Genomic DNA, 70,954 nt, shown 5'->3' with positions numbered 1-70,954 from the left:
TCCTTTTCATATTCTTTTTCATTAGAGGCTATTATGACATACTGAATATAGTTCCCTGTGCTGTACAGTAGGACTTTGTTGTTTATCTATTTTATTTGTAGTAGTTGTATCTGCAAATCCTGAACTCCAGTTTATCCCTCTCCACCCTCTTTCCTCCCTGTTAACCATAAGTTTGTTTTCTATGTCTGTTGGCCTGTTTCTGTTTTGTAAGTAAGTTCATTTGTGTCATTTTCATGTCCACATTTAAGTAATATCTTATACTATTTGTCTTTCTCTGTCTGGCTTACTTCACTTAGTATGATCATCTCCAGGTCTATCCATGTTGTTGCAAATGGCAATTTTCACTCTTTTTTATGGCTGAGTAGTATTCCACTGTGTATATATACCACAGCTTCTTTATCCAGTCTTCTGCTGATGGACATTTAGGTTGTTTCCATGTCTTGGCTACTGTAAACAGTGCTGCTGTGAACACTGAGGTGCATGTATCTTTCTGAATTAAGAGTTCCCTCTGGATATAAGTTTTCATGTATTTGTAATGCAGTTAGAATGCCTTGTCACATTCTGCAATCCATCCTCATTCCTGTGATCTCCTAAATGATTTTTAAAATTTTCCTAATTCAGGTTCACTTATTATGCTGTCAATATGTGTAAGTTTTCATGAATGCACAATGTCCCATCCACCATTACATTATTACAGAGAATAGTTTCGCCACCCTAAAAAAAACCCCTCGTGCTTCATTTATTTTATACCCCACTTCTCTCTTACTTCCCCAAACTTCTAACAATCACTGATTATTTCCTGTCTTTGGTTTTGATCCTTTAATGACATTTAATTGGAATCAGGTACCATGAAGTTTTTCAGATTGTCTTCCTCGATCTTTAGGATTCATCCAGGTCTTTTTACTACTCAATAGCTCATTTCTCTTCTTTCACTGAATGACATTCCACAGAGTGGATGTGCCACCATATTTTTATCCATTCACCAGCTGAAGGACATCTTGATTGCTTCCAGTTTTTTGATTATAAATAAAATTGCTATAAACAGCCTTGAGCGAGTTTTTTGCATGGACATAAATATTTAAATCAGTTGGATTAAAAACCTGGGGTATGATTGCGGGCTTATAGGGTAGGCCCACACTGAGCCTTGTAAGAAACTGCCAGACAGTCTTGCAAAGCAGTGGTACCGCCTGCATTTCCGCCAGAAATGAATGAGAGTTCCTGCTGATTCATAACTTGAGTAGCATTTGGTATCGTCGGATTTTTGGATGATAGGCAGTGGTAGGATCACATTGTTGTTTTAATTGGCAATTCTCTCCTGACAAATGACAGCGAGCAGACCTTCGTGTGCTGATTTGCCATCTGTGTGTTGTATTTGATGAGGTGTTCAGATCTTTTATTCGTTAATTGGGCAGTTTGATTTGTTATTGTTGAGTTTTAAGGATTTCTTTCTTTTTTTGATATTTTGGATACAAGACATTATCAGACATGTGTTTGGCAAATATTTTCTCCCAATATATAATTTGTCTTTTAATTCTGTTAATAGTGGCCTTCATGGAATAGGAGTTTTTAATTTTAATAACATCCGACTAAGCCATATTTTCTGCATGGATGGGCTTTGCATGTTACATCAAAATATTCACCACCCAACCTGTGTTTTCTTCTAAATACTTCATGGGTTTGTATTTTACATTTAAGTCCATGATCCACTTTAAGTTAATTTTTGTGAAGGGTCTAAAGTCTGTGTCTTGAGTTACCTTCTTGCACAGGGATGTCCCGTTGCCCAGCACCATTTGTTAAAGGGACTGTCTTGGCTCCTTTGTCAAACATCGGTTGACTAGATTGGTTCTGGTCCATTTTAGGGCTCTTGGTTCTGTTCCACTGGCCTCTTTGTCCACACTTCCGTCAACACCACACTGCCCTAGATGTCATTGCATTATAGAAGGTCTTTAAGTCAAGCGGTGTGAGATTTTGTGCTCCATTCTTAATCTGTACAACTTGGTTGCATTTTCCGATGAACTTTAGAATCAGTTTGTCAATGTCTCCAGAGTAGCTTGCTAGAATTTTGATTAGGGTTGCATTCAATCTACAGATCAACTTGGAAATCATTGGCCTGGTAATACTGAGTCACCCAATCCATGAACATCAGATACCCATCCACTTGAACTGAGATCTTGCTTGACTTCTGTCTTCAGAGAGTTTCAGCTTTCTGCGAATAGATCCTATGCAGATTTTGTTAGATCTAGACTTAAATATTTCATTTTGGGGCTCTATTGTCTTTTTTTAATTTCCAATCCCAATTGTTCATTGCCAGTATATAGAAAATTGGCTTTTATATATTAATCTTATATCCTGCAACCTTGACATAATCACTTACAATTCCAAGAAATTTTTGTCAACTCTATGTAGACAATCATGTCATCTAAGAATAAAGATTTTTATTTCTTTCTTTCCAATCTGTGTGTTCTTTTAATTTCTATTCTTGTCTTCTGGTATGTAAGGGCTTCTGGTATAATGTCAAATATGAGCAGTGCTCTTTGAGCTTTTTATACTCTTAACTGCATCACTTCCATTCTAGGACAGAGGTAGACGTATGCTAATGACAGTCCACCAAGTTATCCAAGAATCACACTTTTGAAATTCATCTCCCCAGCCCCTTCATTGGCCCCACTGTCTTTCTATTTGCCGTGTTAAATCCTGGATTGAGTATCGCTGATCAACTTGAACTTACCCTATGCAAAGGCAAATTGCATTTTCTAATAGTCACTTCAGAGAAGGAAAGAGTTCACTGGCAGTGATTGATAAACAAGAAAGAAGGGGAAATAGTCTTGGATTCTGGGTGTCTGAATGAGAGCCAGAGTAATCCGTATGTAAGAGAGAGGACCTGGTTGGGATGAACTTGGGAACGAAGAAATGAGAGACAGTAGATAGAGAAAAACGAAGTAACAGCAGAGACAAGGTGCACATTCCTTAAATTTCACTTGGGGAGGATGGATGAGGAACCCAGGCTTGCTTTTCTCTCTTTCTTTCTTATGAAAGGAGTGTTCTAACTTGAGGCAGCAATAAATTGTCTTCCTGCCTGCATCCCCCACTCTGTGACCTTGAACGTATTCTAAGGCTGTCGTTGAGAATTCCTCTGAATGAAAACATCGGCGATCAAGATGGCCATGTACACATTCACACGAAGATACTGAATCCAAAGAAAACAAGGCTTAACTGAGATGTTACCAAATTTAGAGGCAGAAAGATATTCATAAGAAAACAGGTGTGTTAACAATGAAGGTGTTAGAAACAGAAGACGAGGACGGCAAACTTCGCAGAACTCACACCTCTTTCTCTGTAGGTGGCAGTACCTGGCCATGGAGTTGAGCTCAGCCTGGTCCTGGAAGAATATTTACACCTCCTAATAACGTGAAAGCATCAGGAGAGCCCAGCCACTGAAACCACCTCGGTCACGGGAAGCAGCCTCCTGACTGCGCAGACTTCCGCGTGCTGCCCACTGTCTCCAGAATCAAGGTACCAAAAATATACCCCGAGGAAAATTCAATCCCCTGGGCGTTTCAGATGAATAAACCAGTATCTGTTGTATAAAATTCCTTTTCTTGGGAGTTTAGTTAACACTAGTCGGCATCTTTCAGTCTTGGTCAGTTTTAGGATTCTGAGCATATTGAGTGACCAATGGGCAGAGCTTAGAAGCCAATCCGTGGGCTCAGTGGACACCCCAAGTGATGTGTGACATCTTGTACACAATATGGCCATTTCAGCCAGCCTTCCTTGTTGAGGGCCAGCCACATCACCTTCCCTAAGGATCAATAATCCCACCAACTGAATTCTCTTGCAAAAAAGATGGAGATGGTAACGTAAGAGATATAAGAGGTCACTCCAGACCATTTCCTCCTGGGGAACAAGCCTTCCCCTGGTGGAGTGACCAGGTCTTTTCCAGGAGCAATGGTCCTGCATCCTTTCCCTCTGAGGCTGAGCAGAACACTCACCCATCTCCTGGCCTGAATCTCAGACAAGAACCCTTGGTAAGGCACGAATTGCATCAGAAGTGAATACGGGAGGAGGGTATAGCTCAAAGGGGTAGAGCACATGCTTAGCACGCATGAGGTCCTGGGTTCAATCCCCAGTCCCTCCACTAAAATATAAATAAATAAACCTAATTACCTCCCTCCCTCCACCAAAAAAAAAAAAAAGAAAGAAAAAAAACTAAAAAAAAGAAAGAAAAATAAGTGAGTGTAGGATGGTGCAATCAAAAGAGATCCTTGAGTTCCTTCTTAAAGAGGTCAATGCTCATAAAGGTGGAGTTAGAAAATGGCCTAAATGAGTAATGACTGATGGGACAGGAACAAGACTTAAAATCAGTGCTAGAGAAGGAAGTTGACTTCAGTCACACCCACTGCAGGAGCAGCAAACATCCAGGAATCTGATGTTTCTCCGACTCCAGCTCAACAACACCTGCGTCCTGCAGGTTAGTCATGATGTTTGCCTGCGGATCTGGGAAGGCTGGCTTTACATAACGGAAGCAGTCACGACATCGCGTCTTGCAAGAAGAAAAAGAAAGAAAAATCACGTGGAGGTGATTCATGGGCTAGGAGTGTAGGTGGGTGAACTGCATTCCATCTGAAACCAAATGCACATTCAGCAGTGCTTCTGTCCTCCTTCTCAGGAGGGATCTGTGATAAAGTTGGGTGTGGTTTGGAGGCTTAAAAAAGTCTGGTGTCCTTGGAAAGGAAACTCTCCTGATACCCCAAGAGTGTGTGGAAGGAACAGCCTCCATAAAGGCCCCCGAGGCTCAGAGTCACAGCTGGACAGAGACCTTACTTGATCGTGTGCCTTTGGTGAGGATGCCCGTTGTGGGGCTACTGGGCTTCTCTGAACACTTCCTCCTGCTTTCCTTTGGGTTTTCTTCTGATAATACTGACAACATTCAAAAGTGAGGCAATCTCGTCAGACCCTAAGCAAAATACTCAACTGGGAGATCATTACCCTAAAGTGTAGGAATAGCCAAATAGTGGGGACTCACAACCAGAGGAGACCCGAGCAGGTCCACTCAAAACGAAGTGAGAGCCACCACAAACGAGATACAAGTTCGCGTAACTCCAACAAGAGGGGGCAGGAGTCCTAGTCAAGACTGAGCAAGTGTCACACAGAAACCTAGAGAGTTTTGCTCCAGAGACATGGAAAGGGAAGCCTGCTCGGAAGGACCCTAAGTGGAGACTACAACCCAGAGCCCATCCATGGGACACCTGGGTCTTCATGTCAGCAGAGTGGATCGTTCTTGACTTTATGACATTAACAGTCAAAGATGCGATTTACTTTTAGCAACCCGGAAAAGCCATAATCTATCACAATACAGCCTAACACTCACCACAGCCCTAAGGAGGAGAAAAAGGAATCATGGCCAGAAAGCACTTGAAACACACCCGAATTATGCAGACGAGTGAGCTTAGCAGATCACGCAACGTGAGTGTTTTGGTCTGAGGTTTTGTTTTTCACTTTTGCTTTGTTTGTTGTTGGTTTGGTTTTTTTTTTTTTAAATTGAAATGTAGTTGATTTACAACGCTGTGTTAGTTTTTGCTGTACAGCAATAGTAATTCAGTTATACATACATATATCTGTATATATATATACACATATTTTTTTTCATTATAGGTTATTACAAGATATTGAATATAGTTCCCGGTGCTGCACAGTAGGAGCTTGTTGTTTATCTGTTTTATACATAGTGATGTGTATCTATTAATCCAAAACTCCTAATTTACACCCCCCGCCCTTGTTTAGTGTGGTTTATTTTTTTTAAATTGAAAAGCAGTTCATGTTTACTTGCATTCCTTGTGAATGGGAAAATCAATTTTCTCTCCAACTGCCAATGCGCAGGGAATGCCAAGTGTGCTCCTTGGCTTGTCTTTCACTGGTCTGGCGCCTGGACAAGGGTCAGCCTGCAGCAGAAGGGCCTCACTAGGGACACCTGGGGCAGCGAGGGGTTGTCTCAGATAGACGGGGCTCCACCAAGTTTGAGTAAGGGCTTCAGGAGAACTGAAGACGCTCAGACAAGTCATCAGTGGCTGCCACCCTGGAGCTGGTACCCTAGGAGAGGTGAACGGTCAGCCTCAGCTTCCATAAGAGCAGGAGGAGGGTGGACAGGAGATCCAGGCACAATGCCCACCAGGGCAAGATGGGAAGGGCGTAGCTCAGTGGTAGAGGGTGTGCTTGGCAAGCACAAGGTCTGGGGTTCAATCCCCGGGACTTCTGTTAAAATAAAAAATAAAAAAAGGAGTAAACCTAATTACCTCTCCTCCCAAAGAAAACAAACAAAAAAAATTCAAAAATTAAAACCAACATTTTTTGTAAATTACAGGGAAGAGACAAACAGGAGGGTGACATCCTAGAACTGAGATCAGCAAACTTTTCCCTGCGAAGGTCCAGATAACGGGTACTTCAGCCTTTCTCAATCGCTGTTGCATCTGCTCCACTTTGCAGCTGTGGAATAAAAAGCTCCTGACGACACATAACACGGGGGTGTAGCTGGGCTCCAGTCAGATTTTACTTGTAAATTCAGGTTGCCAGCTGAGCTGAATTTGGCTGTGGTTGGCCAATGCCCGCCTTCGGGAGAGTCTCCACATTTTTAAATAAAATTGCTCTTCTTTGCCCTGATAATTATATATATATACATATAATCATTGTTTAAAATTTAGGAAAAATAGAAAAGCATAAAAAGTATTTTAGGGAAGGGATAAATTGGGAGTTTGGGATTAGCAGATACAAACTACTATATACAGAATATTTTTTAAAAATTTATATATATATTTTGTAGATAGGATGGATGGATAGATTGGATGGATGGATGGATGGATGGATAGATAGATAGATAGATAGATAGATAGATAGATAGATAGATAGATAGAAGGATGGATGGATGGATAGATAGATAGATAGATAGATGTACAACATGGCCCTACTGTACAGCACTAGGAACTGTATTCAATAGCTTGTAATAACCTATAATGAAAAAGAATATATGTAAATACGTGTAACTGAACTGCCACACTGCACACCAGGAGCTAACACAACACAGCAAATCAACGATCCTTCGATTAAAAAAATATCTTAAAGCATTTGCACATCACCGCTCCGAGAAACACTGAAACATTTTTATACGTACCCCATCCAGCGCATTCGCCAAACTGTTATGTGGCATTTATATGAAATTTTACATGAAATCTTGATGTATGAATGGGAAGTTACACCATGTACATAATCCCATAAAAATTCTTCATAAATATTAAGACCTCTATGTAATATCCCACCATATGGACAGGTCAACTTGTACTTAAGCCACGTAAGCTGGATGAAAGTTTGCTTTGCATGTTTTGCTGTTACGGGTACTTTTGTGACACACAAACTTGCTGTAGACTTGGGAGCACAAGCAGGAATCAGAGGAAAGACTGATTTTTCAGTATTTCCTAGAGCCCGACTTTTCTTGGGACAGAGCAGAGAATAACGAAAGAATTTTTCTGCACTTGAAAATAACAATTACTGCTCTAAGTCATCATTGTATTACCATGAATATTTGAACCCCCCCCAAAAAAACTATTTTTTAGGTCTGTGTGTTGTGATAAATGTTAACTAGACCTCATTGTGGTGATCGCGTCTCAATATACACAAAAACGGAACCACTGCATTTGTACCCCGGAAACTAATACAATGTCATGTGCCATTTCTATGTACTTCTTAAAAAAATTAAGCACTGTTGTTACAAATGATAATTCTACTAACGTGAACATTTGAACCAAACAAGTGTGCTGTGGTCCATGATCAGAAAACATAACAAAGTTGAAGCATTCAGTTCCAACAGTTGAGTTTTAAATTCGACTATTAGGAAAAAGCATCTTGAAGATGGAGTTCAGGAACCACACAAAAAAATTAGTAGTAACTAGTTATAATAATAATAATTTACACTTGTATCATGACTTACTGGTTTTAAAATCACTTTCACATATATTATTTGTAGAATTAGCACTTCCTCCAGGAACCTATTTTATTTTATTTATTCTTAAGAGGAGTTACTTTTCATTATTATTACTCTTAAAATTTTTTTTAGTTTTTATTTTTACTGGAGGCACTGAGGCTTGAACCCAGGACCTCGTGCATGCTGAGCACACGCTCTACCCCTGAGCTACACCCTCCCAGCTAGGTACCAACTTTTAGACAATAGATGGATGATCTCAATTAAGCAAATCAGCCTCTGGATGATACACTCAAGCTTCAGCTGAAGCACATGTGTACCCTGTACGGCACGATCACAAACTGAACGCTGAAATCTCCTTCTAGGAGAGGAATTTGCAGTTAAGCATCCCCTAACTCCGCTTCCCGCACCTGCTGTGCCCCCAGAGGGCCCGGTTGCTCGCCTTTCCTTTCCTTTCGGGCGGCGGCAGGCATGTGGTGTGGCTAAAGCAGTTAACAGCAGGCTTGATAAAAAGGCCAAGTTAGTTTCGGAATTAAATAAAACCTAACATTTCCTTCAACACCACAATTCACAAAGACCCAAACGAATGCTAGAAAGTGGATTTTCTAACTCTAGATTACTCTCTCATTCTTAAAAATAGTTCTTTCTTAATTGTAGAATAGATAAACAATATTACACTGCAGAGCACAGGGAAATATACACAAGATCTTATGGTGGCTCACAGAGAAAAAAATGTGACAATGAATATATACATGTTCCTGTGTAACTGAAAGATTGTGCTCTATGCTGGAATTTGACACAACATTGTAAAATGATTATAAATCATTAAAAAAAAAAGAACAGACAGAAAAAAATAGTTCTTTCTTTTCATGATTCTTTACCATAAGAATCACTGTCCATCTGTCCATCTTATGGGCTCGTGTTCAAAAAAAAATCATTCTGAAGCATGATGATCCTGCGTTCTGTAAAGAGCCTTTCCCTTGGTTCAATTCACAGAAAACCAAAAGGCAACTCAGACGGTTAAGTTCTGTTTCAATCAATCCAACAGTTGCTGCTTGGTTTTTCCATTTGTTAGTCGTTGAACATAAAGGGTTAAAGAAAAGCAATGTCTCTCAAAGTATTTTGGTTGGTTTCATTACAGACAGAAACAACAGAAATGGTACACTCTAAAAAACCCTATAAAATTTGCAACAGGTTACTGGATTGGAGCACAAACTCAAAGACAAGAGAGAGAATTAAAATCTACATGAAAGAAATTCTGCAAATGTCCTCTCCATCTGTCTTAGGTTGATAAACAGAATCTCAGGTTACATTAAGGCGGGGAGCGCAAATTAAAATAGCTACGAAACCAAATTTACCGCAAACTTCTCAGCAAGGGCAGAAGGGCTGATGTCCTAGCAACGTGAAGAATTTCAATTAACCAGTCTTATTAAAAACGCTTCTGTGACTGAGCAGGTGTTGAAATTCAGGGGCGGGCCCCGTGTCGGGAGTCTAAATGGCGACCTGTGATGGGGGAGGGACGTGGGCATGACACCTTCAAATTGATTAAAAAAAAAAATCCTGGAAACCAGAAGGAAACATAGTTGTTTATAGTGAAAATATGGTCGAAGAATCTTTCTGATTCCCTTCTCCAAGCCTAACGAGAGCCGTGGACAGAATTGGTGTTACCAGCGTTGCCTGAAAAGCCTCAAATGAAGACTTTAACTGAACGGGTCTCGGGTTGGTGGCACTGGGAGTGATTGACAGAAGCAAATCTCTGAAGGAATATTGTTTCCAATCACAGATACAATTCCAAAAGTTTTTTTTTTCCAACTATAAGACATTAAGAGAAAAAAAAAAAATCATAGACTATGCAAAGAGACAAGGCGTGTTGAATACAAGCAAACGAACAAAACACACCATGTAGGTGTTAGAATGGAGCAGAGTGTAAACTGTTTAACACATGTCTCAAAATAAACGTGGTGCTTTGAAAAGTCTGCAGCAAGGACCAAGCCGATCTGAAGGAAATAAACAAACCAACAAACTCAAAATTGAGAAAAAAAGGATTAAAACTGGGGATTCACTGGATAGATGAAACAGAAGATTAGATACTGGTAAAAGTAAAATTTTAGCAAGCGTGACCATAGATCATGAAAAATTGTTCCGAAGACTGCACAGAGAGAATAAGGGAAAAAAACGTTTAAAATATAAAGATGAGGTTAACATACATAGAACATTATTAGTAAGAATTCAAGAAAAAGATTGTGGAAGGATTGGGCAAAAGGGAATATTTGTTACAATAATAGTTGAGAATTTTTCAGAATGTTTAAATAAAAAACCAGTCCCCTGAATCAAAAATCACAGTGAATCGTAAAATCTACTACAGAAATAACGATATTTTACTGAAAAAAAAGGGAAAGTTTTTCCCGTTGACAAATAGTTATTTTTACAGAGTGTCTTTTCAGTAAAGATTAATAATCTGAACTGAAAAGTCATCAAAACAAACGAATGGATGAGTAATTGAGGGGGGAGGGTGTAGCTCAGGGGTAGAGTGCGTGCTTAGCGTGCATGAGGTCCTGGGTTCCATCCCCGGTATCTCCTCTAAAAATAAACCTAATTACGTGCCCCCTCCCCGCCAAAATTACATAATTAAGTAATACAGTAATAAATAAATAAAATTTTAAAAAACAATAAAAAGGCAAAGAATCCAATTTAAAACTAGGCAAAGGCTTTTGGAAAGACAGACATTTCTCCAAAGAAGATACACAAAGGGCCACCAACATCATTCGCCATCAGAGAAACACTAACCAAGGCTGCAGTGAGATTCCACTCCACACCGATGGGGGTGGCCACAGTTTGAAAATTACAATGAAATTATATTTATGATTATATTATTAAAATTATAATGTTAGATTTGTTTAAATATGGAAAATAACACTATGACATAATATTGCAAGGTCAGCCAGCAAGGAGACAGGAAGCAGGACACAAATCCGTCTCCAGGTCTGGGGTTCGGTCAAACTTTTACGAGTTGGGGGCTGAGGAGGGTTTGGTCTGTGGAAGCTCTGGGGGGCAGGCTTTGAAAATTTGAGTGTTCAGATTATTGTATACTTCACGTCCTTACATTTCCTTTGAACATACTGGCTATTAGTGGGAAAAAAAAAAGAATTTAAGTGAAACCAGATGAATGTAAGTGGGCATTTGGCATCTGCCCACTCGGGGGAATGGATCTCGTCCCACAGACACCATACCACTGGCTCCTCACCTCTTCCCCCTCTTGCCCACCCTATTTAGCTTCCTTTTACTTTATTATGAAAAGTAGTTAACAGCGTTCCCCAGGTCCCAAAGGCGAACTCATTGCAAAGCGCAGCTTTAGGTATTCAAGTCCATCGCAGCTTAAACAGAGACAGCGTTCAAAATGCTCAGCCCTGCTGCACAGCAGACACTGGCCGATGAGAACGGATGTGGAGATCAGACAGGATGCAAAAAATTAGCAGGGAGGGTGTAGCTCGGTGGTAAAGAGTGTGTTTAGCAGGCGTGAGGTCCTGGGTTCCATCCCCAGTGCCTCCATTAAAAAACAAAATTTAAAAAAAGTAAATAGATCTAATTACATACCCCCTGCAAAAAAAAAAAAAACAAAAAAACAAAAAAAAAAACAGGATTTAAAAAAAAATTATGTAAAAATTTGTCATAGCGTGTCACGCTGAAGGAGCCCCATCTTGACGCTGGTGCAAAGCACTGTTCAACAAGGTAAATGCGGACATCGTGGTGTTGTCCACAGCTGCAGACATCTGGAGTTTTCCTGAGGTCTGATCCCGAACGGTTTGCTGGCTTTAGGCTCAGAGGAAGCAAATCACGCAGGAAGTGAGTCCGGCTGACGACAGACACGCCAGCCGCTCTGTTTCCATCTGCTGCAGCGCAGCGACCTCGTGGAATGGGTCAAATGCTCAAACGAACTTACAAACCTGGCCATCCCCAAGCCTTGGCCAAAGCATTCCTCGTCCCCATCCCTGCTCCACCCATGAAGGGGGAGGAAGCAAACGGACAAACTGCCTCCCCGGGTGCAGCCTGCCTGGCAAGCCTGGCAGCGTGTCTGTTCCTCCCTTTCTGCTTTCCACCCGCGCTCCCCTCTCGGTGATGCATTATTTACTGAGATCAGCTCCAAGCCAGAGGCTGTGCCCCAGGAAGAAGGTGACACGCAGATCATCTCAGGAGGACGGACCAGCCCTTGGGGGTTCCTCCTCCTGCCAGGAAGGTTCATCGAGGTTAAGGGGAACGTAGCACCGTGCAGAACACCCTGATGGGTACCACCTTTTCCGGTCCACCCAGCTTTCCTATAAAACCTCAGGACCCCACGCCCAGGATGGATTCACAGTCCCACAGATGTGAGCCCACCTGGCGAAGCAGGAAGCTCTTCTTTTCTGACTCTCCCAAAACTCTGCCTCTGGGCCTCAATCTGGTTTTTGGGGTACAGAGGCTGGTTTTGTGGCAACACCTATTTGAGGCCACACATTTGACACTAGACCGAATCTTTTTTGTAGTCTCAACCCACCTGGTTAAGTAAACCGTCCCAGGACCGTGACTGTCTTTTTTTTCTCTTTATTTCTAGTACCAATTATCATGCATGCCTAGAAGAAATGGGAGCTGCTAATAAACTTTGGGTCCCACTGTTAGAGATGAGAACAAAGCTTTCAGTCCTTAAGGTATTTAAGGATGATCTGCGTGTGATGCCTTTTCTCTTTTTCTTTTTATCTTTTTCTTGACAGGAAAACAATTAAGAGACAAGGGACGTTGTATCGTCCTGCTGAAGTGGCAACTGTGTTGACATTTCTCAGCTTTGGAAGGGAAACAATTTATAGCTCATGTTACTCCATCAATAAAATGGTGCTTGTCAGATAATAACTTCGTGGAAAAAAATCAGGTCATTCATCTAGGAACAGATGGATGAATTACTCAGGAAGAAACTTGAGATTTGCAAACGTTAGCCACTCTATAAAAATAGATTAAAAAAACTCAGATTTCTTCTGTACAGCACAGGGAACTGTATTCGATATCTTGTAATAATCTATAATGAAAAAGAATATGAAAAGGAATCTATCCACCTATCTATCTATCTACCTATCCATCCATCCATCCGTCTGTCTATCATCTATCTATCTATCTATCTATCTATCTATCTATCTATCTATCTATCTGATAGGTATAACTGAATCACTATGCTGTACCCCAAAAACTAACACAACATTGTAAACTGACTATATGTTAACTAAAAAAAAATTCCCCAAACAAAACTCCCAGCTGCTTCAGACAGATGTACTGGACAAAACAGAAAAGGAGTAGGAACTGAAACTCCTTTGCAGGTGACTGTCTTGCATGGGAAAATGTGAGCCTCCCCCTCCCCACCGCCCCGTTGGAGGCGAGCATTATTGTCAGTTTTGCAAATTCTGACAACCTGGGACTCGGAGCATCAAACTTGTCCTGCGACGTAGAGACAAAAAGTGATGGAAGCCCGTGGAAACTGCGGGCGGTTATCTTTCAAAGACTCCTTCCATCACATCGCCGCCGCCCTGAAAGGGATTAAACGCAGCAGGAACTCAAAGTGAACTTGTCAGTGAAAGGGAGGTCCCCGTCGGCGGAGGAGTCCAAGAAGGGATCGGAAGGAAAAGGTGACAAGAAGAAGAAAACGGAGGCCCGTCACGATTATGTCTGACGGGCAGGGCAGGCGTGCGATGCTAAGTGATGCGTCTTCTTGGCTGCACTGGCTCGAAAAGAGACCTCTTCAGCCTCACAAAATATCATCAAACCTCTTATGATGATGCTGGCCACACTGCAGACAGCGTGGGGCTACAACCCCAGAAGGAGGCAAGGCCTAGACTCTCCACGGGCGACAAGTGGGGCCCCGCTCGCACGCACAGCTTCTGCAGGGCCAGACTGACCGGGGGCAGGGGCCCGTGGGGGCCGGCCGCGGGTGAGCCCCAGGCCCCTGAGCAGGGAGCATCATGCCCAGACCGGCCATTCCCAGGCCTAACCCGCCTTGGACCTCGTGGGACAAGTCACCACTGACACCCCCGCGCCCCTGCTCTGCCCCGAGCCCTTGTCTGACGGGGCCGGCCAGGCGGGGAGGTGCCGTTTCTGAGGCTGGAAAAGATCTGCAGTTGGAGAGAAGGAGGCTGGCCCAGTTCCAGACACTTGGCAGGTGGAGAAACAGTTATTCAGCAAATTTGGAACCGAGTATGGAAATGAGTTTGCTCAGTTCCCCAGAGCAGGTGGATCGACTTGGAAGCTTCCCGGGAAATCTATTTCAAGGAGAACTGGGGTGGGGGCGGGGGGTAGGGCAGGATATAAAAACAGGACTCTCTGGGGACCAAGGCTTCTGAAATGTAAGCCCTCATTTCAGCGGACAGAAGCACCTGCTTTTTGAAAGTAGGGGCCTCCTTTCATTCTGAGAGACTTGCTTTCTCAGGTTGGGTTTTTCCAAAGTAAATAAATATTCAGGGCAGCCTGTCCAGTAAAGGCACTGATTAATTTTAAGAGTTAATCCATGCACCAGCCTACACTAACCCCACGGACCCTAATTACCCAGTCGGCCAGATCACCCCAACCAGGTCCTGTCTGTCTCTGCAGTAAAATGTCTGTGACAACACGCATCTTCTAATAAAGGGACATCAAAGCTGTTTCTAACTCTTGAAATGGCCTGGCCCTGCCTCTGACAATTCCAGTGTCTTCCCCATGTGGGTCAATTTTAGTTTCTTCGGGGATGGATGTCTGCCACTCAAGCTGATTTCCGCCCACGTTGGCACGGGAGGGACACGGCTCTTCCAACCCAGAGCAAGTTCAGGGGGATGCAAAGCTGCAAAAAAAAAAAATAAATAAATAAAATCAGGCAATTAGCTGCTGTTGCCAGGACAGATGGGTGTCCTGCATGACCAGGGAGATTTTTAGTCATATGCACCCTTCTTGTAGACGTGACAATTCTATTTCTCAGAAAAATGGACACTACATTCACAGAAAGACTTGTGTAAAAACGCTCACATCAGCTTTTATTCTGAAAGCCAGAAACAACCTGAATGTCCATCAGGAGGGGAATGGGAAAAATAGCTCTGGTGGAGCATACGAGGGGACGTCACTCAGCCATCAGGTGAGCAGCTCCCCGGCGTACGTGACACGTGAAAGCATCTCGGAAACGTTACAGCGAGTGAAACTGGGGACCAAAGACTCTTGGGTGCTCCGTGGTTCCAAGTATGGGAAGTCCTTAACCGGCAAAATGATGGACGTTCTCCGGGACTCAGGGGCGGGACTGCTGGGCAGGCAGAGAAGGGACTGACTGACTGTAACAATGTGTATCTTGATCGGTGCGCGGTAACACAGGTAACACACACTTCTCAAAATCTAGCCCAGGGTATAAAACCTGTGCAAGTGATTGTAAATTGTTCCCCAAGGAAGTGGTGCGAAATGCAATCAGCGTGCTGGAGATGCTCAGAGGACCGCCCTCACGGCGACAGGGCTGTGAGTTCATTTTTCACAGCGCAGGATGCAGGCCTGATGGTCGGTGCAATTTTAATCCTCGTGGACCCAATAAGAATCGGCAGTGACCCTTCATTCAGAAATACTGTCGTTGCGATGAGGGGGTGGCCAGTGCCTTCATGGGAGGCCATGCTAATAAAGCGTGGAGGTAATCTGAAGAGGGAAGAAGGCTGGAGAATCCAGGCCCCACCAGGCACGAATCCTGTCACCATGCTGAGCCCAGAAGGACCCACGGGCTTCCTATCCTGCGAGCAGCTACAGATCTTCAGGAGGGTTTGTGCCTCTGTCCCCGTAAACGAACGCGGTTCATTTCAGTTCCATTGGCTTTGTCGTTTATCTTATCTCCGATCTGTAAATTCCTTTCCATGCTTGCCTAAAAGCCAAAGCCTTTAAGAGTTTGTAGTATCTTATGTCTGTATATATTTAAGTGAAATTACAATAGAACGAATGTAAGGAAACATTTGGGGACGTGCGAGCTTGTTTCTCCTTTTACAGCGATCGATTCGTTATTCCAGGCTGGAAGATGCTGAGTATTTCTAAATGGTGCTGTGATTGGAAGGGACCCAGAAATCTTGATTGGAGGCTGGGGTTGCCAGGAAAAAAAAAAAAAAAAAACGTAGCAGGGCTACAGAGGCAGATTCGCTGGGAGTGCATGAAAGGGATTTTTGTGTGGAGAGAGCAGTGCCTGGGTTTCTAAGTGACAGGGCACCTTTGAGAAGATCGAGTAAAAGGCTCGAAGTATTCGCAGTCTAACCGTGCTGGTGGAATTTTGTGTCTGCAGGTACATTTGGGGCCCCCTGTTCGAATGATGACATCGCTGAATTCCATCAATGAACCGTTTCATTTGTCAGAGCTTTTGAATTTGCCAGGGAGGGGAAACTCCAGTTCAGACAGGCTTGGGCACAAAAGACATGCGTTGGCTTTGATCCCTGGAGACACCGTGAAATAAAATAAAAAAAAAATTTTTATTTTACTCTCAGATGATTCAAGTGGAAGTGACAGGCTTGGCTCTCGCGGCCCTCCCGAGGACCACATGTACATCCCTGAACCGTCCACTGCGGGGAGGGACCGTGATGCTGGCCAGACCTGTGATTTAGCCCAGCTGACAGCCCTGCCTGAGAAGCAGGTGTCTGAGAATGGAGCAGTGCTCGGTTCTCCAGAGGGAAACAGGCCAATGTTCGTTATCAGAAAAAGAGAATGGATGTCGAGGGGCAATGTTTATTTATCTACAGTTATATAAGTATGTGTACAGTATCCAATAAAATCAATGTGAGCCTGAATAAGGAAACCTCGAATGGATGCAACAATAAAAAGAATTTTGGGGCACCGTAAGAGGTAGAATTTGGATGCAAGATGAGGAGGTGGCTTGGATTGTTCGAAAAACTTTACTCCAAGAATATGAATCCGTGAGTGAGTTGCTTTCAAGCTGGAAGAAAGCCGGCAGCGAGAAGTCCGACCCTCCTGCCCTCGTCACATCTCTGGGTGGAAGTCTGGCTGGTGAGTTAATATACTGGGAGGCAGAATGAGGATTATAGGAATAAGGGACCAGGCTCCCTGAACAGATGCCACGAATGAAATGAAGGCTGAAGATGACGTCCATGAGGCCAGCTCCACAATTATAGGATGCAGAACGCTTGCCCACTGTCGAACTCCAGTGGACCGCCGAGTGACCCCTTCACTGACCAGGTATGAAATCTTGCAAGCCTTAATCAAATCCTGCAAGATTTCCCTCTTGAATATTTCAAGAAATTAGAGCATAATTGGGATGCAGAAGGCATGGACAGAGCAAGAGAACAAGACTTCTTGGCTCAAGACTGCAGAGCAATTTCAGCCCTCCTTTTACCTGATGCTTAAATAAAAGTAGCTTCTCTTGACAGCCAGAGATGGAACATAACGTGCACACTCTTGAGTGAGGAGGAGAAGGGTGAGAGCCTGGGACAGCCTGGCAGAGGATGGGGGAAAGTCGGGAGACTTCTGAGTGCGCCTGCAGTGCCGCGACACATGGCTAAGCCCAGCGTGGAGGCGGGGGAGTCGCAGGAGGGGCAGGCAAGAGCGAGGTCATAGAAGATCATGCTGTTTGCATTTCTTCCTTAACTCATCTGATAAACATTTGTCCTGTCCCTGCTACGTACACAGGAGCGAGGCTACAAATACAGAAGGGGCTTTTGGGAAGGGAGTTGAGGCATGGAAGGTGAGAGAGATAATTAAAGAAATACGTGTGTGTGTGTGTGTGTGTGTGTGTGTGTGTGTGTGTGTGTACAGTGGAATACTACGCAGCCATAAAAAAGAATGAAATAATGCCATTTGCAGCAACATGGATGGACCTGGAGATTGTCATACTAAGTGAAGTAAGCCAGAAAGAGAAAGACAAATACCATATGAGATCACCTATATGTGGAATCTAAAAAAGTGACACAAATGAACTTATTTACAAAACAGAAAGACTCACAGACAAAGAAAACAAACTTATCGTTGCTAAAAGGGAAAGTGGGGAGGAGGGATAAAGTGGGGGTTTGGGGTTAGCAGATAAATTATTATGTACAGAATAGATAGACAGCTTTCTAGCACAGGGAACTATATTCAATAACTTGTAATAACTTACCATGGAAAAGAAAATTTATACATACATAGCATAACAGAATCACTATGTTCTACACCAGAAACTGATGCTACGTTGTAAACCAACGGTACTTCAATTAAAACAAACAAACAGACAAACAAAAGAAATAGATGCAACACTGTCTTACAAATGCTGCAGAGTGTAGATCTGAAAAGCAAAGAAAGGCAGTTGGCTCCGCGGGCAGTTCGATGGTGTCAGCCTCGTTTCTGGTTTGCAGGCACGAATCACCCCGCACCCCCGGGAGGCCCGGTAGAAGACGTGGACTCCCTGGAGGGCTCCGTGAGCTGCAGGAAGACCGGACTTGTGCCGGGACTGAGCTGCTGTGAAGTCCAGCCCGTCGCGCATGTCCCACTCTCCCCCTCGGTCCTTGATGCCTCCTGGGTTAAGTGCCAAGCACCAACCGGTTCCTTCTGCTTTTATCTCAGATCGACGATTCAGGCACTGTCCTTGTCCCCCTCCGCCCCAGACCCCAGACGTCCGGATGCGCCCACATGTGGGTTCTATTCGGAGGCAGTTTGGGGGAAGGAAGCACCGCCTATGACCGTGGGCCCATGGTCACTGGACCACGTGCTCACGTCGGAAGCCCAATGTCTGAGCCCGCGGAGCATGCCTGGCTCACCGTTTCCAGAAGGAATCTCTTGTGGGCTCCCTCCTCGGGTTCCACCATCACTCGTCGCTGGTGACCCCCGGGAGAGCGTTGAGATGCCCAGAGACCTGCCAAGTCTCCTCGGCGTAACTTGGAAGGTTCCAGAAGCCCAGCCACTTGGGGCCTGGGAGAGAAGTCACTGCACTCTGGAAATACCCTCCTTGCACTGCTCTGTGCTCTGCCCGCATCCTGCCTCGGGTGGGGGGCCAGGGAGCAGAGCTGGTCCCTGCTTGTGCCTGGCTTCTGGGAAGACCAGAGGCCGTGAGAAAACCCACCCCACCTTGGAAGTGCTCCAGGGTGGGCCCCGGGCTCCTTTTAGACTCAACGTGGTGCCCTGCACCTGCCACACTGCCTCGTTCGGGGCTGCCCAGAAGGAGGAGGAAACCTTAAAACCAGAGCCGCCGAAGGCTTGTCAGCCCCGCCCGAGGCACCCGGGCCCCCTCTCCCGGGGCCTGCGGGGTGTCAGCAGAACCCCGCAGGCCCGCGCCGTCCCCGAGCCCGTCCGTCCTGTGCACCCTTGCTTCCTTAGGGTTATTTCTGAAACTTTCACATCCACCTCCGTGTCTGTGGTCTGGGATGCGAATGTAGTGGGTGACTTCACAGTTTCTCAAAAATGGATCCTGGACACCTCCTTTCAAGAAACACGCTTCTGCCCCCAGTTTTAGAGCAATACCCCTGAGTCATCCATTTGGTCACCTGGACAGGCGCTGGTGGCTCTGGGCAGGAGAGCAGGAGGGGTGAGCCTCCGAGGCGCGGGGCGATCAGGCCGCCTCTGCCACGGGCTGGCCCGGCCAGACACGCGTCAAAGGCTGAGCGGGGTGCAGCCACGGCCTCTGCCGGAGGGTCCCCGGCTCCCTTAACTGCCGGGGTTGCGCTGGGCACAGTGATAAACCTGGGCTCGCTAAGTTGAGCCCGTGATCCACCTTCTGCCTCACCACAAAACTGCTGGCCCTCGAAGGCGGGTAGAAGCGGTTTTTATTTCCCTCCAACGTGGGAAAGTGAAGATTTTACAGCTTTGCCCCCGACCCCCTGGGGCCAAGTCCAGAATTCACGTTAAATGCAGCGTCACCAAAGGTGCGAACTAAAAATAAAAGCAACCCTTATGTTTTGTGCCCCGGCGATCAGCGACGAGCAGGACCAAGCGAGAGGGTCCGTGTTTTCTGCAAAGGCTGGGGTAGGTGCCCCACCCCCATCCCGTGCCCGGCACTGGGGTTCCCAGAGGGTCAGCTTCCTGCAGGAGCCCCTCCGCGTCTCCCGTTCTCCACGGCCACGCCTAGAGACGCTCCCCTCTGCACCCCCAAGAGCTCTTTGCTGGTGGAGAAGATGCACATGGTGTCAGGCCACAAAGCCCACCTCTGCCACCCCAAGTCCCCGCAGGCGACCGTGTCTCCGGCCCTCGGAGCAGGTGGCCGACTCCTGGCACCTCTTCTCCTGTGCTGCCCGGAAGGGACATGAGGACACACAGCCCGCTCTGGCTCCTTTCATGGTCGCCACTTCTCAGTGCTCTCAGAAGCACAAAGCCCAGGACGTGAAGTCAGGTGGGATCGGCTGAACTGGGGGGCGGGGGAGACCCACGTGGCCTGGGTCAGGGACACGAGGGAGCCGACAGGGCGCCACTGGAGACGGGCAGCAGTGACGCCTGGGGGCCGGAGTGCTGGAGTTAGCCTGAGGTTTCACTGTCCACCTGGCTCTTGTCCTGGGAGCAGTGACCCTGGCCAAGTCTCAACCTGCCCACCGGCAAAACGGAAACCAAGAATGGGGTCCCCAAGATGCGGAAATGACGGAGATGGCTCTGAAGGTGGCCGGCATGTGTGAGTGACACGCACGTTTCTTCAGCCTTTCTCCCTCCCTCGGTCCTTTCTCTTCTCCCTTCCTCCCTTCCTCGCTCCTCCTTTTGTGCTCCCTTCCTTTGGCTCACGGGGGTCCTGGCCTGTAAGCACAGGCAGGTGGATGAAGCCCCGCTCGGCCCTCTGTTTGCTAAGCCACCGTTTCAGGGGTGGGTGCAGACACGCTGGCGCCCAGAGAAAGTCAGCCGCTGCCAGGCTGGTCCCAGAGACAGAAACCGTGCCCGGGTGACGGAGGGGAAGGGGAGACTGGCCACGCCCAAGGGGACAGGAGAGGCCACCTAGGAGGCAACTTGGACCCCGACCTGGGACCAGCCTGCTCTGCCCGCTGCTCCGGGTGGGCCTGGGTGAGCACGCACGCCCGGACTCGCTGCTGGAGGAGACCGAGCCTGTGCCGATGGGTGGCGCTCAGGCTCCCGGACAGAAAGACGGACGTAACAGACCAGGGGGACAGCGGGCAAGGGTCTCAGCGCACTTCGGGGTTCCTACCCGCTTGGAGGCCTTCTTCTTCCTTCTAAAGAGGAGCCAGTGAAGATGCTCAGACGCCGGGTGATGGTCTGAGGCCACCAAACCGGCCCCTGCTGCAGCCTGAAGACACCCGTGTGACCTCACTCCCCGGCCAGGGCTCCTTCTCCCGCCGCCTCTCGCTCTGCAGCCGCAGGAGAACGTAGACCAAGAAAGAGAGCAAGGAAGAAGGTGGCTCAGACCCCTGCGATGCCTGCGAAGTCCCTGACGTTTCCTGGCATCTCCCAGCTCATCAGAGCTGCACGGGCATCGGGCTTAACCAAGGGTGCAAAGCCTCCCGAAGTCCCCCTTCGCTCCTCTGCGCCGTCACACCGCCTCCGAGGGCAGCGGACAGAACCAGGGGACCGGGCCCCGGGCGGTGTGAGTGACGCCGCACTGTGTCAGGCCCCTCCCTGCGCGTCCCCGGTCTCGTCACCCTGGCTCTCCACGGCGCTCACACGAGCTGGCACGAAGCTTTCTGATTCAAGGGGCCCGAGACTGAGCTCGGAGCGGGAGAGACGCCGTAATTCTCTCCATCAGATCGGACCCCCAGCCAACTTTTTTAGCCATAAGTAGAATTGTTAGAGCAGGCAGACAGCTAGATATGTGCCGAGAAAGGGGGACGCTGGCCACATGGCAGGAACTGGGCAGAAAGGAGGGGCGTGGGCCAAACGCAGGGAACCACACATCATGTGAGCACCAGGGGTCCCCGGGCAGAGAAGGAGAAGCAGGGACCTCTGGGCTGACGAGTGGTCACAACTTTTGGGGTGATGAGCGACCTAGAGGCCGACAAAGAAAGGTGAGAAAAGCCAGGAATCTCCAGTGTCCAAATGGAACCTTTTGCTCATTCTGCCCTCATTTCAGTAACATTAGCCTTGCAGATCAGAAGTCCCCATCATGCACCGAGGCCACGACACGTCCGATCCAGACTAAAGAAGGACAAAAATGCCTCCTCCCCTCGGGAAGGTGGAGCTGGGATGGAAATCAGGGAACACGACCCCAAAACCTTCCCTCCCCAATGAATATTCTGCCCATTCATTTTCACACCCTGTGTAACCAACTTGCCAAAGCAGCTCGGGGCAGCTGCTCACCTGAGTCTGCCCACTCCCCCCTTGAAAGTGTCCTATCCATCCTTTAATAAATCCTCACTTTCCCATCTCAATCTCTCCATCTTGTCTCTGAATTCTTTCTGGGACGGGACAGGAACCTGGACACCGGCTACATCCACCGGCAACAGAATCTTCCGTACAGACTATTAGGGTTTAATTCCTCTCACTTCCCACCTGTTTGGCAACCACGGGAGAGCACTTGTTGTCAAAACAAAAACACAAACATGATGATTACCGACTGGAGAAGAATCAGTCTGGGTGGCCAGGCTCCCCTGCCCCGCGGGCAAGTGTGACCTGTCTCTTGCCGCGAAGTGACAGGAAGAAAAAAAGAGGGTGGGGACTGCAAAGGCAGAAAGGCTCAAATCTTCCTGGGCACAGAAACACTCCACCCAACTTTTTTGTTTTTTATTTGATCTTGGTGGATAAGTAGAAGCGCCTTGTCGCCCAGGCCTTCGCGGCCTCCCTGTCTTTTCCGAACTTCATCTCAACCTGATTTATCCCCTTGTAAGGTAGGGGAAAGTGGAATTTCCTCAACGCCTCCACCACCGCCCAGCCCAGGGCCCTTCCTTAGAGGGGAAAGTTGCGTGTTTGCACGTCTGAGCATTTTCAGGGGTTCTGCGATGACAGGATTAGGAACCGCGGCCTTCCGGATGTGCATCTCCATACAAAGTCCACTTTGGGGGTTAATTTGAACAGTTACCTTGTCTCCTTTATCCAAACAGAGCAGCGCATCCATTGGCCAAGATCAAACAGGAAAAGGCCTGAACCACTCGGGCCTCTGCTTAGCGATTTAGCATTCTAGCCAAGTTAATCCGAACCGTTCCTGTTCGTGACCGGAGGAAGTACGCTGAACGGATTTTTATATGACTTTTCTCTCTTACAGGACTGTGCCTCTGGGATTCTGAATGTAAAGAGGAGGGTGCAGGGGAGAAAAGAAAAAAAAAAAACCCTCCAAAAGGCTGCTAAGCTAACACGGCCTTCGAATTCCAAACTGAACACGCAGTTCGGTTCAGATTTTTCAACAGTCGCAACACCGAGCTGTCCTCAGGGAGGAAAGCCAGAGGGGGCCAATTAGGGAGGAAGAAATTAAAGAATAAAGCAAAGGGAAATGGCGAGATGAAAGGGCCAGGGGAGGGTGAGTGACAGGGGAGAACGGGGGGGCGGCCGCGCGGGAGGCTGACAGGTGGGTCTGGGGGGCCCGGAAGGGAGCAAGCGGGAGGGAGTCCCCCCCAGCCCCTGGGCCGCAGAGGAGGGGGCGCGGGGCCCGAGGCGGCCGCGGCGGGGGAGGCGGGGAGGCCGGAGGAGGGCGCTCGGGCTCCCACTCCGGCCTCGGTGCCACTCGCCCGCCGCGCTCCGGGCGTCTCTTCTGCGTCCGACGCGCCGCGCCTCGCGCAGCATCCCTGCCTGGTCCGGGGAGCCCGCCGTCCCCGCCGGAGGAGAGGCGCCAGGCCGAGGCGGGGTGCCCCAAGGGCGCAGTCCGTCTTGGGGACCGGAACCGCGGGGAGCACACCTGGGGAGGAGCGGCGGAGGGCGGCGCGGGCGCTGACGCGACCTGGAGCCACGAGCGGCGGCCGCGGGCGGCGCGACGAGCCAGCGGGCGGAGCCGCCCTAGCCGGGTGCACGCGCCGGGCGGAGCGCGCAGGTGGGGCGGCCCTCTCCGCGGTGCGCCCCGCGCGGGTCCCCGGCCGGCCGGAGGATGGGCGCCGGCCTCCCGGGGCCGCGCCCGCCGCTGCTGCTACCGCGCCCGCCGCGAGCCCGGCGTCCGGCCGGCGCCCCGCGCTCATGTACGTAGGGTGGGCGCGCGCCCCCAGGGCTGGGGGTGCGTGTTGGGGGGCAGCGCCCCGGGCACCGTTCCGCCTCCCTGCTGCTCCCAAGGCGCGCCTCCGAACTCCAAGTTCGTATTTCTGGGCGATTCGCCTGGGATGAGGGCCGCCAGGCCGGGGCTGGGGGTGAGCAGGGGGCGGGGGTGACCGGAGCCCTCCCGGAAGGGGGTGGGGACGAGGGGGACACAGCCACCCCCTGGAGCGCGCCGCATTCGGGGCTGGGGGAGGCGGAGGGCCAGGTGGAGGAGGCTGGGTTCCCAGCACCCTGCGGCGTCTAGGGTTCTGTCGGCCCCTTGGGGCGGCAGAAAGTTTGGGACCCAGAGAGGCTTTCGGAGACTAGGAGAGTGAGGGGTTCGCCGCGCCCAGCGCCCTGCACCCCTAGCCCCCTCCCCCTCGACTGCACACCTTGGTGCTGCCGGGCATCTCTGCCCCGCCGCCACGACCGCCCCCCCCCGATCTAAAAAAAAATTGTGAGACAGCGCTGCGACCCACGCAGGGGTCTCTTGTTAACGCCCCGAGTCGCTGAGCGACTGCCTGGGCGCCAGGATCCCCGACCTCGCGGCGGGGGAGGGGGAGGAGGGGGAGGGGTACTGAGGATGAGGGGGTCGTCGGGGACTTTCTTCCTGCCTGGGGGGGGGAGGGGGCGGGGGCGGTTGAAAAGTTGTTGGGGATGAATCACCGGGCCCTAGGGGCTGCCTTCACCCCCGCCCGTCCCTCCGCCCCAGACGCCCTAAGGCGAGCGAGGGAGGGGTCCCTCGTGTCCTCCACTGCGCAATTCCGCGATGGGTAACCTTTAGGAAAGTGCGGTCAGCACCTCGGGAGGGGGACCCGGGGCTCCGGAAGATGGGGCGCCCTCCGAGCTTCGCAGGGGGCGCGGGCCCGGCTGGCCGCCTCCCCGCTCCTCACGGCCGCGGGAGCAGCACCGGCGGCCGGGCTTCTCCCGGGACTTGGCTTCCGCGGACGTCTGCGCCACGCGGGACGCCTGAGCGCCCCGGCCGGGCCCCGGCGCCGGGCGTCCGGCGCGCGGATGTGGGCAGCCGCGGGGCCGGGCGGGGGCCGCGCGCGCGCGGGCCGCGGGGCTCAGCTGTGCGCTGCTCTCTCTCCGCAGGGACGGCGGCTCCCGGCTGGCGGCGGCGCGCCCCCGGGCTGTGAATGCGACTCGCCCCTCGGCCGCGCTCCCCGCCCGCCCGCCCGCCGGGACGCGGTAGGGGATGCCCAGCGCGGCGGCGATGGCAGCGGGCGCGCTGTCCAGCTCCCTCCTGCTCACCTGCTGCCTGGTGGTGGCTCTGTGCAGCCCGAGCATGCCGCTGGAGAAGCTGGCCCGCGCGCCGGAGCAGCCGGGCCAGGAGAAGCGCGAGCACGCGTCTCGGGACGGCCCGGGCCGGGTGAGCGAGCTCGGGCGCCCGGCGAGGGACGAGGGCGGGCGGCGGCGGCGGCCGGGACTGGAAGAGCAGGGGCGGCCGCGGGCCGGCCGGCCGCGAGGCGTGGACCAAGCAGAAGCAGGCCTGGGCCGCCCAGGCCGGGGCCCTGCCGGCGCGGCCCCGCGGGGACACCCCGCGCGAGGAGCCCCCCGCCGCCCAGGACGCGGCGCGGCCGGAGCCCGAGCCCACGCCCGAGCCGCCGGAGGAGTACGCGTACCCGGACTACCGGGGCAAGGGCTGCGTGGACGAGGGCGGCTTCGTCTACGCCATCGGGGAGAAGTTCGCGCCGGGCCCCTCGGCCTGCCCGTGCCTGTGCACCGAGGAGGGGCCGCTGTGCGCGCAGCCCGAGTGCCCGCGGCTGCACCCGCGCTGCATCCACGTCGACACCAGCCAGTGCTGCCCGCAGTGCAAGGAGAGGAGGAACTACTGCGAGTTCCGGGGCAGGACCTACCAGACCCTGGAGGAGTTCGTGGTAAGACGCGAGCGCCCGCCGGGCGCCTCTGCGCCTCCCCGTTGGGGGTCGCCCCGCTCGCTGCGCCCCCCCCCCCCCCGGGCGCGCCCCGGTGCCCAGAGGTGGGCGGCGCTGCTTGGCGGCCGCCAAGCCCAGTCGCTCTTTTTCAGGGCAGAGCTAATTTTTTTAAAAGCCATGTGCCCCAAGCCACATTCGCTATAAAAGGGTTTCCTCAGAGTGAAGCCCGTGGCACGGAGGGGAAGCTGACCGAACAAAAGTCCTGGTTCTGCTTTTAACATCAATTGACGGCTCCTAATTGAAGAGCGTTGTTGCCGAAATGCTCACCTACTTTCAAACACAGGGTAGTTTTCCGTGCCATGTGGGGTCGATCCTTCAGCTCGTTCTAAATAAGCCACTTTCCTAGATTATATGTTGGGTGCCATGCAAATGCTCTAGAAATTGAAAAGGAAAAAAAATGCTTGCTGATCGGATGCCAAAATAGTAGACGGCAAAAAAAAAAAAAAAAAAGAAAGAAAGAAGTACTGTTGATGGTTAAAAATTGTTTTATTTTAGGCGAATTCTGGTCGTAATACTAACGGCGTGGGCTATTTACTGAACGCTGGCTGTGAGATGTCAGTATTAACTGAGTTAAAACTCATAGCACGCTGCAAGGTAGATGACTGTTAGCTCCAGCTTATGAAGAAGAGGAAACTGAGACACAATAGTTAAATAAGGTGGAAGCAACACGGCCTTTAAGAAGCAGAGTCCTGTGTCAAGCGGGCGCGCCGTTAGCCCAGCCCCGCGGGGCCCGTGTGCAGGTGGAGATACTTCCCAGGGCGCTTGCATTGCCCGGGGGTGAACTCCAAAAGCCCTGCTGCTTTACTAGTGAGCTTGGGAGGCAACTGCCCGGCCATCCAGCCATTCCAACCCCGCCACGGTCCGCTCACCCTCTGGCCTGGCTCGACTTGGCCTGTTGACTTGGCATGCCAGAGCTCTCCCGGGCAGCAGAGGGCATCCTGGGAGCTGAGCAAGGAAGGCGGCTGGGGAGGGCGGCTGTGGGTCCCCAGAACCTGGCCACACAACAGAAGTGAGTCAGGAGCCCTGCCCTCAGAAGGCTTCCCGGTTGCTGGGGAGCCGGGCAGGTACGTCTCCAGATGTTTTGGGTATAAATCAGAAGTGCCGAGGCACAGCTGGCCGTGGGAGCTGGGGAAGCCGGAAGGAGGGAACCTTCCAGGTCGGCCTGGGACAGGGTTGCAGACGAACAGTGCCCTTCTGCTTTAGGTGCGTACAAAAATCTCAGTGTGGTGGGGCAAAGACAGAGCAGTGAGTTTCTCGTTAATAATGTTGGTTTTTCACACTGCGTGCTGCTCTGTAGACACTTCTTTGGAGCGTCCCGTGGAGGGGAGGGTAGAGCTCAGCGGCAGAGTGCGTGCTGAGCAGGCAGGAGGTCCTGGGTTGATAAAAAAAAACCCAACCACATCACAGAGCAAGAATCAGAGGTAGAAGGAAGAATTCCAACCTCTGTCTTAGTTGCTCATTGCCGAGCGCTGGGTGCCCTGGGGGAGGGGCTTCCTTATTCAGTTCCTGTTTTCAAAAATCGGTCGATAGCTCAAATGTTTCACGGTCTGGAGTTGAGAGATGTCAGGAACAGAATGGAGACCGGGGAGCTGATCATCTCGGGGCGAATCACAGTGCCCGTAAAGCTACTTTTTATAAAGTGCATTTTTCACCTTCCAGCAGCCCTTCGCTCACGGAGCCTTTAACCCCGCTGCCAAGGGGCCCACGTGCATGAATGTTGCAAAGCTGCCGCGAAATGTTAACGCTGTTCCTGCTCCTGTAAGCACAGTGCAACTATGTCACAAGGCTTGTTCCTTTCTGTTAGTATCGGGAAGGTTTCCAGGCATCGCCCAAAGGTACCCTGGCTTTGTGCAAGCTTCCTTCCACGTGCCAAAGAGCAGGAGCGCAGAAGGGCAGAGGGTCAGCGGGGAGGCCCCGGGGGTTTGTGCGCTGCAACAACGGGGCATTGTCGGGACGTGATGCTGAGCGCCAGGGCACGGCTGCTCGCGTGCCTGCTCCTCCGGGTACCCTGGGCTTCAGAGGAGAGCCGTTGCAGCCTGCAGTCTGCGTGGCGCAAAGTACAGGGAAAAGGGAGAAGGAATGCACTTTGTATCTGAAGCGCTTTGCCAAAGAAAATGCAATTCAAATGGAGGTGGCGGTACAAAGGGTTCTGCTTGGAACGCTGTTGACCGTAGCAAGGATGGAGGTGGAAGGGAGGCCGGTTCTGGACCTCTTTCCCTGGGGGGCACTCGGGCGTTGAGGTGGTCTGTTCTCTGCTCTCTGAGAGTGATGGAGGCAGGACGCCGTCGGTGGGTGTCTGAAGTCAGAAACCAGAACCCAGATCCTTCTTGTGCCTGGATGCGCGCTGGGTCCTGGACAGAGCGTAGCTTCGCCCGCCCTCCTGAGCTTCTCTTTGCCTGGGTCCGCGTCCACTTGCTGTCCTCTGCGCAGCCTTCTCTGTGCTCCAAGCCTGCCTTCCGCCTCCTCTCCCTACTCTTTGCCCCACAAAAAACCCCCCGTTCCTCTCTGCCTGGTGGATCTCAGCCGGATGTCCGCTGAAGACCTCACTTGCTTGGACGAGATACTGTTAAGGTGCTCATAATAGAGTCATCTCCTCATTCCTGCAGGGGTGTTCGCGATTTATTTTGTGCAGCCAAATAAAAACACAGTTACTTGTAGGATTTCCTCCACTGCTGCTCACATTTTACCAAGTGTCCTGTCTTCACCTCATACCAGCCGGCATCCAGCTCTGAGTCAGGAAGCCTGCCTCCTGGTTTATAATTTTTCTAAATGAGTGGTGCTCCCTGCTTCCCGTGGTATGTCACCTGCAGTGCAAAGAACCACTGACCGGAGGCCGTCAACAACAGACATTTATAGGCTGGAAGTCCGAGGGCAAGGTGCCAGCAGGGCCGGTTTCCCCCGAGGCTGTCTCCATCCTGTGCCCCTGCATGGCCTTTCCTCTGTGCGTGTCTGTGTCCTGATCCCTCCTCACAGGGACCCTAGGCGGATTGGCTTCAGACCAGCTCATATGACCTTTTCCCTTTGTCACCACTGGAAAGACTTCGTGTCTAAAGACAGTCACATTCTGAGATATTAGGGTTAGGCCATCAGCATCTGAATTTGGGGGGTGACACGGTCCAGCCTGTCGCGTAGGTTGTCGGGGACCAGAGTGGCCGTCCCAGGCCTGTGGGGTGGGGGGCGGGTTGCAGTAGCAAGGCTGATGGGCAGAAAGAATTTACAGACAAGGCACAGAGTGATGGGTAATAAACTAATGAAGGTCTGATAAGCATAATTAAGCGGCCCACTGAGACCACCGTGAATCTGTGTATTCCACGCCAGGCGCCGTCAGGAACTGTCACATCACTTGTGTCAGTGAACCCTTTGCCCCGGGCTCTGCTGATCTCTTTCACACTTGCCCCTGGTGACGAACCGCGGGGGCCAGCAGCAGGTCAGATTTGAAATCCAATTCATGTAAAACCATTCCGTTTCGAACCTCAAAAGAACTTGTCCCCCCTTGCCCCCTGCACCTGGGAATCCTGATCGCCAGGGACCCATGGAGCTGGAAACGAGGTCTGCAAGCTCGTTTCGGTGTTTTCTAGAACCTCATGGAATGCGTGTGCCTCCCCGAGATAAAGGTGTGCAGGAGAACCGAAATTTCACCTGCTTTTGGTCGGGGTGGGATCTGCCCAGGGTGTCCAGGCTGGAGCCCTGACTTGCAGTTGGAGGAACCTCGGAAGGAAAAGAGCACATGAGTTATGGATCAGCGACGCCTGCTGGGCTGTCTTTTAACGCGTGGGGACTGTTGGACGGGAGATAACTGAACGCAGGTGAAGTGGTTCCGGACCCGTGAGTCACACGAGAGCCTCAGCATTTGGCTTGCTGCAAAAAAAATCTCCTGGCTGGGAGTTTATGATGAAAAAAAAAGTCAAAAAATCTTACATGAAATTTGGAATCAAAAGCGCCATCTAAACAGATCTCTCTTGCAATTATGAGAAACTGCCAGTAAAGAGAAAGACAGTCTCGCGGCATTTATAGTCTTTTGGCGAATGCTGCTTAACCCGGAACAAAGCCATCATTATCCACCTTTGCAAAGTTTAAGTCCCGCAAGGTGCACGTTCTTTTCCATAAGTCAGTCTCCTGCGTGTGCTGTTGCTACCATGGAGTTTCTCGTAGTTTCTAAGAAGATTTTGCAAGTTCTGGATTTCTTAGTTTCTGCCTTTCTGGCTAAAGCCATTTAAATGGCAACTTTCTTTTTTCTTTTTTTAAAGAAGAAAGTCCATGTGGTTTCTCTGGGCCCTTCAGACGTGTCCCTGACTCAGGCAGGGGAAACCCAACTTAAATAACTAACTGCTTATTAACATGTTCCACACAGTGCTTGACTTGCGCATCTGGTGAGACGAACGTTATAAAAATGTCCGAAACGTCCCTAAGAAGCTTGATCCACACCGACAGGTCCTTGATCCTTGGTCCCGTCCAAAACCACTTGGCGTGGCCCGAATATTCTCATGGACTCTCTGGATAGGACCAAATGTTGAGGACCTTTTGCCATGGCCGAGGTGTCTTAGGGAGATTTTGAACCGGACCCGTATCTGCTAACCCCCCAAAGTGTAGGCTTTTATGATGGGAAAAAAGAAGCCAGCGTTTGTCCAGTGCCAATGCGCTGTCTGCATTTTGGGAGGATTTACACAACAGACTAATATTAATGGTATTTTTTATTTTTATTGTTTTAAAGGAGAGAAAATTAAGGCTCAAACCACTTCAGGAATTTGATCAAAGTCAGCAATCCCGTAACTAGGGAAGCTGGGTTCTGAGGCCTGGCCTGCCGGGCTCTGAGCATCGTGCCCTCCCCACGTGCCTGCGGCTGCTCACGGCCCCTCGGTGATGGGTGGCACCTTCTGTGTGGCTGAGGGGATTTGTGGTCCGTGGAGGAGCGGAGGCACCTGGCCCGCATCTGTGTCTGGTAAATGCTGAATCAGTGTGGTGGCTTTTTATATAGTATTTCAGTGGGTTTATGTTGTGTTTCACCCAGGCCATCGAGGACCCAATAAATAACTGTGTCCTTCAAGGCCTGAAATCTTGAGTTGTAGGGGGAACGGGACCCCCCTGAGGACAAAAGGGCGGGATTCCCTGCGGGGTGCTGGATCTGGACAGGTGGGCGGACCTCGGGGGTGACCAGGCCCTCGGCAGACACACCGCTGACCCGACAGCCAGCCCCGGCCCAGGGAGCTGCTCTGCGCGGCCCACCACACAGAAGACAGACGTGTGACTACTGCGGACATCTGACAAATGAGAAGTCATTGTCTGATTGCCACCTGGTCGTGAGAGCGGACGAGTCCCAGGTGGCAGCCACCTGCTCCTTTCCAAGGACACCTGCTCGCCAGCTGACCACACCCCTGCTTGGCCTGACTTCCCCGTGGTCCTGCGGCCTCGCTCCTAGGTGATGCCCTCTGCCCGCAAGGGGAGAAACTGCCCCTTAGAGAACCAGTGCCTTCTTCCAAATCGGCCAGCCAGTGGGCATCCGGGGAGGCCCCCAGGCCTGGTCCCACACCGTCAAGTCCTGCCCCGCAGTTCGGGTGGACAGGCAGCTCCTAGAGCTCCGAGGGCAGAGGACCCACCGTCTGAAGACGCCCCGGTGCCATGTTCTGCTCCGTCCTTGTGCCCCGGGCAACTCTCAGAGCCTCTGGTGGTAAAGCGTGGACGGTATCCTGCTTGTGGCCCACGTCATGAGGAGGGAATGAGGCACGTGTGACCCTGCAGAGCTCTGCACAGACAGGGGAGTGGGAGCCCGCTGCTCGTGTGGCCTTGGAAGTGCGCTCTGCGGAGCATGGACCTTCTGGGAGGTGCGGCCCGCAGCCGGAAAGACCGTCTTCCCCAGGCTCCAGTCTTGGGGAGGTCCTCACCGTTCGGCTGTGTTTTCCTGTAAATGTCTCCTTCTTGGATGCTGCTTCCAGATCTGATGCTTCCCAACAGAAAACGCACTCCTGCATTCAGTTCCTCCAAAAAGAATGCATCTTCAAAGAAACATTTGCAGGCGTTGGGCTAGAGAGTGGATATGCGGAGACAAAGCCTCGGGTCCCTCCAGCGAGGGGGCAGCGACCCAGGAGTGTGCAACGTGGCGAGAGGGCCCTCAGGGTGGAAGGCCAGGTGGAAGCCACTCGCCTGGACTCCAGGGGTTGCTGCTGGGCTGTTTTTAAGTGACGGAAAAGTCCTGGGGTTCTGGGATTTCGGGGTGGGGGGAGGACCCGAGTCTGTCTCCAAAAGAATATGCACGAGTTTGAGCCAAGGTGGTGGGTTCCCGCCCGAGCCCAGGGCCCCTGCAGCCATCCTTCACGGTCCGTTCTGCCCGCAGAGCCGGAAAACCTCCTTGCGGCGTGTCTGTTCCAAGGCTGAGATCCTGCCAGCTGGACTTCGCTCCTTCTATTTCTGTCGGGCCCCGGGGTGCGGCTAGGACATCCAGTGCCTGTCAGATCTGCAGAAAAGGATGATGTCAGGCCTCTGCCCGCGGCCCTGGGAGCTCTCGTGGAAGCCTTCGCCCCAAAGCCCAGGGATGGAAAATCAAGGTGCCAGGTGGCTCTGCACGTCCCCTGTTTGGGCAGAAGTGAGTTTTGCTTTAAGGAGGTGATGAGGCCACCCTTGCCGGGGAATATGGGAGACTGATGGCCTGAAAAGCCACAGTGCATGAAACAGGACTCGTGACATCCTGGGTCTCACATAAAACACATCTTCTTAAAAGCATGGCTGAAATGGCAAAAAAAAAAAAAAAAAAAAAGAGAGAGAGAGAGAAAGATTAATTCCCAGGGGTGGGAGTCAGGATCCAGAGAGAAAGGCCAGCCTTTCCGGGGCGGCTGTGAGCATCGCTGATGCCTGGGGCCCGACCCTCGGTCCTCAGGGCCAGGCTGCCGCACGTGACACATCCAGGGCCCCAGAGAGACAGAATCAGACCAGGATGGGTCCCGGAGGAGCCTGGCCTGCCAGAGGTCGGAGCAGACAGACCCCTGGACAGGCCTCAGCGCCTGCAGAGCTGGGAGGGTCCTTCTCAAGTGTTTCTGTCTCCATTCACTCTTCCCTGAGGGGTCTGAAAACTCCAAGAGGCTTGTTTTTATTTAAAGGGGTCCCAGGCTGGCCACGCCCACAGGCGCCCGACGGAGGCCAGCACCCTCGGGAAGCACGTGCCGTCCATCCAGGCTGCACAGCGTCCCTGCGAATTGCGTTCCAAGGCGTGTGATGTCGGAATACAAATTACACAGCAGAGGGGAGAGCGCCCTGAGCCTGAGGCAGCCACGACCAACGCCACCAGATCGGGGCCCAAACAGTAACATTCCCAAAGAAATAAACGCTGGGTTACCACGGGGAGGCTCAGCCTGGGAGGGCCTGGAGGTGCAGATTACGAGATGACCTAGGGAACCAGCAGGTAGAGTTGAAGTTTCCCAGAAGGAAACCCAGGTCCGCAGACGGGACAGAGGAAGACGTTTTGATACGTGGACACGAGACAGAAAAGGTGTAACACACACCCGATTAGAATTTTGAAAGATGTAGCAGAGAACGTGGAAGAAACGAAGACAGAGTGTCCACGATCATCTAGTCGGAAGGCCCCTGCTTTCTGATTGGGGAATCCCAGTGCGTCTAAAGAAAGATAAAAAATATATATAAATGTATATATATATAATCTCAGCTAACTCTAACATCCCGCTGGGAACAGACTGAACCCACAACGTGACAGGAATTAGGCTGACCGCCTGAAAACCCAAAGTAGCGAAAGAAAGTGTTTAAAAGAACAAAAAGTAAGTGTTCATGCAATTTACGTCCCAGCCAGGCTGCCCTCCAGGAAGGAGCTTGGACCGAAGTGGTTTCAGACCAAAGCAGCGAGCGGACCAGCCACACACCTTCCCCGAGAGGGCTTGCAGATGCAGCCTGAAGGCCGAAATGCAGGGAGAAGGGCCGCGACCCCAGACGCAAAGTCAGGGGGTCGAGGAGGAGCGGAAGGAAGCCTGTTGCTTCGCGGAGCTGGGGGCCGGGGAGCCTGGTGGCACGTGGAGAAGATGCGGTTGTCGTAACGGGATGCGGTGGGAGGATGCGTGGGTCCAGGCGTGCTGCTGGAACCCGGCGGGGCACAGAACAGCCCCCAAAACCAACGCCAGGAGGCATTGTCACAGTTCTGAGCAGACGGGAAGCACCGTGAAATGCAACCTTTAAATGCTTCTGGGGAAAACGGCATTGCTGGGGGCGAGTGCAGCTTCTGACCGAATCGTGAAACAGATGGCCGTGTTCACAGGCCCCTCCTTCTGCCGGTCACAGGTGCCACCAAGCTCCAGCCGGCCATGCACGATGCTCCGGCCCGTCCTGCGATCAAATTCAGACCACTTCTGAGTGGAGTCTCCCTCTTGCGTGGCTGTCGGTGCCCTCTGCCCCCCGAGCAGCCCAGAAAAAGCGGATGGACCGGTCCTTCTGTGGGTCATGGCTTTGCTTTTGTCGTGGTTCACAGGCTGCCCTCATTTCTCGCTCCCTTGTCCAACTTTAAAAAACAATTTCTTGCCTATGTTTTACTTTCAAATTTGGCAGTGTCTTTGGACAAGGTATGGCAATATTTTTGTTTCAGAAGGCCTGGAGACAGCGGGGTGGGGAATAGTGCAGGGGTAGAGGGCATGCTTAGCATGCACAGGGTCCTGGGTTCCATCCCCAGAGCCTCCATTAAAAAAAAAAAAAAAAAGGCTGGAAACAAATAGAATACAAGATTAGTTTTGACCCACGACCCACGTTTATTAATTCCCGTTGAGGGGTCAGGGTAGCCCCGTGGCCCTTCACCCTGCTGCATTGTTGACACTTCTGTTCTGGGGACGCAAGGCCCTGGGCCAGTGGACAGGGTGTCACCGGGTCATCTCTGTCCCCTGGGGCCGCACGGAGGGAGTCTGCAGGTGGCCGGGATGCGGGCGGCGCCTTCCCACGCGGAGCAGGGCTGCCCTGAGCCCCTTTGCATTGATCAGGTCACACGGGCAGACGTGTCAGGGACGAGGAGGAGGAAGAGAAGGAATTGTGACAAGGCCGCTGCCTTTCCCTGGGTCTGTGAGGAGCTGGGGACGCGCGGCAGGACCGCCCGAGGGCTGAACTGTGCTCTGATGTCAGCCTCTCAGCGCAGCGCGGCTCCCGCGGGAAGCAAGTTGCCCTCCGGCTTCAGGTGCCCTCCAGGACGTCAGGGCAGTTCGCCCAGCCTGCTCCAGGGTGACCGCAGGGACCGGCCAGCACTCAGGGACGGTCTGAGCTCAGAGATGGACCCTCTCCTGTGAGGGTCCCTGCGTTTTCTCCTCCACCTGAGCTTAAAACCCCTCGGAAATGGGCTTCCTTACCTGGAGACACGGCTGGCGGTGACCTGCTGGAGCTGCAGGATGCTCCGAGAAGTGTGGGACCAGAGGTGACAGCCAGGAGCGCCCGCAGCCCCGGCTTGGGCTGGGGCCCGGCGCTCTCCGGGTGATGGGCAGCCGAGGCCGGCCGGTGGGAGCCCGGCTCCGACCTCAGAGGGCGTCCAGCCGGGCATCCGGTGGCCGCCATCTAGTCCCCCCGTTGTGAGTCTTGCTCTGGAGCTGCGTCCGCTTTGGGCAGGGGCGGCTGCCACGGTCCTGGGGTCACCTGCATTGCATTCTTCCCTGCTGAGCGTCTCAGATGAAGAAGACCACACGGTTTTGTCGTGTCCTGGGGTGTGTCTGTGGCAGGAAGAGGTGTGCATGCTGGTTGGGGTACATTAAGCGTCTCCCCCGTTTGCCGCAGTCCCCACCACTCCCTATGCTGCACCCAGCTCCCGCCTCGTCTTCTTAGTTGACTTAATTCCCTGGAAGAATCTGGATCTGGTCCCCAGGAGAACCCATCCCCGGGTCACACACTCACACCCGTCTTTCCAAAGCTGACTCTGGGAAGACACTTACTTGGTCATTTATATATTAAGGGAAAACCACGTCTCTGTGTCTTTCTCCTATGGATCCCCTATCTTCAAGGCTTTACACTAATTCTCAAACAGAAGGGTTTCGATCTCCGCATTGTTTTGTTTCTTTTTTTTTTTTAAAGAGGAGGAGTTTGTTCAGCCTTGTCCCCCCAGGCTGCCGGGTCTCTAGGCGGTCATGCCCAGTGGGCGTCACGCCCCTTCTAGTAAGGTCTGAATTTGTTAACCCATGCACGAGCAAAGTGTCTGTGAAATTAATGCCATCAAAATGCCACCGTCCCCCGTGCTCCCAGGTGGGAGGAGAGAGGCCACGCCCTGACGGGCCCAGTGTTGGGGGGCAGCACGGAGTCCGGCCGCCGGGGGCACCTGTGGTCGCTGAGCATCTCGCCGGCTTCTGCTCCGCTCTGCGCTGGTCTGTTCGCAGCTGCCCCGGGGGGGCAGGGGAGGGAGGTCAGGGGATGCCCCCCCGACCCCGTGGGCACACATCTCCCTCCACTGCAGAAGTGGGGTTGCAGGCGAGGCCTGCTCAGGCTGCCGTGACAAAATGCAATAGAGTGTGAGGCTGAAACTGCAGAGATTTACTCCCCGGAGTTCTGGGGGCTGGAAGTCCAAGTTCAAGGTGGCTGCACCGTCTGGTTCTGCTGAGGGCCCTCTTCCTGGCGGGCACACGGCGCCTTCCCACTGTGTCCTCACGTGGCACAGAGCCATCGCTGCCGCCCCTTAGAGGAACACTAGCCCCACCATGAGGGTCTCACCCTCGACCTCCCATTATGACCCCACAAAGGCTTCGCCCCCAAGGCCGTTCTCATTTAGCTGCTCACCTGTTTCCCAGAGCAGGAAGCCCACTGTGCGAACGCTGCCAAAATCCACCCCCTCGCTTACGCCAGGACCTGCGGGATCTTAATCTGAGCCAATTACTCACAAGAGGGTTTGAAAGACAGTTTGAGACAGAGGGTCTGGCCTCCGGCTAAACCGTAAGAAGGAAAAGCCGCTCTTTGGTGCCTGAGAAGAAAGCCGGGCTGTGTTGGGGGTGTCAGCCCGGTGCCTCTCGATCCGTGGTACTGACGGCTCCCGGGGCCAGTTCTTAATTAAGCCCCTTTGTGTGCGGATCCGGTCTCTGACAGCCCGCGGAGGCACCAAAGAGAACAAAACAACAGGGCGCAGGAGACAAACAGAAGCCGTCGGCTGGGGTTGGAGGCTGGAAGGCGCTGCCGCCTCCCCCCCGGGAGGGAGGGCGGATGGCGGGACACGGAGCAGGTGGAGCGATGGCCGAGCGGCCCTGACTGACGGGCATGGAGCCTGGAGGACGCAGGCTGCCCGGTGGCCGCGGGACCCGCTGCTTCCGGGGCGGGGGGGGGGGGGGGGGGAGACAGAGCTTGGCGACGCCTTGGCCTCGATGGAGACAGGTTCACCCAAGGAACCCGGCTCAAGTTTGGGGAAAGATTTAGTTCGAGGGGACTGTTGAAAAGAAGGGTGGGGGCTGCGCAGCACCGCCCAGACTTCTTGCAGGGAGTCAGGAGAGGGTGTTCGATGGAGGCAGGGGGCGCAGGACGTGCTCGGGGAGGTGGCACGGGAGTGGCCCCCCCGAGTTCTGGCCGCTGCCCCGACCTCCTGTGTAGATTTCTTGGCGATTCACCAGATCCGTGCGTGTGTTTCCACCCCAGAAAAAACCAGAGCTGGAAAGCATTGTTCCTGCGTGTCCCTCCAGCCCCAACGCAACAAGACTGCAGGTTATCAAAAGCTAACAGACCTGGCGCCTGGAACAGACGGAGACTTGGCGGTTGCCCTCAAGGGCGTCACGTGAGCAACCGTGAGGCCGGACGCTCGGCAGCTGGAAAGGACACTTCCGCCACCTGGTGACAAGGACGGTGCCAGTGGCGTTGCGAAGGGCCAAAGCCAAGGCTCCTTTTCGCGGAGGGCGGTTTTAGCGCCAGCCTCCGGCCGCTTGTTTCTGGGTTTGAGGTTTTCAGAGTAACGATGTCCCTGGGTCATAAGGTGTGAGCAGAAGCCAGGGGCCCGACGGGCACTAAGACCTTGCTCTTTTCGTCTGAGAACCAGTCTTTGAGTTCTGCAGCTCGCCACGTCGGCGGATGCTGGGAAGCGTTTGTTCGTACCAGTTTCTGGGTCTCTTTGGGGCAGGTCGTCGGCCCAGGAGGGACCTCCGAGGCCCCTCTTTGTCTCGATGGTGTCCCTCCATCCTCCCCAGCTGACTTAACCATATTCCAGTCTGATCTTTCCCTGCCCCTCCCACCAAAAGCGACAGCCCTTGCCTTTAAAATCCGTAACAGGCACCCAGCTCCCAGCTCAGCTGGCACCGACCGTTCCCTGCCATTCTGCTAGTTTTTTTTCCATGCATTTATGTCTCAATGTCCCCGACCTCTGGGGAGCTCAGAGGTCAGTGACTTGGGTGTTTCCTTGCATCTGTCCTTGAGAATACGGGATCCCGTGAGGCAGTGAGCCTCTGGCATTGCTCCCTGGAGGATGGAGGGCTTGGTGATGCAGCCAGGGAAAGCCGGCTCCTGGCATCACTGTCCCAGGACCCGGGCGTGTGTCACCCCGAGTCCGCAAGACGGACGTGCCCGCATCCTGCACCGTCCATGTTTGCATTTGAAGCTTGTGGATTGAATGCTTGAGAGAGTCAGAACCCTCGGCGACTCCGTATAAAGTTCAACCATTTATAGGAAACATTGACAAAACACAGTGGAGCAGTTAGAAAAGCTGTAATTAATGGGCTGTGGGTGGCGTGACGTCCGCCCCCAGGGGCAGGATTTGATTGCTCCAGAATCTTGAAGTTTTGCTTTTTTTTAATTTAAAAAAAATTGTTTTTAATTGACATATAGTCGGTTGCAATGTGTCCTTTCTGGTGCACAGCGTCATGTCTCAGTCGTATATATTCACATGTGTTCTTTTTCAGATTCTTTTTCATCGAATAGCGTTCCCTGTGCTACACAGTATAAACTTGTGTGTCTATTTTATGCACCATAGTTAATATTTGCAAATCTTTATCTCAGACTGTGCGCTGAGAGACCCAGGGGCCACACAGTTCATTACACAGCATCCTGCCCCTTCTGTCAAGTCGCGGCTTTAAAGTGCATCTCATTCCAGGGCCGGTGTGTCCTCCTTCGGCGGATTAAACGTGCCATCCGCATCGTGAACCCTCGGAAGAGGACAATTTGTGTCTGATCCTTTTTCCTCCTGAGTGGGTGTCTGATCCCCGGGCAGCTCCTGCCGAGGCGGGGAGCAGCCCTTCCTGAAGCCAAGGTGCAGATTTTTCTCGTTCAGCGTTTTCCATCACGCGCCCGGCACGTCGGCCTCAGCTCTTGTGTCTTTCCGAGCCTGTCTTTCCTGACTTGGTCAATGTTCATCCAGCCTTTTCAGTGTTTTGCACCAGCTCCGTCACTGGAACGATTCCGGGTGTGACAGAGGTGTGGCCCTGGCCCCCGAGTGGCACCGAAGCAGGTGTCAGCTGCCCGGCTGACCCGGAGCAGGGCTCTGGGTGGCAGGAGGACTCAAGGGGACCCGGGTCCTTGGGAATTCGAAGGAAATGGAATCAGGAAAGTGCAAGGGAGAGACGGGCCCGGAATTCGGTGTTTCTCTTCGTGTTCACGTTAATCTTCTCTTGTGTCCCTGCGGAATCCATCACTTTGGGGTTAGAAGGATAAACAGACCCTCCCCACGGATGGAAGGAATGGAGGAATGGAGAGAGGGGTTTGTCTGGGGCTGCGCAGGGTCTGCGCTGACGTCTGTTATCTCTGCTGGTCTTTCTACTCTGTGTGTGAATTAATCCTATCCGTGAAAGCACGACAAGGGCTGGAAACTGTTCTCGGGGTGTCACGCGTCCCCCGTGTCTGCTTGTGGGGAGGCCTCGGCGTCCAGCCCGCAGTCGCTTTGCAGCCACCAGGAGCCACTGCGTCCGGCGGCAGCGGGGTTTCAGGGCACCTTCTCCAGCAATCACAGTAAAAAAAAAAAAAAAAAAAAAAAAAAAAGTCCCAGACTGGGAATGTGATGGTGGTCGGTGCTCAGACAGCAGGACGCCGGTGACACAAGGCATCTCTGACCTCCCACCCAGCTCAGCTCACTGGCCTTTTCTGGCAGCAAAGATGAGGAAGGTGTGTTTGAAAGCAGGATTTGAGAAAAGCTGTGTTGACATTGCCAAGTCGGTGGGCATTCTGGTGGCTGGTGGGGGAGTCCCGCTGTGTAGGCAGGAGGGAGCTGGAGGAAATGTCTAGAAATCAGTTTCGTGTGTGTGTGTGTGTGTGTGCGCGCATGAATTTTCAGAGCAGCTTTTTTGGTCACAGCCCTAAACAAGAACAACCCAAACATCCCTAAACAAGAAAGTGGATAAAGGACCTGTGGTACATCCATTCAGTGGGACATTATCCAAGGGAAAGAAAGTACTGGTGTGTGTTCCCACATGGACGGATCTCAGAGCCATTGTGCTGAGCGCCAGAAATCAGACAAGAAAGGCATTGTATGTCGTGCAAAGGTCATTTCTGCCTTCCAGGGTGGAAGGACGTTTGGGACACAGACCAGGTGGGAGTCACATTCAACCTGCTCTCTGCTACACTTCAATAAAAATTATATATATACCAAAAAAGAATGTGGTTGAAATACATGCCTCTATATTGTTGTGAGATTGGCTGTAGCTTCTAAGTCTGTGATGCAAAGCAGAGGAAGATTTTGTCCATGGCCACGCTCTACGGGTTTTTTAGTCTTTTTTTCCTCCTTTCCTTCCTTCCTTCCTTCTTCTTTCTTTCTTTCTTTCTTTCTTTCTTTCTTTCTTTCTTTCTTTATTTCTTTATTTCTTTCTTTATTTCTTCCTTTCTTTCTTCCTTCCTTTCTTCCTTCCTATTTCTTTCTTTCTTTCTTTCTTTCTTTCTTTCTCTCTTTCTCTCTTTCTTTCTTTCTTTCTTTCTTTTATTTCTTCCTTTCTTTCTTCCTTCCTTTCTTTCTTTCCTTTCTATTTCTTTCTTTCTTTCTTTCTTTCTTTCTTTCTTTCTCTTTTCCTTCCTTCCTTCCTTTCTTTCTCTTTCTTTCTTTCTTTCTTTCTCTCTCTCTCTCTCCCCCTCCCTCCCTTTTTCCTTTCTTCCTCTCTAACTGTACTTGATTTGCAATATTATGTCAGCTTCTGGCACACAGCATAGTGATTCAGTTAAACATATATATATTCTTTTTTCATATTCTTTTCTATTATGGTTTATTACAGAATATTGAAAACACTTCCCTGTGCTGCACAGTGGGACCTTGCTGTTTATCTATTCTGCATACAGTAGTGTGTGTCTGCTAGTCCCAAACTCCTAATTTATCCTTCCTCAGCCCCCTTCCCCCCCTCCCGGTAACCATGATTTTGTTTTCTATGTCTGTGAATCTCTTTCTGTTTCATAAATAAGTTCACCTGTGTCATATTTTAAATTCCACATATAAGTGATACCACATGGTATCTGTCTTTCTCTTTCTGACATACTTCACTTAGAATGATGATCTCCAGGTCCATCCATGTTGCTGCAAATGGCATGATTTCATTCTTTTTCGTGGCTGCATAGTATTCCATTGTATAAATAGACCACCGCTTCTCTATCCAGTCCTCTGTCGATGGACATTTAGTGCATCCATGTCTTGGCTGTTGCGTAGATATATTTAGTCTTTTTCAGATGCTTTTCCATTATAGGCTGTTACCAGGTATTGAGTATAGTTCCCAGTGCTGTACAACAGGTCTTTGCAATTTGCCTATTTTATATAAAGTAGTACATATCCTTCATTATTTTTTAAGAGCGCACGTGTACGCGCACACACACACACACACACACACACACCCTTGAGTCCTGACTCCCAGCCGGGCTGACCGTGGCCTGGCACCTGAGAAACATGCCTTTAAGTACAAGTCGAGCTTTTGCTCCGTGAAATAAGCAAGCCATCTGGTGGAGATTTCCGTTTCTCCCTTTTGCTGTGTGTAGGCAAAGGCTGCATTGCCGAGTGTCGCGTGTGTTCCTTAACCCTGTAAGTGCTGGTTGCATCCTGGGCCTGGTACCCAAAGCCAGCCCCTGTCCAGGAAGCTCGGTTTGACAACCCCCGTGTCCACCGCCCTTTAAAGCACGTATTTCCAGCTTCTGCTTCTGATCACTGGGTCTGCATGTGCTGTTTCTGCTTGGTCATGGGTCAACCCACATGAAAAGTCACTGCGTGGGTGGTTTCCAGGAAAAAGATCCATCCACATCGTGGTCCATAAGAGTTGTTTCTAGGAGGATTTCTTGGCAGGGTGCAGCCTTTCCAGGAACGGCCATCGTGCCATTGGAGTGATCCAAAATATAGAACTGGGGCCAGTGGCTGGAGGCAAGTTGGAGCCAGCATGCGGGAGGACCAGGTGACACTGCGTGATGGAAGGGACTGACCCACGGGAGGCCTTGGAGGGGAGTGGCACCACCGCGGACTTGGGAGCCGGAGCCCTGCCTCGGGTGAAGGGTCTGCCCACGGCCAGCTCCCTGATGCTTCCGAGTTCTGCTTTCCTCGTCCGTAAATAGGGCGGGTCGTGTTGGTAGGTGCAGTTTAGGGTCGCCTGGGAGTTAAGAGAGGTCCCGTTCAGACAGCTCCTGGCCGGGCCCCGGGCTCCCTCCTCACCCCCGCCCCTTCCTCTCCGGTCCTGCCGCTTCAACACGGAGATGCGGGGAGGGGGGTCACCTGCAGGATGCCTGCTGCTCGGGCAAGAATTCAATACGCTGCCTTGATTGTTGCACTTCAGAGAAACAAACTTGTCTTCAACAGAAAGCTCATTATGTGGACGAATTAAAAATTAGCTGCTCCATGGGGAGCAGAGAGGGAGACAGAGACCCGGGGGGCCACCTAGTGTTTACGCTGAGGGGACCCCCCTAAACCCCGGGGCTGGGTATGTCTGTATGTTGTGCGGTGAGGACGCTGACCCTGACTCTGACCGTGGCCTGTGTTTCAGGTGTCCCCGTGCGAGCGGTGCCGCTGTGAGGCCAGCGGGGAAGTGCTGTGCACGGTGTCCGCGTGTCCCCAGACGGAGTGTGTGGACCCCGTGTACGAGCCCGACCAGTGCTGTCCCATCTGCAAGAACGGTAGGTGTGCCCCCTCGCCGGCTTCCCGGGGACCCGGGCGTGCAGGGCCCCGGGACCTGCGCCGCGTCACTCACACGCATCTCTGACCGCGGCGTCCCGGGGGGGCCGGCGGGTGCGGGGCTGCAGGGATGCAGGCTGGCTCTCACCGGTCTCAGCACCCACCCCTGCCCCGGCTTTACAGACGTTAAGACATTCTTCGGGGAGAAATTCAATTTCCACTATCGAAGGGAGTCCCTTATTTTAATTTCACTTTGTTTGTTCTTGCAAAGCGGTTTCTCCGTTTCCGAGACAAAAATCAAACACGCTGGCTGGGCTCATTAATGTTTCATTACTAAGCAGGTGACACTTGGAACACGGCGGAATATTTTCCATAAGCAGCTTGGGCGGGAAGAGAAGGTGGGAAGAGAGCCCGAGGTGGGTGGATCAAAAGCCGCGTCTGCACGATGCGAGCAAGGTGGCAGGGCGTCCCCGATCGTGCAGGGAAGCTGTTCCCTCCTTCCGAATGGCGAGGACGACGTGGTTCGCGGAGTAGGGGGCCCATCGGGGCATCACCTTAAGGGTGCATTGACAAGAGTGTGTTCCCGGGGCGGATGTGGTTAAGGACTGGGGCTCCAGGAAGGGGCCGGTTTGATAGAGCATCTGAGTGCAGCTTGGAAGGGACATGACCGCGTCTTCAAGTCCACGAACGTGTCCCCTGGGGACTGGGATGGGACTGTCTCTGCGTGGCCCCCATGCATGGTGCTGGGACGCAGGCGGGGACGGAGCATCTCAGAGAGACGGAGCGAGCCCCCGGCCTGGGCGTCTCAGAGAGGCAGCCGGCCAGCCTGCGAGGTGGGTGGCTGAAATCAGTGTGGAGCCGGACGGCTACCGTCCTCTGAACGTAGGTGGACAGTGTCCGGAGATGCTCCAGAGGGCACTGCCTGCGGGGCTGGCTGCTCTTCTGTGCACATTAGTTATGAAGACGGGGGACCATCCCTCAAGGCTAAGAGCAGGGAGCCCATTGAGCGTGGACAAATTCTTTAAAAAATAAATGGACAGCTCTAGCCGTGGGTGGGGGGAAGTGGACTCGGTTAGGGCACCGGGATGGCGAGGTCCAGACAGCAGGTGGCGGGCGGCCCAGCCCCTCAGTGGCTGGAGGGCGTTCAGCGATGGCCCGAGTACCAGTCGCCCCGACGTCTGGCACCTTCAGTGTCCAACGTGCTGTGTGTTCCCCTTGTCCCTTCCGCTCAGAGACAAAGCTCTGGCGTTGGTCAGGGGGCTCCCCTTGGGATGTTTGCAAAACCTGGGGAGATGCGATGTCCAACCCTGAGGATTTTTTCGATTCTCTGAAGCCTTCTGGACGTTTCAAAGCTACAGACAAGTTGCAAAATTGCACAATGAACGGTTGTACGCCGTTCGCTGTATCGGCCTGTCGCTAACATTTTGGCACATTTGCTCTGTCTGTCTTGATCTCTGTCTTCGTCCCTGTCTGTATATAATCCAGCAGCGTCCATTCATTTACTCTTTTGTCCTTTCCCGTGACACACACGCAGGATACACACCTGCTGAGGGACGTTCAAGAATTTTTTTGTGTGTGTGATTCTTTTCTTCCTTAGGATTTAGCCCACTTTAGAAATTCTTTGAATTAATTCTTTGCCGTGTGTGGCTAGGTTAAAAATTTTGATAAAATCTTAAATCCATTCTTTTTTTGTTGTTTGTACTCAGGTTTTACATGAAGACATCACTTTATTTTTTTGAATAAGCAGAAAGCGTTCAAAAATAAAATCTGTACGAATGAGGTACAGAGAGGCGTGGAGGGTGTATGTTTCTTAAAACTAGATTAAGAAGGGTCACAGGTTACAAAAGGATTTGGATGAAAAGGTTTGATCCAGTTAAGTCAAAACATCCCAGGAAGACACTTAAAAATAAATTTAAATGTGTCGAATCACAAAAGTCGTCTTAAGGTTTGTGGTAACATATTCACTGGATATAATGTGGCTTTCGTCCAGCTCTAGTTCTGGGGTATTCCCACTGTGAGCGGGCAAATGGTGTTTGGACGTCTTGGTAAAAAAAAAAAAAAAAAAATTGGCTTGAAAAATGAGAACAGTTTCCATGAGAAACAAACATTCTGTAATAATTGGTTGGGATCAGTGAATAATTTATGGTCGTCCTTCTCTGCCGCTGCCCACGGAAGGCAAGGTTTTCGTAAGAAAAAAGAGTCCACATCTGATGGAGCACAGGTCACAGGGCATAAAAAGTGATGCCTTATGTAAAATTAAACGTTTTTTATTTCGGATTTTTTAAATAGACTTTATTCTTTTAGAGCAGTTTCAGGTTCACAGCAGAGCTGAGCAGAAAGTACAGAGAGGTCACACGGAGCCCTCCCCACCCCCCCCGACCCTCAACATCCCTCATCGGTGTGGCATCTTTGGTGCCATCGATGAACCAACGTGGACACGTTATTATCAACCAACGTCCACAGTTTACATGAGGGCTCACTCTTGATGGTGCACATTCTGTGGGCTTTGCCAGGTGCATGATGACATGTGGCCACCACTACGGCGTCACACAGACTAATTTCATCGCCCTAAAAATCCCTTGTGCTCCGTCTGCTCCTCCCTCCCTCCCTCCCTCTCCCCAAACCGCTGGAAACCACGATCTTTTCATTGCTTTTGCAGCCGTGCCTTTTCCAGAGTGTCACTTGGCTGGGATTGTACAGTTTGCAGCCTTCTCAGGCTGGCTTCTTCCGTTCAGCAATACGTCTTTTAAGCTCCTTCCGTGGACATGGAGGCCTTAGCCCTTGACCCCAGGAGGTCGGCTTCGGTTCATCATATTGTTAACGTTTTGACCTGTGGCACCGTTAGGACGGAAAGTCGCAGTTCAGCAGCAGGCTGCGCGAGTCACCTGCATCCGAGGAACAAGAGTTTGAAGCCAGGAATGCCTGGGCTGTAAACAAATAATAATAAATAGACCATCGCTCGCCACAGACGAGTTACTGTGTATTCACTGTGGGCTTGTATACAGCCATCTCCCCAGGCTTTGCTTTGATAAAAATGGATGTTTGTGGGGGGACTGGTTTGGGGTTTTTTTCCCTAATGATACAAAGAGTATTGTATCAACGCAGAGGACTTCAGGTTTATCTCTGGTGCCGGGTGCCCTTCGTCTTGGTTTCGCCCGTGAGCATCAGACACGGGAAGCCTCGCTCTGCATGCGGGCGCACTGTCTGCCTTTTTGTGCTCAGAGGAAGGAAACTGACCGCCGTAGGACCTTGATGCCGGGGTCCAGTGCTGGTTCTCCAAGGTGGGTGGAGCAGCACACCCCGGGGGGACGATGGATCCCCAAAAGCACAAAGGCCCTGGGTGTAAAGACGGTGTGTCTCCCTCAGATAGTCTGCGCCACCGGACGCTGGTTATTTGCAGCTTTCTGTCCACAAGGAAATGAATAGGGCTGTTTTGGGGAGGAAAATGGAAACGTTCATGAAGCTTTTAAGCCAAATAATGAGACTTCAGATGATCAGAAGCGTTTTCATGGGGGACGTGTGAGCGGCACTGAGAGTTAGACAGAGTTCTGTGTTTCCCCTTGCGGCTTTCAGGCAGCAGGCTGAGGTCATAAGCAAACCCCATGCAGGGAGTTGGACAGGAAGGAATGGGGTGTGTGTGTGTGTGTCAGATTCACATCAAGACCCGCTCACAAGGAAAGCCTGCTCCCATGTGGCCTCCACGTTGAATTTTTCCAAAATTCTTACTGCAGAAATGACACCGATCTCATGCAAACACTTTTCAACAGATGGTGCCGGGGCCATTTGGGAGATAGAGATCCTTATGGAAAAAGAAAAATAAACAGAAAAAAAAGCTTAGATCTTTACTTAGATCAGCCCCATCTACAAGCATTAACTCAAAATAAATCATAGACCTAAATGTAAGAGTTTAAATGATACTTTTGTATAAAAATTTTGTATAAATTTTGTATAAAAAATAGAGCATTTCCATGATCTTGGGGTGAGCAAAGAGTACTTAGATTCAACACCGAAATCACAGCTCCTCAAAGGAAAAAAAAAAAAAAAAAAAGAAAAGCCGATAAACTGGATGGCGTAGACATTTAAAAGTGTCACGTTTCAAAACACATCATTATGAAAATGAGAATGCAAGCGACCGGCGGTGAGAAAATGTTTACAAATGATGCACCGGAGAAGAATTCCGGCGTGCAGTGTTTATAAACAACGCGTGCAACTCAGTAAGGAGGTAAACAACCCGAAACAAAATGGGCAAACATTTCCGCAAAGAAGGTAAACGGATGGTAAATAAACCCAGAATCATATGCGCAGCGTCCTTGGTCCTCAGGGAGATAAAAATCGGAGACACGGTCAGGTAACCGGTCCACCCGCACTGGCTCAGTTCTAATAAAAAAGAGAGCGTAGCAGGTGTTGGCAAAGATGCGGAGAAGCTGGGACCCCAGAGGATTGCTGATGGGACGGTCAGATGGTCCACATGCTCTGGAAAGCGGTGGGGAATTTTCTTAAAAAGCGAAACAAGAACTTCCCGTCTGCCCCAGCCATTCCATCCTGGAATTCAGTCCCAGAAGACGGAGAATGTACGTCCACAGCATGACGTCTATGTGAATATTCATAGCAGGATTCTCCTTAGACAAATAATCTGAATGGCCGTCAGTTGGAGAACAAATAAACGTGCGGTTAATACCCATTCGGTGGGCTATTATTCACCAATAAAAAGAAATATATGTGCCAACGGGGTTGAATCTTAAAAACATTATCCTGAATGGAAGAAGGTAATTTCAAAGACCAAATAGTGTGTGATCCTGTGTGTTTGCAAAGTCTAAAGAAGGCACGTTTACGTAGGTGGCCGAGAGCTGGAATCGGAGGATGGATTAACTGCACCGCGCACACACACACACACACACACACACCCCCGCAGGTGCCCGTGGCTTTTTGCAGACTTCCTGTGCTCGGGGCCCCTGGGTGCGGCACGGAAATACAGCTCCGCCCACAACTCTTCTTCCACCCACGTAGGTCCCTCTCTGCTTCCATCATGTGCTACACTTCCCCAGGTCATTCTAGACTCTTCCTCGTGAGGACCCGATTTCCCGGGACCTGGGGCGGCAGATGCAGGGAGCACGAGCGTCGCCAGGGGTCTCCAGACCTCCTGCAAGTCTTGTGGTCTTCTGGGACCCCAGACTCTAGGACACAGGGTTCACCCCGCCACACCTCCAGGGCCTGTGAGCACTCAGACTTCCTGGGCCCCCCTTCGGCCACCCCGACTCCCTGATCCAGTAGGTCTGGCCTGGGGCCTGGGAATCTGCACGTTTAATGTGTGCCTCGGCGTTTCTGGGGCTGCTGGCCTGGGGACCACCCTTGGACATCCACGCCTTTGAGGCCCTTGTTTTCTCCCTCTTTGATTATTTCCTCCCTGTCGAGTTTAACAGGAGAAGCACCCAGCGGAGATCTTTTTGAGAGCTGGATGCATTTTTCAAAAGCATGATTCCGTATTTGTTGTTTTTCTAGAGATTTTGGAGCTTCTAGAACCATGCAACGTGTAGTAATATTTTTAAAATGGAACTCTTAGGGCAGAGAGAGAATAATTGTTGAAAGGCCAGCAAGGAGGAGTTACTGCAGATAGATGCCTGCCTTCATCCTGTGTTTTGTAATAGCTTGTTTTTAAAGACGGGCAGAGTTGAATTGACCGTAAGCTTTCTGGCAGCCAGAGCCAAAAAAAAAAGAAACTTAGTAACTATTACCTACAGAGACAAACGCACCAGAGGAAATGACTTCCTCATGAACCATTTTCCTAAAAAAAAACCACATAAATAAATGTATTTTTTAGTGTAAAAGCTCTATCCATCTTCTTCTTGGCTTTTTCCGACCTGAACCAAAGTGCTAGCGTATTTCTTCTCCGTGTGTCTGCTGGGTCCCTGTGCTTTGGTTTTGTGGCAACAGGATTCAGGTGGCACTCTGTTAGTCCTGATGGAGCCCTGCGAGCATCAGGTTCCTGCTTCGGAGAAGCGCTCGGATCCCCCGCAACGCACCCCATCACGTCCTCAGCTAGCATCCACGCTGGGCTCGCGGTGGCCCCCGCCAGGCTGGGATGGCCCGTGTCCTCAGGAGAGAACTCAGGTAGCTCTCAGAGCTCCTCTCTGCCAAGCTGGACAAACAGAAGGGGTGGGTAGGTTTTGATCTCTTGAGTTCAGGAACTTAATTTTGTTCTCATCTCCTCCTGAGGGCTCTGCGTGAGCGGCTCCTCTTTGTAAATTTGGGGGTCGCTTAAAATGACACTTGTGTCCGCAAACACTGTGGCAAGAGTCTGAACTCTTCAGGTCAGTAGGGCAAGTTAGGTGCAGACTGACCCCCATGATCACGATGAAGCCCTTCTCGGAGTTCAGCACATTTGCTAAACTTCCAGGTGGAAAAAAAAGTGTCTTTTCCAGTGGCTTTATCTGGATGTTTCCTACAGCCCTGGACTTCAGACAGAGCTGGGACTCAGGTCGCAGACTGGCCTCTGCCAGGCGTGGCCACGTCCACCGTCCACCGTGACCTTGGACCTTCCCCAGGACCAGGCCTGGGGTCCCTCCTTTGTAAAGAAGTGCGCTCTCATGCCCTCACCTGGAGAACTTTCTCTGTCCTGTTTCCTAAAGCAGGTTAATTTAATTTTATTATTTTTTATTGCAGGGTGGTTGATTGGCAATGTTAGTTGCAGGCATGCAGCAAAGTGACTCAGTTACACACAGACATGCATGTATTTTTTTTTTCTGTTCAGATTCTTTTCTTCATAGGTTGTCCCAAGAACTTGAATGTAGCTCCCTGTGCTTTGCAGCAGGTCCTTAATGTTTACCTCCTTTATGCACAGTAGTGTGTGTCTGCTCGCCCCACACTGTCTTCTGATGGAAGGGTCGAGCAGACACTGCAGTTAAAGATGCTCTTTTGTTGAACATTTGGTGCTTTTGTTTAATGTCTGGGGGTTTTCTTTAGATTTTTGTCGAGGAGTCTGGGTGCGTGCGTGCGTGTGCGTATATGTTACTTTTATAAAACACGCAGACCCTTATATATATTTCACTGTGGACCCAAAGATGACTCAGGATGCGGTGCCTGCCCTTAATGAGCTCACCATCTGGAGGGGACGCGGTTCTGGAAATAAGCTGTCTGCTGTTTGACTTGAATTACGATGAAGGTGGCGAGGGAGGGAGGGAGGCGGGAAGCCTGAGGACCAGCTCAGAAAACATCCCATGTACGCGGCCTCTGTTTGCTGCTGAATTATTTCATTAGGATGGAATCCCAGGAGTGAGGTAATTAGGTCAAAGGCTTGGAACGTTTTTTCTCTGATTCTGATATGGATCGCCCTGTGGTTTTCCAGAAGGTTACGCGCAGTTTGAAACCTCTGGCTTCAGGATAACCTTAACCTTTTCTTAATTTAATTTGTAGAAAATGACGCCCACTGTTTGAATATTCATGTAACCTTTAAAATAGTTGGATGACTTCTTTTTTCCTGCAATGCATTATACTTCTCTGCTTTCTTAATAACTTTAAAGAGAACTTAAGTGGTTTTTTTTTTAATTGTAACACTCAGAAGGTGCTTTTTTTTTTTGGCTTTTATGTTTTTATTGAAGTAGAGTTGATTAAATGGTTCTTGATGGTTGAAAGTCATTGACATGAAAACCACGTGAATTACCAGACAGCCCCAAATAGAGTGAGGTCTTCAGATTAACAGTTGGACCGAGGAGCCTGGTTCCCCGGGTCCTTTCTGAAATGGACACAGTGACTCTAGCCACAGCTACGACGTCCTGTGACAATTAAGTAACGCAGCGGGTTCAGAGGAGTTTCATTAATTCGACTCGCAGACGTTGACTGATCCGTGTCCATCCATGGGAGATGAAATGGCAAAGAGGGAACAGGTCGTGCGAGGGGAAGGGGCGATTTCCCCAGAGGGCGAGGATGCTGAAGGGGAGTGGGGAGGGCTGCGGTCGGGGTGGGGGGTGAAGGCACCCCGTCTGCAGGCTGGGATGGTCCCACCAGCTGGGGCCTGGTGGCGGGGACAGAAGGATGGGCACAGACTGGCCATGAACCACCTTCACAACACGTTAGGGGTCAGATTTAATCCCGAGGCAACGAGGCGCCAGAGATGGAACATTAAGATGGAAGCGGTCGCCCTGATGGTGGGACTCAGAGTCCTCGGAAGAGCAGGCTTTAGGCTCTATTGGAAGATGCCCTTCGTTCAACATTCTGCACGGTGAAGTCAGACTGCACTCCTTGAAGAAGTGGTGTGGGACACCGCGGCTCTGGAGCGAGGCAGGTGCAACCTCGCGGCTGAGTCCCTGGCCCCTTGTGGCATCTGCTCATCTTCTGCAGAGTCTCCCCCTGCAAGTGGGCGATCTTCCCCCGGGGACGGAGTGGCTGGAGGTGGGGAGGGTGTAGCTCAGTGGTACGGCGTGTGCTTAGCATGCACGAGGTCCTGGGTTCCATCCCTAATACCTCCATTAAAAAAAATTAGAATAAATAAACCTAAGTACATCCTCCCAAAAAAAAAGCAAGCAAAAGGAAAAAAAAAAGTGCCACCCAGCACCACATTTTCTTTCAAAGGGCCCCTAAATTTGTCACCACGGTGGGTCCCCAGCCTCAGCCAGGAGGAGGGCCCAGAGCAGCAGAAGAGGTCAGGATTCCCGGAGTATTTCACAGGCAAGGCGCTCTGTGCTCTGGAAGGCTGATTACCCATCCACACTGCTTGGTTATCATTCGTCGGTTAAAACCTGCCTGGTCATTGACACAGCGGTCTCAGGAATGTCCAGCCCATGTCCCCAGCGGAAGGGAAGTCAGTTGTCCCCACATATGATAAAGCAAGCAGTTCATCCGAGGCAGATGGCATCTTTGCCAAATCCACAGCACAGTGGTGATCAGTGGCACCACTACCAGAGGTAGCTTGAACCACCTCAAAACCCTTAGGGGGGATGCAGACGGGGAGGAGCGCGCTGTCGGGGTGGACGGTGTGAAGGCGGGTGCTTCCCGTGGACAGTCTGTCCAGCCTGTCCCCAAGCCAGCGGGGGCGGCCACGGGACATGAAGTGCCCGCTTTGTGGATCAGACGACGCACTGTGCTCCTACGCCAACAGCAAAACCCCAGACCCTTTCCTTGTCCTTCAGGAAGATAAACTTCAGGTATAAAAAAGAGCCCGTGACCCCAGGAGGTGTCTGTAAAGCACAGGTTCTGAAAACTGCCTCTCATCTCTCCTAAACCAGATGGCGTCACGTAAGGGCAGTTACAGTCGGGGGATCTTGACAGCTGGGACCTGAATTTATCTTCAATCACCCGTTTGCCGAGGGTCTATGAGAAACCACGTCAGCCAGGAATGAGGAAAGCATTACTTAAACCGGGGGAAAAAGCATCTCCAATTAATTGGGCGCACTTCCCTCTTTTAGAAAAGAAGAATTGTGGGTCTCTGAAAAGAGGGTCCCTGGTTAACCTGCGTTGGGACCTGGTGCTCAGTGTAGTCGTTGGACCCACTCACCGAGGAGGTGAGGTCGCCGTGGGTACAAAGGTTCCCTTTAGACTCCGCCCCCTGAGAGCATCCGATGCAGGTGCGCCTGCATCCAGGTCAGCTCAGAAGGTGGATGGAGGCGGGGAGGGTGTAGCTCAGTGGTGGAGTGCCCGCCTAACGTGCACGAGGTCCTGGGTTCCATCCCCTGTACCTCCACTAAAAAAAAAAAAATTTTTTTTCATTAAAAAAAAAAAAGTGGGTGGACACTGAAAGATGGGGGTGCAATACAAGACGGACTTTTCTGACTTTAAAGCTATTTCTTGGAAGCCTTCAGAGTCTGGGCAGCTCGATTCAGAGAGAAACACTTTCCAAACTGGACCGGAGGACTGGAGGAGCCCGTCAGGGTGAAACGTCTGTTGGTCTTTGCCACTGACGCCGGCGAGTCTCGGGCATCCTTCCTCAGCCGTCCCCTTTGGCTGCACCGAGAGGACCGCCTCCCTTTCCTTGGTTAATTCAGACGTTCTCTCGTGCTTGCCCCCCTTAGGGGTGTCAGGAAGTCATTCTGTAAACGAACAAGACAAACACTTAAAACAAGAGCAACAGTTATGCTCTGAAGACCCGCCCCGCCACCCCTTCCCCTGTGGGGCTTGGAGAGATGCGTGAAGTGCGGGAAGCGGGGCCTGGGGGAGGCTGGGCTGCTGGCTCCGCTCCACCCGCTGCTACGGCCACATCTGGACATCACTTCGCTCATCTGGAAGAGGCAACAGATAAAATGGGAGAGAATGCACATGAGCTTGCCTTTAATAATTAAGCCATATATATTATTTAAAGGACGGGATATGCTTTGGCAAGTCGAATACACGTGATTAATATTGACAAAAAGTATCACACACGTGTCCCCCCCAAACCCTGAAAGTTGTTTATCTCGTACTATTTGGATTTTTAAAGGCCTCTGGCTGCCGCTTGGAGAGGCCCAGCGCGCACCCAGCCTCCCAGCCGGCCCGCAGGGCCCCGGCCCCCCTGCAGCCAGCCTTCGGGGCCGAACCCACCCGGAGACTGGGCCACATCCCGGGTCACTGCCTCCGCTGGCAAAGCATCAAAACCTTCCTGGAACAAACAAAACCCCACCTGCTTTGAAGGGTCAGTGCCGAGGCCTGCGTCCTGCTTTCTGCGTGCTTTGCACCGTCACAGAAAACTCGGCAGGTGTCCGGCCTCGGCCTCGGCCGCCGTGACCTGCTCTCTTCCTGGGCGGCAGTGGATGTCCCCAAGGCCAGGGCACACGACTTGCCCCTGTCGCCCCCCCCACCCCCGTTCTCCCCTCCTCGCCTGTGCCTGCAGGCGGCTGTTTACATTCAACTGTCAACTAACGTCCCTTTGCCTGTTTCCAAGGTCTGTCCCTTCTAAATAAGACCAAGCGTCCTGCCCTTACTTTGAGAGAAGGACGGTATCAAGCCCCCTGAGACCCAGGAAGGCAGTCCAGTCTTTCCAGCTGTTGCAGACACCTTCCTGGCCCCCCACCCCACCGCCCCCCCACGCTCTGACCTGCCGTGAGTGGCGGGAACATCTCCCGCCCGAGGGCTGCGGGCCCCAGGCTCCTGGAACCTTGCTCACCGAGACAGCCCGCTGTTCATTATGTAAAATACAGCATCAGAATAATAAAGAAACGGAGCCGGCTCCCTCCGGGGCCCAGGAGGAAAGAAAAGCCTCGAGGACGGGCTCATTCATGAAGATTTTATGAGCAGAGGGCAGAAGAAAAGGATATTTGTTCGAAAGCTATTTTGGTCCGATCCAGCCTTTAGAGGAACTTTGTAGAGGATGTAAATTTGGTTTTTAAAGTAATAATAATAATAATGAAATCCAGTGCCTGCAAGATGGTCTTTCCCCTCCTGGTAACAGCCTTCGCTCGTAACATTTTGCCCACAAAATCCAATCAAACGGACCCAAATTTGTCTTGTGTTCTGGAGGCGCGTGCAGGGGATACAGAGGAACGCTTACCTGAATGTCTCCCATGATTTCATCTCAGGCTGCCTCTCCAGGGCCTCACAAAGTGGGGAAAAAAATCCAAAATTTCAAAATCCTTTTTGAAAAAATCAGCAGGAAGATGCACTCGTCATCCCGCAAAGACGCAGCAGCGCTCTGGCAGGACGGGAGATCCCGGGGAGGTGAGGGGCGTGGACGGAGGTGAGCTGTCCCGCGGCCTGAGCTGTGCGGCCCTCCATCTGAAGCGTGCTTTCCTGTTTAGCAAATAATCATTTCCTTTGCCATGAGCTCCAAAGGGGAAAAAAAAATTTCTTTTTAAAGGAATGAGATGAGGAAGGAGGTGAGCAATTAGCAAACCTTTAGTATCGATTTTCCGTGTCTCAAAGTTGTTGCAGGTGAACTTGTAATTGGCACAGACCTTGTCTAGTCGCGGACGGGGCTGCAGTGAACTCGGGGATCAGGTGCAAATAAATCGGAAAACGAACCTGCTTAAGAGCATCCATTGTTTCTAGGTCCCACGTTAGCAGTGACCAGCTGTCACCACCCTCAACCGGGCATTCTCACTGAGAGCCTCTTACCCTAGATCAACCAAACTCATTTTCTTTTCTTTACTTTTCTTTTTTTAAGATCTTATAACAAATTATTTTATTGTTTGGGCTCATTTGCAATTGCAGGGTTTCTGTATTTGCACAGAAAGAGAGACAACCACTTAATATGTTGGCTCCCATCGTGGACGAACAACAGTAAAAACTTAAATACTGTGAGTTTCATATCAGTGTTTTTTTTTTTAACAATGTAACATTTTTTATTGATTTATAATCATTTTACAATGCATATCAGGTTTTTTTTTTTTTTGTATGCTTCAGATAGAGAATCAGTGTAGCTCAGTTTTTTTTTTTTTTAAATAAATTCAATTCCCGGACTCGGAGCAAAGCTTTCGGAAATGAATGTCGTCAAAGGTAAAAACGTCTAGTGTGATTGCTCATTCTATTGGAGATGCAGGTTTTAAAAGTTCAGTGTCGAAAGTTAAATCATTTTTTGATTGCTGTGATGAACACATTGTTGGCAGAGCAGAGCGTCCTTATAGAAACATGACCTTCCTGTATCCCTTAGGGAACCAGCAGAGCAGCGATGCCATTGGGGTTGGCTGTGATGACATTATTATTCTCAATTTGTTCCCACATTGGTTGCCTGGACCCACGCGGGGGTCTTAGGCCGGGCTGAGACCCCTTGTCTCGATCAGAGACATTCCATTTCCGATAGGATTTGCACAGCCAAGAACGAAATCGACGCTGAGGCTGGAACAGCACTGGAATAGAGATGGGGAAACCTCATTTGCAAATCAACTTCCTAACCCTGTTCAGGTGGAGACACCAAAGATGCAGGAGGGCGGAGGCAAAGGAGGGGGAGCTGGTTAGAGAGAGAGGGACATTCATGTGTTTTTGTGCTGACCTGGAACTGATGCAAATCTCCTTTCCAGTCCTTGTACGGGGTTTTCCGGTGGTTGTCATGGCAACCGTCACCTGTCCTGGCGCCAGTGGGTGTGTCACTCAGCAGCTAACGCATCGCAGTGGGCGGACAGCGAGGCTCAAGGTCTCCTGGACATCATCCTGGGCCCGGCTGGTTCTGCCTGGTTCTTGGTTTTTTTTTTTTTTTTTTCTCTCTGGCTCCTGAAATTCAGACAAGAGCCACTGGTTTCCGTTCGAGGGAGGAGCAGGGGTGTGATTCTGGGGCAACAGCCTTGGCGACAGTTTGTGTCCAGACAAATTGATACCCCAGAAGTAAGTCGAGAAGGTGTAGTTGTCCAAATTTTAAAATATTTTCAGAATTTTGAGATACACACACACATATATAGTCTGAAAACTGAAAAACCAAACCATTGTTTACCTTCAGACGCATCTAGAGTGTATTTCCTTTTGAGAGAGAGTTCAAGGCAGAAGCTCACACTACCTGTGTTCTACCTGTGAACGAAATTTCAAAACACTTCCGAACGTGCGCGCCGTTGACTGCCGAAGAATAACCCCTCACAATGTGTGGCTTGCATCTCCGAACTCTCAGTTCTTCGCTTTGTGTGCTATTAAAAATTGCCTTTACAGCTAATAACACGGCAACTATTGAAGTTACTCGAGAACCTTTACAAAAATGACCCAGTTCTTTTAAAAAAGAAAAAAAAAAAAGGTTAAACCCATCCCATAGAGATGTGCGGACTTTAAATTAAGAATTGCAGCCGCGTTGCTCAGGGAGCGAATTTAAATACCCAGAGCTCAGTGGACCATTGCAAACGTTTCTCACCCCGCCTTGTGTAATCAGACTTAATTAAATTTAGACATTCCTCGAATGATCGCTGAAAATTGTCTCCAACCTTTTGCGAAAACCGATCTTAAACGCAGGGGAAACCGGTACCGACAAATAAGCCCAGTTATGAAGTTGCCGGGCCAGGCAGGGGCACGGGCGTCCCCGGGACACGTGAAGGACTCTGGGGTCCCCTTTATTGGCGGAAAGTGAAGAATGGGCCTTCACTGGAAGATCCGCCTTGTAATCCCAAAGGCTGGATGGAGGAGTGACGTTCTGGACGCGGACCCAGAGCGCTTCATCGGAACGGGGTCGGGGGGCGTCTGTTTGGGGGAAATCACTGGCTTTGTGTGTCTTCTTTGATCAAAGCTGGAAAGCATCCATGAAAAAGCGAGCTTTATCCGCTGCATCCCACTTCATTTTACAAAGTACTTGACGAGGCTGATAGAAGACACCGGGACTATGAAGAGACGTCAACTTTAAAAAAGGGATGCGATTTGAAAGAAAGGAGAAAAAAAAAAAGTAAGTTTAATAGCGAAGTTAGGAGCCCCGATGCTTTCCAAAGGTCACAGACACGTACTGGAGATGGAAAACAAACTTCGCTTTACATTTTCAAGTGGCCAGGGGGGCAGAAATTTAAAAAATCTCATCTCTTACGTGCCCCCTGGTGCTAATAAAACAGATAAAACGTTTTGCTGAAGAGGACGGTGTTTCTTTCTTTTTTTGAGGCCCTGGAGGAATTGTCCCATTAGTTCTTATGATATAACATAATTTTTAAAAACATCTTTGACATCCTTACAGAAAATAGAACCATGAGGTTGGAAAGTTTGCTTTTAGCCTCCTATGTGTGCGATGGGGTGGCGCCAAGCGGAGCTCGGAGGAAGGGATGTGAAGACAAGCCGGAGCTCTGCAGCCTGGATGAGGGGGTCTGGAAGGGTCTGGGGAACCCGAGTGGGGGTTCACAGCAGCGCTGGGGCGAGGACCGCTGCCCACGTTGGGGAGCCTTGTGGTAGGAGCCGGGAGGCAGAGTCCGGGCTCTGCCTCTGGCCAGTGACACACAAAAGATGACTCGCTCTGCGACCCTTAGACATTTCCACCCAGGACTCCTGAGTGGTCGTATGTGCAGGACGTAGGCTGAGATCTACCTGTAACCTCTGCCTTAAACCTCGGCTGCATTTCCTAGGAGGACTGGCTGGACTTTCCAGGGGGTCTGGATGTCCTTGGCAGAGGCACGTGGAGTCTGGGGAAGGGGCTGCTCAGGGCTGGAATCCTTCCCAGGGATGGGGGACGAGGGGCCCCCACCAGTGGGGTGGGGGTGCCCCGGGGCATTCACCCTGACAGTTGCATGAGATTCTCTACTGGTCTTGGAGTGGCCCACAGGCCGAGTTCTGAAGGATGGATTAACCAGCGTGCTCGTAATATTAAGATGGTCATGATCATAACTGTCATGTATTTTTCAAGGCCCCCGAGTTTCTGGGAAATCCTCTGAGCTTTTAATCAATATTGTATCATTTAGATCTCATGAAATAAATATGATGTACATTTTACAAATCAAAAAGCAAGCCTCAGAGGCGGTGTGTAAGGTGCCCCCCATCATGCAACTATTAAGAGTTGCTAAGGACTGAATTTAACTCCCCCTTTGAAATGCAAATGTTGAAATGGTCCCCCGACATGACCAGACTTGGAGAGGCCATGGTGTCCACGTACGAGCAGTGTCCGGCACTCCGTCACACGGCCCTGATGCCGTTAGAACTGAGGAAGTGTCTGGAGTCCCACCGACATTCTTGTTTGTGCTGAAGTCTGTTTCAGTCTCGTGCCTGAAGCAGAGAGAAACCTGGGGGAGGTCTGGGGAGGGTGGACGCCTTCTATACGAACAGACATGCAAGCAGAAACTGCGTCTGGCTTCCCTTCCTGAGGCCGAAGGCCCCCGCATGGTGCCCGGGGCTGGGGGCCAGGACTACGTGTGTTGGACCAGTGCCCGTCGGAGCCACACGATCACAGGAAACGTCCTGAGATGAGAGAGCTGCACACAGAAAGAACGTCACTGGGGATGCAGCAGGGTGGGGGTTGGGGGACGTCCTCCGACGGGAACCCAATTTACCATGGAGGTCAGAAGCCCACGTTTCGAGAACCCACAGTTACTGCACTGGCATCAGAATCACGATTTTACAGTTCATCTTCCCAAATGGGTGAGTCTCACTGGGAAAGTGTAGTCAGTTGACAGTGTCACATTAATTTCTGGTAACCGTAGTTTGTCGGCTTTCGTTTTGTTAAAATGTTACGGTCTTTTCTTGGGAATCCTGACTTGGTGCGAAAGGATCTTGGAAGGTTGGTGTCCTGAAGTGTGGACTTCCTGTGGCTGAAGACGGATCTCTGTTTGGGGCAGTTCCTCTTGGCCCCAAAGGTTCTCTGTGGGAGGCAGGGTTCCCAGAGACGGGCCATTATGTGCCATTTTAGCGGATGGGCAACATCCCTTTAGTGGTTAACTTACAGCAGAAGCAGTAGAGACGGAGGTGAACGTAAAGGAAACAGACCCAACGTGGGGTCAGAGTTTCTCTCCCCCGTTACCCCCTGGCCTGAGCTTCTGATGTCCCCCGAGGGACATGCCTTCCTAATTTGGGGCCCTGCAGAATTCAGGCCAAGCGTTTCCTCCTAGAAAGCCTGAGAGTCTGAGACAGACAACTTTTTCCCTGTATCCTCATCACTCCACGTTGTTATTATCACTTGCCTTGCTTCTCCCGCTGGACTGTGAGCACCAGACGGACATCTGTCTCGGTCTCCACGGTAACCAAAGAGTTGCTGACACATAGATTCACCCCCGCACGTCCCTGCAACTGCCTATGTCTCGAATTAGTCCGTAATTTCACGACACAGGAAGGCGTCCATCTCCCCTTTTCTGTGTACTGATCGGTATGTAAATTTCCCGAGCGTCACTTGACAGGCACAAACCCCGGCGTCTCGATCCCTCTGCCACCTCGGCGCTTTTTGCCATGATGAGGTAAAATATTATGATCCAAGTATCTGGTTGTTTCTCGCTGAAGGAATAATTAGCGGGCTGGCAGATTTTATCGGTGAATTATTCAGCGTGAGGCTGTGGATTTGCTCCCCGCAGAATTTCACTCTGGCTGGCAGGGAGCAGAAGGGCCGCGCTGCAGAGCTTGGATGGATGTCTTTGAAAATGTCGTCTCCGGCTTTGCAAAGTGTTTTAAGAGGACACCAAGCCAGAGAGGATGGATGGGTTTTATAAGGGTCACTGGCAGGGTGTCAGGCCTTCCCGTGGGAGGCAATATGAAGAAACACAGAAGGTGGAGGATTTTTATAGCATGGTGACCGATGAGGCTGTGACCCCACCTCTGGTGACACCCGTGTCGGGACCTTGACAGGCGACGCACTGTCTGTAAGCCTCGGCTTTTCCCATTTCACCTGGCGGCACGATGTCACCGTGTTGCAGGGCTGTCACGTGGGGCACGTGGGAGTGCACGCGTGGCCCTGAGCACAGGCCTGGGCTGCGGTCCTTGAACACCGGTCCTGTGCTGTCACCGTGACCCTCTTGGGGACACACGTTTCATAGCGTCGAGGAATTATGTGGCCAACAGAGCAGGAGACCACTGCCACTAAAAACAGACTTGGTTTTGCTTGCGTCTCCCGGGAGGAAGGGGCCGTGGGCAGAGGGTCAGCCAGCAGGCTCAGGGAGAGGACACTGTGCACAAATGAGCCTTTACCATGGTTTCTGCTTCCATGGGGAGGATCAGGTAAGGCAGGGTGCGCAGGCTGAGGACTAGTACTTTGAGTAACTTCAGGGCTCGGGGCCCCAGGGTGCCCCTCGCTATCCGGTCCCTGGCCCCGGGGGGGGCCGGGGTCACAGCAAAGGGGTGGTGGCCCCGAATGTGAGCCCCTTGGGGAAGAGGCTGGAGGTTAGATCACATGTGGAAGGCGCCCTGGGGGTGCGGGGGGCTGGCTTCCTGTCTCTAGGAGTTAGCCGAGCTGGGAGGGGCAGCCCCCAGGGGCAGGGGGCCCCGGACGTCACAGCCTGAGAGCTCAAGAGGTCAAACACTGGCCGATGGAACAGGGCTGCCCCGTGGGCCTCTTCCCTACGACCCACGCATGGGCTGGACCAGGCTCCGTGAAACACCATGGGCATCCTTTTTCTTTTCTTGTTTTTTTTAACTGAAGGATAGTTGACTTACAATGTTGTGCTAGTTTCAGCTGTACAGCAAAGTGATTCAGTTATACATGTGTATTTGCTTTTTTAGATTCTTTTTCATTATCGGCCATTACAAGATACTGAATATATTTCCCTGTGCTCTACACTAGGACCTGGTTGTGTATCTGTTTTACATACAGTTGTGTGTATCTGCAAATCCCAAACTCCTAATTTATCCCTCTCCCTCCTCTTCCCCCTGGTAACCATAAGTTTCTTTTCCATGCCTGTGAGTCTGTTTCTGTTTTCCAAATAAGTTCATTTGAATCCTTTTTTTTTTTTTAGATTCCACATATGAGCAATCTCATATGGTATTTTTTTTCTCTTTCTGGCTTACTTCACTTAGAATGACAATCTCCAGGGATATTCATGTTGCTGCAAATGGCGTTATGTTGTTGTTTTTCATGGCTGAGTAGTATTCCATTGTATAAATACACCACAGCTTCTTTATTCACTCATCTATCGATGGACATTTAGGCTGTTTCCATGTCTTGGCTGTTGTAAATAGTGCTGCTGTGAACATTGGGGTGCAGGTGTCATCCTTAAGTAGGGTTCCTTCTGGATATACGCCCAGGAGCAGGATTACTGGGTCATATGGTAAGTCTATTTCTAGTCTTTTGAGGAATTTCCATACTGTTTTCCACAGTGGCTGCACCAAACTGCACTCCCACCAGCAGTGTAGGAGGGTTCCCTTTTCTCTGCAGCCTCTCCAGCATTTGTCATTTGTGGACTTTTGAAGGATGGCCATTCTGGCTGGTGTGAGGTGATACCTCACTGTGCCTTTGATTTGCATTTCTCTGATCATTAGCGATGTTGAGTGTCTTTTCATGGGCCTGTCGGCCATCTGGACGTCTTCACTGGAAAAATGAAGGGTCTTTTCATTTCAGCACCTTCCTGTGAAGAGACTTGGACTTTCTTGGGTCCACGTCACTTAATGAGTCCACAGGGAAATGACATTGACCAAAACGGCACCAAAAGACATATTTAAAGACTGTTTACCCCCGAAGATCCCCGGGAAGGATGAGTTATGAGAAAACGGGAGAGGCTGTGTTTTCATTCACGGATTTTGTGTCAGTATTTGCTGCTCAGCACAGACAGGAGGGGACGGAGGGGACAGGAGGGGACAGCAGTGACAGAGATGCCTGGACTAGGAGGGGCGGGGCTGCACAGCTGACATAAACAACTCGTTTGTTACAAATGAATAAATGGATGGACGGATGACCCCAGAGACAAGGAAAGCCCGAGGAACTCACTCCTCCGAGCCCTGGCTCCCCACAGCTCGGGGCCGGAGACCCAGGGGCCGGTCCTCAGGTACACCTGTCAATCAGCTGTGAACCTCAGGCGGTGACGATGTCCCCAAGACCCATGTGCAGAGTCAGGAGGCCAGCAGACCTGCCCACGTGGATTCCGGGGCCCACTGCTTACAGCAGCACGGATTTTATGGTGGGAAAAGGACATTGACGGTGAGACAGACTCAGTTAATAACCCATTTTCCTGACAACACCTGTATTCTTGTGTTTTGAGGTGACATTAGTGGTTTGTCTAGAGCTTAGAGAACAGGTTTAATCAGGTGAGGACAAGCTCTCTGTTTTATTTTTTATTTTACTGAAAGGAAGTTGACTTACAGTGTTTCGTTAGTTTCCGGTGCACAGCACAGCGATCCAGCCACACATACATTCCTTTCCGTATTCTTTCCCATTATGATTTATTACAAGACATTGAATATAATCCCCTGCACTGGCACTCTTCTTGTTTCAAAGCAGGCGCCAGGTGTGGCCCTCTTTTTCCAAATTTACTTCTGTGCACATTTCGAAATAGCCATCGCTGGTTTATTTCCTTGGTCACAGAGCAGCGGAGGACGGCACTTACTTAGTGCTTGGGCGATGAGGCGCGCCCGGTTCAGGGCCGCTGTGTCTCCCTGGGGAGTGCGTGCCTGTCTCGTAAGGGCGGCAGAATCGTCCAGAAGCAGAGAGAGGACGACAAGGGTCCCACGGACGCACCACTCAGCACCGACGGCAGACTCTCCTGAGTGTTCACGTGCATTCAGCCGGTCTCGTGGAGGGAGGTAGTGAAAGATGGTTATAAGGAGAGATGTTTTCTTGTCTCAAATTTATGTCGGGTTTTCTAGAATATAATTTCCAGATAAACTACAACTTAGGAAAATATCAGCCGTTTCTCTTTCTGAATTATGAGTTTTTCAAAACCCTGCAAGTGAGGGATCATTTACTCTGTCGTTCACTTTTTTCTTCCCCATAAATATTCACAGACCGCTATGTGCTTAAATCCTGCAGCAATTCGTTGGCATAATTATGAGTAACGTGTGTCATGACAACGTTTAGGGGAAGAGACAGACATTGGCCGTGAGTCCATGTGATGACTGCTGTAAATGAAACATTCACGAAATACACAGTAAGGGGAGGGCTCTCTCCACCCAGGGGCCCAGGGAGGGATGGGAGGGGGTCTGAAGGGTGTGTTCACCAGTCCAGGTGGAGAAGGGGATGGGGGAGTATTCCAGAGAGAGGAAAGATTTTAAAAATGAAGGCCTACGCTAGGTAAGAAAAATTACAGATAGGACAAAACCATGACTCACGTGCTATAAAGTTAGGTACTAGATACGGGGACCCCAGTGTTCATGGCAGCACTGTTTACAGTAACCAAGACATGGAAGCAACCTAAATGTCCATCGACAGATGACTGGGTAAAGAAGCTGTGGTAGATTTACACAATGGAATACTACTCAGCCATGAAAAGGGATGAAATAATGCCTTTTGCAGCAACATGGATTGACCTGGAAATGGTTATGCTAAGTGAAGTAAGTCAGAAAGGGAAAGAAAAATACCATACGACATCACTTATATGTGGAATCTAAAAAAAAAAGGACACAAATGAACTTATTTACAAAACAGAAACAGGCTCGCAGACATAGAAAACAAACTATGGTTACCAAAGGGGAAAAGGGGTGGGGAGGGATAAATTAGGAGTTTGTGATTAACATATACACACTACTACATATAAAACAGATAAACAACAAGGCCCTACTGTACAGTACAGGGAATTATACTCAGTATCTTGAGAATATGAAAAGGAATACATGTATGTATGCGTAGGACTGAAACACAGTGCTGTGCACCAGAAATTGACACAACATTGTAAACTGACTATACTTCAATTTTAAAAAATTAGATGCTACAACCCTTGTGTCATGGTTACTCCTAAGTTTTCAAAATAACTTAGTTTTTTTTTTTTCTGGATCCTTTTGCAAAATTTTAAATCCCAATTTTGCTATCTTTTGGTCCAAGAAATTATAATAAAAGAAAGTCTTGAAAAACGATCCGTTCCTCCCACAAAGGTTGAAGTGGGAAAGCCGGCCAAGAGAAAGCAATGGGGAGGAGGAAGGTGGGCTGGACGTCTCTTGACTTGCCTGGGAAACTGAGACCCACGGCCCCGCGTGGCCCAGTTCTTCTCCTAGACGCGCCCCCAAGATGTGCAGCGCGCTGTCCACAGAGAGACGTTTACAGAAATGAACGTGTCTGCCTTAGTCAGGACAGTCCCAAACTGGAAACAGCCTCAGTGCCCGTCACGGGGAGACTGGATTAACCAGCGATGGCAAGTTCCTGGAGCAGAGAACCTCTCAGGTGTCAACAGGAATGAACTGATTCTGATATGCAAGGCACGGCCGAACCTCAGAAACATGCCGCTGAATGAAGAGTTACGTAATCTACGATTCTGTTTATTTGAAGTTCAAGGACAGGAAAAACAATCACTGGTAGGAGAAGAGAGGATAGTGACTTAAGTAGTGAGGGGCCTGAAGAAGCTTCCTGGGGTGGTGGCTTCACAAGTATGTACGTGTGCAAATAGTCATCAAGCCGTAAGATTTGTATCTTCTGCTGTATAGAAAAGTGAAGAGTTAGGAAGATGATAAATGACGGTGGTGACAGTCACCTGGGTAATAAAGGATGGGGCACGTCACAAGGGTTGAGGTTTTCACACATTCACAGGTGAGCTGGGGCCGCAGACCCCATGTGCGTCCAGAACGCCGACCGACATGGGCTCCTGGTTTCAATAAGAGGTAGGCAACCCTGACGGGACTGTGAGCAGATGACAGAGAACTTCCCTGTCAATCGAGACACCTGATAGATCAGGAAATTAGCCCCACTGTCTCTTTTCATTCTGATCTTCCTGGGGTTTCCTTAATTCAAGAAACTATCAAAGCACGGATTAATTAACGTAAACCCAGGCAAGAGGCCGTGAAACTGCTCCAGGGAACACGCTGGGCTCTCTTAGAAGAAAACGCCTTCAGAATATGAGTTTTCATCAAAAATGATCAAACATACCGAAAAATGCAAAGCCATGAACTAGACCCCATAGAACCAACAAGTTGGAAATTTGTCCCCGTGTGCACTGTGACAGTGACGTCACAGGGTAATTCTGGAACACCCCCCCCCCCGACAGTGCAGATTAAGTGCTCAAAATGCTCAGAGCGTGGGACCCGGGGATTCTGCTCCTGGAAGGTTATTTGCAGGAAATAACCCACTGCGAGGGCTGTGACTTACATGGGAGGCTGTCGCAGGCTTGTAAACATTTGATTTTGATAAGGACCCTAAGAGACAGAGGCGGAGTGAGTTGAGTCCATATGGAAGGAGACTAAAATGTATCGTCCAAGAACACTGGAAAATGCAGGGGAGTGTCCCACATGGGGGAGCAGTTCTGGTTGGTTCTGTGGGAAACACATATGCCTCTCAGGGAGGAGGCCAGGTTTTGATTTTCCTGCTGGCCGCTTTGTGGTTGCCAGGTCTTGCCAAGTCCCTGAGTCTCCGTGAGCCTCAGTTTCCAGATCTATAAACTGGGGACACAGCGCCTGCCTCATGGACTCCTAGAAATGACTAAATGTATAGACAAGCTCTTTTAAGACCACCAGCTCATACCTCAGTAGAAGGCCATTCTCCAGGTGTGTTCAGGGATGTGCTTTTTGCATAATTCAGATTTAATTTAGTGCTTCAGTTAAATTCCTATTTGGGGAAAGTTGTATGAGGCAGCTCCAGGGCGGGGTCGGGGGGAGAATTTCCTTTTCAGAAGCCTTGACACTCCATCCTATTTCCAGACCCCCCTTCCTCCTCCCTGTCTCCTGACAGTGTGTATCTGTCTTCAGTCATTAGCTGTCAACGCGGCTTTATTTGCTGTGCATAAATATGGCTTAATTAGCGTGACGACGATTCCTTAATTACAGTTCTAGAGCTCCTCTCTGTGCGCAGCCTTCCTGTCTAAGGGACGGGACGCCACCTGCCAAGTCAGCTTAAAACCCGACGTCTGAATGCATCAGCACGGTGCTGGGGACGTGGTCCTCCGACGGCGGGTTTGCCCAATCCTTCTGACAGCTTTGGGGGGTTCGCACGCACCTTTGTCAACACTTGTTAACTTTTTTTTTTTTTCAAGAATAGCTTAATCCCGCCTGACATCGCCTTGTGGGTTTTACGTGCATTTATTTCTCTGGTGATGAGCGATGCTGAGCGTCTTGTTGGGTCCTTCTTGGCCACTTGTAGCCCTTTTTTAGAAAAATGTCTACCCAGGTTCTCTGCCATTTTTTTTCCCCACTGGGTTATCTCTTTGTTTTTGCCACTGAGCTGTATACGTTTCTTGTGCGTTTTGGATATTAACACGGTTTGCCGTGTTCTCGCCCCTTCTGTGTGTTGCCTTTTCATTTTGCTGGTTGAACCCTTTATAGTCTCATTTGTTTCTTCTTCTTTTCTTTTTTTTTCCTGTGCTTTCCAAGAAATCATTGTCAAGACCACCGTCAAGGAGCTTTCCTCCCCCCACCCCAAGTTTTCTTCTAAGAGTTTCATGGTTTCAGGTCTTCCGTTTTAAGTCTTTACTCCACTTTGTGTTGGTTTCTGCGTATGGCCCATTTGCGTGCATAACACCAGTTTTCCCAACACCATTTTTTTTCCTCACTGTGTTCTCGTGCCTCTGTGGGAGATCCGTTGATCTACACGTGTGTTTTATTTCCACAGCCCTTCAGTTCATTCTGCTGGTCTCTGTGTCATTGTTACGTTTTGATGACTATTAACTTTGTAATATAATCTGTTTCTTGGTAAATTTATTTTTTTTAATTTTAAAATCTTTTAATTTAAAAAAAATTTTTAATTTTTAAAATTTGGGGGGTAGGTTAGGTTTATGTATTTATTTCTTCATGGAGGGACTGGGGATGGAACCCAGGACCTCACGCCTGCTAAGCACGTGCTCTACCACTGAGCTGCGCCCTCCTCCTGCAATACACTGACGGAAAAAAATCAAGGAAAAGAAATAAATGGGGGTGCAAATACCACATTCATGGGTTGGATGAATTAATACAGCAAATATATCAGTTTTTCTATGTTGATATACAGGTTTAATGAAATTCTTATCAAAATACCAGCAGTATTTCTGGAGATACTGGAATGTACCTGGAAAGGCAAAGCGACTGCAATGCTAAAGTAATTTTTGAAAAGAATAAAGACCATTCTACCCCCAATCGAGATTATAGTATTGACAAGAGTATAGTATTCACAGAGAAACAGAGCAGAACCCAGAAATAGAGCCATGACTTATTTTTGACAAAGGTGACAAAGCCACCCCATGATAGGATGGTCTTTTCAACAAATGCCTCCGGAAGAATTGGACAGCCAAGGGCAAAAAAAAAAAAAAAAAAAGAAAGGAAAAAAATCTTTTTTTCCTGACCTAAACTTCACGCTTTATGCAAGACGTATCTCAAAATGGGTCACAGATTTAAATGTAAACCGTAAAACTATTAAATGTTTAGAAAATAACGTAAGAGAAAATCTTCAGGTCATGGGGCTTACAGAAGAGTTCTCAGGACACCGAAAGCATGGGAGAAAATTGACACCGTTGACCTCGTTAAAATTAAAACCTTTTGATCTGTGACAGATCCTGTTAAGATGGTGAAAAGGCAGACTGCAAACTAGTGACACGTATTTGCAAACCACACACCCGAGAAAGGACTGGTATTGAGAAGCCTATAAAAAGCGCCTGCAGAATTCAACAGTAAAAACCAAACAATTGCATTCAGAAATACAGGAAGCGTCATTCCACCAACGCGGGCGCGTCAGTGTCACCAGCCACGAGGGGAACACGCGTTAAAACCACACTGCGATCTCGTCGCACACCTGTCAGAGCGGCTAAGATGGAAAACCTCAGAACACCAGATGCTGGCGAGGATGCGGATAAACCGGACTGCGGGTCAGGGTGTAACGCTTACCGTGACTTTGGAAAACAGCCTGGCGGTTTCTTACGAGACCGCCAGAATTACACTCCTCGGTCTTCATCTCAGAGGAATGAAGGCTACGTTCACAGGAAACATGCATGTGAGTGTTTCTAGCAGCCTTATTCTCGACGGCCAAGAAACTGCGGGAAATGCAAAGTATCCATCAGCAGGTGAACGTTTAAAGTGAAGCCCGTCCAGTCCACGGGAACAGACGCCGTCTCTGTAAAGAGACACGAGCTGATGCTTGGCTGGGTCTCCAGTGCGTTGTGCTGGGTTTAAAAAGCCCACCTCGAAAGCTGACTTACTGTGTGACGCCATTTACGTGACATTGTTGAACGACAAAACTACAGATGGGAAAAGCACGGTGATTCCAGGGTGCGGGTGCCGCGGTGGGGCGGGCATGAGACGTGGCTGCAGAAGGGTGGTCTCCGTGGTGGTGGACGGTCTGTATCATGGTCCCAGTGGCGTTGACACAAAACCACGCAGACGGAAAAATGACGCGATTGTGTGCACACCAATTACACTGGTCAGTTCCGGGCCTGGATGCGGGCTAGAAGTACATCCCTCGGGGAAAGCTTTGTGAAGGGCACGTGGGTTCTCCCTGCACTCCCTTTGCAATTGCTGGTTTGACTGATGTTTTAAGATTTTCTGGATGAACATTTTTCATCTCTATCATGGCTGGGGTGGTCTGATCAGACGTGTTTTGGGGGTGAGCACATTATCAGAGGCACTGGCGCCGAGGAAGGGGGAGGGAGGAGGTGAGCACTCGGCTCAAGTTCAAAGCTGGGGGCGCTGCTATAGGCTGCGGTCACTACCGAGGTCTCCATTTTCGGGGAGGGCGTGGCTCGGGGGCAGCCATTCACCTCCACGTCAGGTGCACGAAACAGAACGTGAAAACCATGTCTCAACGCACACTGGAAATCTTCCTGACAGCCGTCCCTTTGGGTCCTTGACTGTACGTAAAATGCAGATGTGGCACCTCTGTGGGTTGATGAGCTCACGGGTGACCTTGACTGAGAACTGCGGGGGCCCCTCAGTTCTCGCAGGGGACTTGCCAAAGACACAGCCCCAGGGCGGGCTGAGACGCTGCTTCTGGAAATGTGGCCCCAGATGGGCGGCGTCAGTGCCACCTGCGAGCCTGTTAGCAAAGCCGATTCCCTGCCCCCATCCCGTCCCCCCAAGCCTGTGAGTCCCAAGTGCTGGCGTGGGACCTGCAACCAGGCTTTCCTGGGAGGTCCCGGTGATCATTCTGTGTGCTGACCTTGGAAACGTGCTCTAAGAGGTGTGGGTTGCACTGGACTCATAGCGGTTCAAGCAATTTACTTGTTTAAAAGCCCCTCCTCTGAAACTGCCATGAAGAAGACTGGCTCTTTGAAAGTCACATCTAAGTTTTTCTCTGATTGCTTGGAACTAACTGAATCAGATGACTGTCCCCAAACTGAATAGTCTGTTAGTGAAAATCCAGAGTGTTGTCATTTATAAAAATTGTGTGTCGCTTGTAACCTCCTCACTGTCCTTCGTACAAGAGAGTGAACGCGACATAACGTAGAGCTGACGACGTCGCGTGTTCACGCCCGCCCTGACCGCGTGTCCCTCTTCTCCCCAGGTCCCAACTGCTTCGCAGAGACGGCCGTCATCCCAGCCGGCAGGGAGGTGAAGACGGACGAGTGCACCGTCTGCCACTGCACCTACGAGGAGGGGACGTGGAGGATCGAGCGGCAGGCCATGTGCACCAGGCACGAATGCAGGCAGATGTAGACCCGGGGCCGCGCGGGCGGCTCCCGGGGGACCGTGCTGCTGTCTGCATCCCGGGCGGCTCTGGGAAGCACCGGCCGGGGAGGGGGAGACCCTGGCCGAGGCGTGATGGACACCGGCCGGCACTTGTGCTCTTCTCGGTAACAGTGACTGCAAGAGAAGGACATGGATCTATTTCAAGACATCCACAAGAACTCGGGGCCATCGGAGCCCTCTCTCAATAAAATGTGCTATTTTCACAGCGAGGACACCGCAGTCCACTATTCTATGTGAAGTGTATTTCTATAACCCTCGATGAGAGAGCTTATATAAATGTTTTCTATAGATACAGATTAAAAAGCCTGGGCTGCCCTCCCGGTGTCCCCGTGTGTCTCTTCCAGCTCCGATCCCCGAGTCCGGCCCGTGCGGTGATCTGCGGTTGCTGGGTCTCCTCCGGGTCTCGGGAGGGCGTGCCCAGTGACAGATCGTCAGATAACGGAACCGATTTTTGCTGAAAGCCGGTCCAGGTTCTGCTCCATCACAGAGAGACCAGTGGTGTCTTTTCCTTCGAAGACCCAGGCAAACTCACACCGATACAATACGTCCTTCTTATAACCTGTGCCGTTATCAGCTCCATCCTCGGTCATTTGGGAGACGCAGGTGCAGAGGTAACGGACACACACAGGCTTCCTGCTCGTTCAGAGCTCCCACACCGCGGGCCGTGGATGGAGGCGTCTGTGTGTTTCCGGCCGCTGGTCCAACACAAGTAGGAAGTTACGGTCACCGGGATGGGAGCTGAGCCAGAAGGCAGCAGGGGCGGTGGGAAGGGCTTCCTAAGATGAGCAGAGACTACAGGCAAAATAATTGCCTGTTTTAAGAAGTCATTTCATCATCCAAGGGGGAATAATTGTATGTAGAGAACAAAAATAAGAGATACAAGCCTGGCTGGGTTGTCACTCTATGCCCCGCCATGGTCTTCATTCAGGATCTAATTTTAGCATCATTTAGAAATCATACCATGCTTTGCATTATAGTTCATTTTACTTTTGCTCTATTTTTATTCCAAATTTAATATTAACAATTTACTCT

The 70,954-nt window shown here is 50.7% G+C and overlaps 2 protein-coding genes across 2 annotated transcripts; both read left to right on the top strand.

Moving 5' to 3' along the window:
• Nucleotides 1-23,308: 23,308 nt before the first annotated feature.
• LOC116662542 (translation initiation factor IF-2-like) lies at nucleotides 23,309-25,223 on the top strand. The gene is made up of 3 exons (XM_032476244.1): nucleotides 23,309-23,327; nucleotides 23,376-23,976; nucleotides 25,124-25,223. The coding sequence occupies exons 1-3, from the start codon at nucleotides 23,309-23,311 to the stop codon at nucleotides 25,221-25,223; spliced, it is 720 nt and encodes a 239-aa protein (XP_032332135.1).
• Nucleotides 24,677-70,237, top strand: VWC2 (von Willebrand factor C domain containing 2). Its single transcript, XM_032476243.1, is given in 4 exon segments — nucleotides 24,677-25,439; nucleotides 25,441-25,908; nucleotides 42,816-42,945; nucleotides 69,738-70,237. Coding segments are annotated over 4 exon segments (963 nt in total). The 5' UTR covers nucleotides 24,677-25,226; the 3' UTR covers nucleotides 69,890-70,237.
• The last annotated feature ends 717 nt before the right edge of the window (nucleotides 70,238-70,954 follow it).

This window comes from Camelus ferus, unplaced genomic scaffold (genome assembly GCF_009834535.1).
Source record: "Camelus ferus isolate YT-003-E unplaced genomic scaffold, BCGSAC_Cfer_1.0 contig313, whole genome shotgun sequence".
NCBI classification, from domain to species: Eukaryota; Metazoa; Chordata; class Mammalia; order Artiodactyla; family Camelidae; genus Camelus; species Camelus ferus.
The sequence above is the reverse complement of the archived record's forward strand: the minus strand, read 5'-3'. Positions and strand labels throughout refer to the sequence as shown.

Excerpts from the sequence above, each read along its gene's own strand:
- LOC116662542 (XM_032476244.1), top strand. Across the intron at positions 23,977-25,123 it reads GGCCGGCGCCCCGCGCTCAT|GGACGGCGGCTCCCGGCTGG; the intron begins GTACGTAGGGTG and ends CTCTCTCCGCAG.